This window comes from Bos indicus, chromosome 3, assembly GCF_029378745.1.
Source record: "Bos indicus isolate NIAB-ARS_2022 breed Sahiwal x Tharparkar chromosome 3, NIAB-ARS_B.indTharparkar_mat_pri_1.0, whole genome shotgun sequence".
NCBI classification, from domain to species: domain Eukaryota; kingdom Metazoa; phylum Chordata; class Mammalia; order Artiodactyla; family Bovidae; genus Bos; species Bos indicus.
The window spans coordinates 18,947,079-19,019,167 of NC_091762.1; the positions used below are offsets into that span (position 1 = coordinate 18,947,079).

The 72,089-nt window shown below is 44.7% G+C and overlaps 2 protein-coding genes across 2 annotated transcripts; both read left to right on the forward strand.

Annotated features, from left to right (window-relative positions):
- The first annotated feature begins 16,564 nt into the window (after positions 1-16,564).
- On the forward strand, positions 16,565-21,445 carry S100A11 (S100 calcium binding protein A11). Its single transcript, XM_070785662.1, has 3 exons — positions 16,565-16,719; positions 19,978-20,130; positions 21,127-21,445. The coding sequence occupies exons 1-3, from the start codon at positions 16,717-16,719 to the stop codon at positions 21,280-21,282; spliced, it is 312 nt and encodes a 103-aa protein (XP_070641763.1). The 5' UTR covers positions 16,565-16,716; the 3' UTR covers positions 21,283-21,445.
- A 28,807-nt stretch (positions 21,446-50,252) lies between these two features.
- Positions 50,253-61,289, forward strand: S100A10 (S100 calcium binding protein A10). The gene is made up of 3 exons (XM_019955431.2): positions 50,253-50,396; positions 57,371-57,523; positions 60,879-61,289. Exons 2-3 carry the CDS (start codon positions 57,392-57,394, stop codon positions 61,038-61,040), a joined length of 294 nt encoding a protein of 97 aa, XP_019810990.1. The 5' UTR covers positions 50,253-50,396; positions 57,371-57,391; the 3' UTR covers positions 61,041-61,289.
- The last annotated feature ends 10,800 nt before the right edge of the window (positions 61,290-72,089 follow it).

The following is a 72,089-nucleotide window of genomic DNA, read 5'->3' on the forward strand; positions in this document are numbered from 1 at the left end:
GCAGGAGGAACCAGCAGGAGTACCTTCAGAAAGAAAGGGCTGCTCTGTTGAGTCCTAAGATGAGCCAAGTATTTTCAGTAAAGCCAGAAGACCTATTTCTAAGCCTGCCTCTCTCCTCACCAGTCCCTGCAACCCCTCTGAGCTTCATGGTCTTCAGCTCTAATGGAGACAGCTCCGAGATTCTAACCCAGAGAAAATCATTCATTCACCCAACAAATACTTACTGAATATGGTTCAAATAACAGAAACCTTTTAAATAATAAGAACCCAGAGGGACCAAAGTCATAGGGATGTCCCATCTTATAATTCAGGCAGCAACCGAAGTTACCTACACATTTGATCAGTGGAGAAGAAAAAGGAGAAATTCTCTCCTTTGGAATCTAGAAGTTGTTCTCTTTCTGCCCAAGGATCAGATGTTCTGCCCAAGTTCAACTGTTACCAGGTTGCAGGGCAAAGGAGGTGCAGAGAAAGGAAAGCCAGTTCCAAGAACAAGCCACTTTAGTAGACACTGCAAAATACACTCAACAGAGAGGCTACACCTCCTATATTTCAGCAGTGTTCAAGTCTGCAACGGCAAATTAGTTGGTGAAGATAGTGTTTGAAGTCTGAACTTTAAGAAATTGTCAACACATTCTAAGATTTCACAGTAAGAGCTTTGAATATCAGAGAGGGATCGATGTGGATCACATGATGGGGGCAGTAAGGCAAAGAGCAGGTACATAAAAGTTCAGGGAAATAAGCAAACTCAAGATTACAAAGTAGAAGATCAAGACAGCAAGTATTCCTTTAACCACATCTACTTAAGTTTAGTCAGATTCCTAAGAGAAACAGAATTTGTTACCATCAAAATCACCATATTACTCTATTACTTATATATTTATGATTGAGTTAACATTACAAAAACTGTATATGTAAAGGAAAATATAGACAGAATACTCTTTGACATAAATTGCAGCAAGATCTTTTTTGACCCACCTCCTAGAGCAATGAAAATAAAAACAAAAATAAACAAATGAGACCTAATTAAACTTAAAAGCTTTGCACAGCAAAGGAAATCAGAAACAAGATGAAAAGATAACTCTCATAATGAAAATATTTGCAAATTAAGCAACTGACAAAGTATTAATCTCCAAAACATAGAAGCAGCTCAACCAGCTCAATATCAAAAAAACAAACAACTCACAAAAAATGGGTGGAAGACCTAAATAAACATTTCTCCAAAGACATACAGATAGCCAATAAACATATGAAAAGATGATCAATAGCAGTAATTATTAAACGCAAATCAAAATTACAATGAATTTTGTAATTTTCACTCATGTGAATCACCTCACACAAGTCAGAATGGCCATTATCAAAAAAAACCTACAAGCAATAAATGCTTAAGAGGGTATGGAGAAAAGGGAACCCCTCATGTACTGTCGGTGGGAGTGTAAATTAATACAGCCACTATGGAAAACAGTATGGACGTTCCTTAAAAAACTAAATATAGAACTACCACATGACCCAGCAATCTCACTACTGGGCATATCCTCAGAGAAAACCATAATTCAAAAAGATACATGCACTCCAATGTTCACAGCAGCACTACTTACAATAGTCAGGACATGGAAGTAACTTAATGTCCATCGACAGACGATTGGATAAAGAAGATGTGGTATATACACACAATGAAATATTACTCAACTATAAAAAGTGACGAAATTGGGTCATTTGTACAGATGTGGATGGACCTAGAGAGTATCATACAGAGAGAAGTAACTTAGAAAGAGAAAAACAAATATCATACATTAACCCATATAAGGGGAATCTCGAAAGATGGTATACATGATCTTATTTACAAAGCAGAAATAGAGACACAGATGTAAAGAGCAAATATACAGACACCAAAGGGGAAAGGGCAGGTGAGAGGAAGTGGTAGATTGGGACTGACACATATGCACTATTGATACTATGTATAACTTATTCAGAGAATTAAGGAGAGCATACACTGTACAGCACAGGGAACTCTACTTAATGCACTGAGGTGACCTGAGTGGAAAGGAAGTCCAAAAGGGGGGGATATATGTATATGAATGGCTGGTTCATTCTGCTGTACAGCAGAGACTAACACAACATTGTAAAGCAAATATACTCCAATAAAAATTAACTTTAAAAAGCTGAATATAGGGTTTTCTAAAGTGTGAGTTCAGTCATTCTCATCTTCAGTTAAAGCAAATAAATAAGTTCCTGTGGGGAATATTTACTTGAGTTGAGTGCGCCCTTCTGACAGCAACTTAAGACCCTGGTTCCTAGAACAAGAAAAACAGGTAAGAAGATTCCTTAGTAAGGCTTACTCCTTCCAGAATGGGCCACATTTTAAATAAAGATAATAGATAGCCATCTATCTATTATAGATGCAGCAAGATCTTTTTTGGGAATAGATATTCATCATGATGATTTTCCTTAGATCCTGAACATCCCAATTACAATCAGCCATCTTCCACTGCAATTTCTTGAGGGAGATGGGCAAAGTCCCTGTTATAAAGCGTGAACCCCCAAATCCCATATAGAAATCCCAGAGAGTGAATAAGTTGAGCTAAACAATAAATTTCCTTTCAGACTTTAAATCTTTCCTCACTTTAAGCCTTGTCCTTGATATCTAACCAATTCATCAAGAAAAAGAGTGAGACACCAGAGAAAGCACTAAGGAAATACTATTGTTTCTACAGTGCACCCCAGTTCCTGCTGTCTATTGCTGATAACAAACAACTCCAAAACAGCGGCTTATAAAACAGCCCTCCTCTGCTTTACACAGTGTTAGCGAGGCAGTCTGACTGAGGTGAGAGGATCCATTTCCAAGATAACTCACTCACACGCTGGCTACTTAGTGCTGGCTGGTGGGTCCTCTGCACATGGGTCTGTCCAGGAGGCAGCCTGGGCTTCTTCGTAGTATGGTGCCTGGGTTTCTCGAGTGAGCATCCTGAAACAGAAACAGGTGAACGCCATGTCACCTTTTAACATCAAGTCTCAGAAGTCAAAGAAGCTCAAGCACCAAAGAAACAATGCTTTCAAACTGTGGTGCTGGAGAAGACTCTTGAGAGTCCCTTGGACAGCAAGGAGCTCAAACCAAGATTCCTGAAGGAAACCAACCCTGACTATTCTTTGAAAGGACTGAAGCTGAAGCTCCAATACTTTGGCCACCTGGCGAGAAGAGCTGAATCATTGGGAAAGACCCTGATGCTGGGAAAGATTGAAGGCAAAAAGAAGAAAGGGTGGCAGAGGATGAGATGGTTGGATGGCATCACTGACTCAATGGACATGTGTTTGAGCAAACTTAGGGAGACAGCAAAGGACAGGGAAGCCTAGTGTGCTGCAGTTCATGGGGTTGCAAAGAATTGGACATGACTTAGCTACTGAACAACAAAACTCAGAAATCTATAGAGTCACTTCCAAAGTAGTCACCACACACTCTCCCAGGTTCAAGGAGAGAAAATATAGATTCTACCAGTTTTTTAATTTATTTTTTAATTGAAGGAAAATTGCTTTACAATGTTGTGTTGGTTTCTGCCATATAACAACAAAAATCAGCCACAGTTATATCTCCTCCCTCTTGAGCTTCCCTCCCCACCCCATTCCCAGGTCATCACAGAATGCCAGGGGAACTACAGAGAAAAAGGAAAAGATCCTACCTCTTGATGGGAGGACTGTGAGTCACATTGTAAGAAGAGCTTGTGGGAGGGCAGATAGTGTTATGGCCATTTTTGGAAAATACAATCTCCCAACACAGCCACACAAAACCCATTCCATCCCCAAACAATTTGTCTCAGCTAAGTGAGGTAATTCCATCCCTTTGGCCATCTATTTGTACAGGGATAGACAGGCCTAACCCATTTGGGGCAATGAGATTTAAGAGAGCCCTGTGCAGAGTTTCTGGAAAAGAGAAACAAGTTTCTTCCTGAGGTGTGAACAAGGAAATGCATACCCTGTATGTTTCACCTAGGATTACAATAATAATAAGGTGGATCACGGGGTAAAAAAATAGAAGAATCTTACCCCCTCTTACATCACTAAGCTGTTGAATCAGTTAGCCCTGCAGCCTCTTCTGCTCCAGGGACCTCCTGTTATCAAGACAAAAAATAATTTCATGGTTCTTTAAACTGTCTTAAGTCAACTTCCTGTTGTCTTCACCCCTAAAGCACCCTAACTCATATATTTTCTCTCTAAAGCCTGGGAACAGAGCTGAACTAACCTGCCCACTCTTAGGCCTTCCAAGAGCCGGAGGGTAGGAGTATGGGATTCAGGGAAAGATGAAACAGAAGGAAGTCTCACTATACACAAATGTCGAACCATTGAATGCAGACCACAAGAACTGTAAATTCTTCATTTGTCACATAAAAGTCCCCCTGCCTACTACTAACCCATCACACCATGTCCTAGACCCAGAGTATTAGTAGGGGAAGGACTCACTGCCATTTAGGGTGAGCGGGTTGTGCCCCCCCACAGTGGAATTATAGTAGACCTGGTCCTCAAGAAGTCGACAGTGTAACAGGGAAAAAAATGTGGCACATACTTAAATAGCTATAATTTAAGATAGGCTGTAACATATGCCACAGAAAAGTGCAGATAAAGGGCTGTGGTAGATCAATGAAGAGACAGATCCTTTTTAGTTGGAAGATATAAGTAAAAGGCTTCCTGGAGAAGGTTCTTTATGAGTTAAGTCTTCATACAGGTATTTGGACATAAGACAAGGAAAACATTCCAGACTAAAGGAGAGAACACAAGAAAAAAAATCATTAAGTGGAAAATTGTGGGGCTCCTAAAGACTGGAAGATATTCACACTGTGACTGAACACTGACCAATCAGGACAGTGGCCAGGCTACCAGGATGGAGCGAGTCCCAGAGACCCTCACTACTCCATCTATTAATTCTTAAGTTACTTGATTATGGGAATCATGTGACCCAGGAGAGGGACAAGTGGCTGGGGCTTCAGGTGAATGGCACTCAGGCATTCAGGCAAGAAGAGAGGACATTCAGCAACTGGTAGAGACGAACACCAATATTTTAACAACTAGTGTGAATGAACCAGTGAGAAATGATTAGAGAATCAACCTGTTGCCTACAGACAACAGTGAAAGTTGCCACTTGACCAGAGTTTGCAGTGAATGAAAGGAAATAATGAAAAAAAAACAACTGGAATTAGAATTTCATCTTGAATTCAAGATGAAAAGTTTGGACGAAAAACTGAATGATACAGATTCACTGAGACTATTTTGATGACACATTCAGATCACAATGGATCAGACATGGATCTGATATGGTGTGGCCTCCTGGGAGTAGAAATATCACATACATGCAACAACTTGCTGTGGGACATTGTGAAAGAGGAAATCTCTCACGTCTGCTAACAGCAGTTGTGTTGCAGGAAGGGGGGCCCCTTCCAGGGCCCGAAACTGGGCTCTTGTCTAACACTTGGAAATGAATTGTCTGAGGAGACACATGTGCTGACAAAGCAAGAGATTTTATTGGGAAAGGGTACCTGGGTGGAGAGCAGCAGGGTAAGGGAACCCAGGAGAACAGCTCTGCCACGTGGCTCAGTCTTGGGTGTTATGGTGATGGGCCTAGTTTCCGGGTTGTATTTAGCCAATCGTTCTGACTCAGAGTCCTTCCTGATGGTGCATGCCTTGTTCAGCCAAGATGGATGCCAGAGAGAAGGATTCTGGGAGGTGGTCAGACATGTGGTGTCTCCTTTTGACCTTTCCCGAACTCTTCCGGTTGGTGGTGGCGTATTAGTTCCAAGTTCCTTACCAGGACCTCCTGTCGTAAAACAACGCATGCAAATGGTTACTATGGTGCCTGGCCAGGGTGGGCGGTTTCAGTCAGTGTGCTTCCCCTAACAGTTGGAGACTAAAAGCAACTCTGTGGAAGACTTCAGTGGTTTCCAGCCACCATTCTAGAAGAATGTGGAGGAAAGCGTAGATGTGTGCAGACAATGGAGGAAGGCAGTGAACTTCCACCAGCTTGCACAGAACTCCATGTCTGCTCTCATGATGCCATTTCAGCAGTACAAGTGAGGGAGTTACTGAGGGCCAGCAATCAGAGGCAACAGGAAGTGAGAAGAGGGAAGGGCTTGAGTGATAACAATAGTAACACCCAAGATCTGCAAAGCAGAGCCTAGAAGCACATTTTCATTTACTCCACGTAGCAATTAACACTGATATAACACAATACCATTTGAAGAGTCCTTTAATATTTATTATCGCCATAATTACTATCCGCATTTTACATATGAGAAAACTGAAGCTCAGAAACAAGCAAACAAAAAGTTTATCTAGGGAGAGGGCTAAAACTCAAACTCAGGCCTTTAAATTCTTTGTCCAGCATTTCCATATACACCACAGTGGCCTCAGAGATTGTGGGGTCATTCCTTAATATTGTAAATGTGGCCTCAGTGCTCTGGGCAGGAGCTGTTGATTATGGGAGAAATCAACAGATCTCCCCTGACAGTTCTTACCTTCAAGAGGTAAATCTTCTAGCCTAGGACTTAAATTGGAAGCGCCTCATCCAAGAGACTGAGTGCACATGTTCTGATGCAGATGGCTCAGTTTTTGGAAGGATCCCACTCCTGTTTTATTAATCAAATTCAATATGAGGATCCTCAAAGGCAGGAGCCATGATTCTTTTTATCTTCGTATCCTCAGACCCTAGCAGAGGGCCTGGTATTCAATAATAATTTATATAAATTTAAGACCCTTAACAAAAATATCTAGAGATCCTTCTCCAGAAAGAAAAACAAAACAAAGAGTTAGTAATTCTTGGAACAATTATTTACCATTGTCCTGAATGTTAAATTACACAGAGTTGGCCACCTCATGAGAAGAGTTAACTCATTGGAAAAGACTCTGACGCTGGGAGGGATTGGGGGCAGGAGGAGAAGGGGACGACGGAGGATGAGATGGCTGGATGGCATCACTGACTCGATGGACGTGAGTCTGAGTGAACTGTGGGAGTTGGTGATGGACAGGGAGGCCTGGCACGCTGCGATTCATGGGGTTGCAAAGAGCTGGACACGACTGAGCAACTGAACTGAACTGAACTGAAATCAAACTCAGCCCCTACTCTGAAATCATACTATTCATTCAATCCCATGAACACTCACCAGTTGATACCACATGCAAATGGCTATGAATGACACAAGGATGAACATGATACATCCCTAATTGCAAGGAACACACATGCTATCAGGAAAAAAAAATCTATTAACATAAAACCCTTTAACATACAGCAGAATATTAAATTCCCCCACACACAAAAAAATAAATTACAAAATATTATGGGAGGATAAAAGTGAGTGGTTGAAATCAGAAAATCTTCATGAAGGAGGAGCTTCATTGAAGGAGCCTAGGATTTCATCAGAGAGAACTGAAACTAAGGATGTTTCAAAAGCAGAGAAAGCTTGAGCAACAGCCAAAGAAGAGGGCCTTTGGGTGGTAAACTGTGGTTCCACTTGCTAAAGCATAGAGCATATAAAGGAAAGTGGTAGGTGACACTCTGAGACCCTTTTCTACAGTCTATCAGTGTCCTATACCTGTTTCACGTCAGACGTCATAACTGGATTCACACCTTGCTCTCCACTGTAGCTCCTCTCGCCATCCTGGATGAGCTCAGCACTGACAGGGCTCATCCTCCCAGCCCCCTACCCTCCCAGCTTCTTGACCTTCTTCCTTCCTGCTCACTCCAAATACACTGCAGTCAGAATAAGGCCCTAAGCCATGCTTGGATTTTGCTATCATAAGAGCTCTACCCGCAAATTACTAGACTCATCGGAAGGTAATTTTATACCAATAACTTCTTCCCAGATGGCTCAGTAGATAAAGAATCCACCTGCCATGCAGCAGACTCAGGAGATGCTGCTTGGATCCCTTGGTCGGTAAGATCCCCTGGAGGAGGGCATGGCAACCCACTCCAGTGTTCTTGCCTGGAGAATCCTGTGGACAGAGAAGCCTCGCTGGCTACAGTCCATAGGGTCGCAAAGAGTCAGACACAACTGAGCACGCACCCAATAACTTCTTACATCCCCAGCTATCTCCATCCCTCTTTTCCATGTAACTTGTCCTTTGATTTTACGGAGAAATTTTTTGTGCCCACTGACCTTCCATGTCCTTGTTCCCATCTTTTTCTTCCTGTACTCAATGCCCAATCAAGTGGATTGTTTTCGCACCCACAGCCTCAACTCCTTCACTGCCTTATCCTTTTGTTACACCCATTCTGTAAAATTTTAACCCTAAATCCATTTCACAACCCTCTCTTGGATCCGATGACTAGAATTCTAAACACACCAGGAGAAAGCCATACAGCCACATAATCACAACCCTGGAGATTAGAGTCACTGCAAAATTATAACTTCCTAAGCTTTTGTCCCACTCTACCATCTGAGTCAGCTCCTGTTACCATTTCCCTCTGAGACCATTGAGAACCTCCTCAAGTCTCCTACTCAAGAACCTACTCAAAGATGTCCTATGGCCACTGTCAAGGAGGTCCTTATCCCCCACTTCAACAAGGTTATCCGGAAAGATATCCCTCTGCAGCCCTCCTAAAGTTATGGCCCTCCTATAGCCTCACTCCTCATTTGCCCCCTTTTCCACTCTGTGGAGTAATTCATCTGCCATAGCTCCTCTGAGCCCTTGCTCTATCATTCGTATCCTCTCAACCTTGTACATCTGCCTTCTCACTCTGGCAACTCCTTCTGCACAGCCTGTGAACTCACTCAAGGTGTTTATGCTTTCAAATCCTCCCTTGGTTTGAGATCCCTTTTGACCACACTCCACTTCTCCTCCATTCATAGTCAACCTTCTCAAGTAAGTAATCCATACTCCCTGTCCCCACTCTTCATCTCCCATTCAGCCCACAGCACTTGCGTTTCCCCTCCCCCTCCCCTAAAATTGCTCTGGCAAAGGTCTCCAAGGATATAAATGCACTGGACACATCTCAACCTTCATTGTACTCTGTCTCTCTGAAGACTTTCACCTTGCTGACCACCCTCTCCATCTTGAAAGTCTCTCTTCCACGGACTTGAAGACACCAGAGAAGGCTCTGAGTCGCCTCCCCAGTCATTTCTCTTTTCTGTCCTATGGTGGATCATCTTCCTCCTTATTCTGTAAGTATTGGTTAAATCACAAAAGCTCGGTTGAGCACCATCAGAACAGAGACTTCACCTGCCTTGTTCAGCACTATAGCGGCAGTGCTCAGGACAGCTCTGCACACTGTAAGTAGTGACCCTCCTTACATAACTGCCTGATGCAGGTACTGAATGCCAGGAACACTGTAGTAAGTAGGATACTGGCTCTGCCCTCAAGTAGCTTGCTGTCTAGTGAAGAAATAAGTGAACAGAAAATGACAGCAGAGTATGGTAAGAATTATGACACAAGGAGCTAAGGGAGAACATAAAATGGATACAGAACATCTTGAATTCCTCCAGCTTTGAATTGTGACAACACATGTGAAGTTGTGTCTACGAGAGAATCTCAGCACTCAAGAGGTTTGCAGGAGGCTGGTCACACAGGCATACTCTGTCCGTGGGCGTGTCCAGATCTTTGTGACCCCATGGACTGTAGCCCGCCAGGCTCCTTTGTCCATGGAATTTTTCAGGCAAGCATACTGGAGTGGATTGCCATTTCCTACTCCAGAGGACCTTCTTGACCCAGGTATTCAACCACATCTCCTGCTCTCACTAGCGTGTACCAAAAAACTCAATACTCCCAGAAGGAAAGCAGATGCTTGGCATAAACTACATTGTTGGTACCAATAGTTTAGGCATAATGAGGAAACAGATGGAAACCCTCCTGAAATCCAAGTTCCAAGATGCCAGCCAAAATCCAGCCTTGAAAGAAGGCCTTTCCAAGGACAGCAGTCTTGGGCTTTTTTGTTAGCTTTCTCTTTCTTTCTTTCTTTTTCCCATAGATACCTAGCACTCTGTTAGAGAAAGAGGAATGCTTAAAGAAGATGATTTCTAAGTTGTATGAAGGATAGATAATGCTATGGACTTAATTGTGTCTGTCCCCATACACAAAAAAAATTCCATAGGTTAAAGCCCTAACCCCTAATTTGACTGTATTTAGAGACAGGGTCTTTAGGAGGTAATTACAGTCAAATGATTAAATGCTTAAATGTCATAAGAGGGGAACCCTAATTCAATAGGACTGTGGCCTTATAAGAAAATGAAGAGAGAGAACTCTCTCTCTCCACCATGTGAAGGCTCAGTGAGAAAGCAGCCATCTGCAAGCCAGGAAAAGAGTTGATCAGGAACTGAGTCAACTAGTACCTTGATCTGGGACTTCCAGCCTCCAGAACTGTGAGAAAATAAATTTCTGTTTAAGCCACTCAGTCTGTGGTAGTTTGTTGTCAACAAGCCAACTAAGGTAAGAAAAAGACTATTGCAGACAGATGTGCAAAGTTCCCGAGGTGAGGCAGAGAGATTTGAAAAGCTGTAAGTAAATGTGACTGTTCCCAATCCTGTTCTCTCCTAGGGTGATTTCACCCCATTTCCACATCCAGGCAGAGGCCAAGTTCGATTGCCTTTGCCTTCCCAGTACCTGGCAATTCCCTGCCCATCTCCATGGCCATCTCGCCTTGATTACTGCATCTATATCCTTATATGTTTCTTGCCTCTAGTCTCTCTCCTCTCAGTAAGTTTTCTATACTTCCCAAAAGATGAAGTGGATCAAGTCACTATCCTGCTTTAACATCATCAGTGGTTCCTGATAGATAAACTTCAGGATACAATCCAAATTTCCAAGCATAGCCCTTAGTGATCTGACCCTTCTCTCTCCAGGCTCAATCCCACACCTCTGGCCTCACATTTACTATTGCCCCAAACACATGATCCAAATGGTGTAACTCAGACATTAGTTCCTGCATATGTATTGCTGGTTTGATCATGATTGCATTTTTTATTGTGGTTGAATATATATAACTCAAAATTTACCATCTTAACTATTTTTTAGTACATGGTTCTACAGCAGTAAGCACAGGTGACCCTCAAACAATGTGGAGGTTAGGTTTCAACCCTCTATCAGTTGAAAATCTGAATATAACTTATTGGTCCCCTGTATCTGCACTTTCTCCTATATCCATGGCTCTACATTCAAGGATCCAGCCAACCACAGATCATGTAGTATTGAAGTATTTACTACTGAAAAGTCCCACATATAGGTGGATCTGCACAGTTGAAATCCTCATCGTTAGGTGATCTGTTGTAATTCATATTGTTGCGCAACCAGTCTCCAGAACTCTTTTCATCTTGGCAAAACAGAAACTCTATATTCATTAAATGGCAACTCCTTTCTTCCCTCTCTCCAGCCTTTGTCAGCTGTCATTCTACTTTATCTCTTTGAACCCCATTCCAGTACTCTTGCCTGGAAAATCCCATGGATGGAGGACCCTGGTGGGCTGCAGTCCATGGGGTCGCTAAGAGTCAGACATGACTGAGCAACTTCACTTTCACTTTTCACTTTCATGCTTTGGAGAAGGAAATGGCAACCCACTCCAGTGTTCTTGCCTGGAGAATCCCAGGGATGGGGGAGCCTGGTGGGCTGCTGTCTATGGCGTCGCACAGAGTCAACACGACTGAAGCGACTTAGCAGCAGCAGCAGCAGCAGCAGATACCTAGAGCTTCCCTGGTAGCTCAGCTGGTAAAGAATTCACCTGCAGTGCAGGAGACCCCAGTTCAATTCCTGGGTCTGGAAGATTCCCTGGAGAAGGGATAGGCTACCCACTCCAGTATTCTTGGGCTTGCCTGGTGGCTCAGCTGGTAAAGAATCTGCCTGCAATGCAGGAGACCTGGATTCGATCTCTGGGTTGGGAAGATCCCCTGGAGGGCATGACATCCACTCCAGTATTCTTACCTGGAGAATCCCATGGACAGATGTGCCTGGTGGGCTACAATCTATAGAGTCGTAAAGAGTTGGACACAACTGAACAGCTAAGTATACACAAAGCCCAGGACTACCAACCCACCTTCAGGTACTGAGAATACACATATGCTTCACCCCTGCTACTTAAAAAAAAAAAAAAATTTTATTTTATTCATTTATTTGGCTGCACCAGGTCTTAGTTGGGGCATGCAGGATCTTCTATCTTCATTGTAGTATGGGGGATCTCTAGTTGCAGCATGAAAAATCTTTCAGCTGTGGCACATGGAATCTAGTTCCCTGACCACGGATTGAACCTGGGCCCCCTGCATTGTTAGCATGGGGTCTTAGCTACTAGAACACCAGGGAAGTCCCACACGTGATTACTTTGGCACAAGCCATTATTAAAGCCTTCCTCTGAAGACAATGCTCTATGTTCTAAGCATTTTACATGATTACATCTTCATCTTTAACCACCCCACTCCAGTACTCTTGCCTGGAAAATCCCATGCACAGAGGAGCCTGGTAGGCTGCAGTCCATGGGGTTGCGAAGAGTCAGACACGACTGAGCGACTTCACTTTGACTTTTCACTTTCATGCATTGGAGAAGGAAATGGCAACCCACTGGACGGGGGAGCCTGGTGGGCTGCTGTCTATGGGGTCCCACAGAGTCGGACACGACTGAAGCGACTTAGCAGCAGCAGCAGCAGCAGCAGAAGTAAGCACCTCTATTATCTCCACTTTATAGATGAGGAAACTGAGGTACAGAGCAGCTAAATGACTTGCTAGAGCTCATACAGATAAGATGTTATACATATCATGCTGTACTGATTTCAACTGTGCCCATCTACCTGATGAATTATTTATTTATTTTACACCTGGTGAATTCTTATTCATCCTTCACTACCCAACTCAACCATCACTGTCTCCACGACACTTTCTCTGCTCCTCGGGAGTTAACCACTCACTTCCTTCCCGGCAGTACCACTGTGCCTTGGTCACACCCCGAAATTATGTTTGTCTAATATGTCTATTTCGGAGAAGGCAATGGCACCCCACTCCAGTACTTTTGCCTGGAAAATCCCGTGGACAGAGGAGCCTGGTGGGCTGCAGTCCATGGGGTCAAGAAGAGTCAGACACAACTGAGCGACTTCACTTTCACTTTTCACTTTCATGCATTGGAGAAGGAAATGGCAACCCACTCCAGTGTTCTTGCCTGGAGAATCCCAGGGACGGGGAAGCCTGGTGGGCTGCTGTCTCTGGGGTCGCACAGAGCCGGACACGACTGAAGCGACTTAGCAGTAGCAGCAATGTGTCTATTTAGGAACCGGCCCAAGCCCTGCATAGAGCTCAGGTCGCACATAAGAATTACCCTGCACCTTGGAAGTCCCTACATTTATTTCCTGAATAAACTGACTAATCTCTACCTCATTTTTGTCTCTTGGTATCAACTTACCAGCCCTCACTCATCCTCAGCTCCTTGCTTGCATTTAGCCCTTCACTTGGACACACTGTTTACCAATATTGCCAAATCTACTTCGCATTCCATCTTTCCTGAACGCTCCCTCTTTTGACAGAAAATCTCTTTCATCATGATGCAGGGGAGTTGCTACCACAGGCAGCCCTCACTGGGCAGAGCTGATCCACCAACACGGTTCTGGACAATTCATATTTATTTTATTCAGCTGTTTTCTTTGGTTTCACTCAAGCTGCTTCATGGGGCAGGGGAGTTACTGAAAGAATTGAGGCCTTACCTGAAATCAGGAAAGCTAGACAACCAGGTTCAGGAAGAATAAGAACACTATTCTGCACATTCTTTCCAAATGTCATAGCATCTACTTATTTATGGTGTCTGCTTCTTCATAATTTTTATTTGTCATGACCTCATGATTCTCTCCATGCAAATGTTCAGCTTCAGCTCTTCTAAATGCCTAATTTGTACGTGTTTCTTATTTCAGCTTTCCAAAAAGCTGAATGGTCCCAGCTCACTATTTCATATCATGTCATGAAACATCCAATACTGTCCATTCTGTGGAATGGCAGTCCTTGAGCCTAGAGTTAAACTCAATCCAGTCAGCTATGACAGTGGGCACGGGGTCAAATTATGCAAAAATTTACCAACTTGGCTGGACTTTCAGCAGAGGGAGATAAACATGTTTAAGGTGTTTTCCCTTAAAGAGGGGTGTGATATGGGAAGTCCCATGATTCAGGTATGGAATAATTTAGACTAATGATTCTTTAATATTTTTGATCATAGATTTTTCTGAGAATCAGATGAAAGTTATGAGTCCTCCCCAAGAAGAAGTTCTCTTAGGCAGAAAATTTTACACATACCTTTGAGGTGTATGTGGATCCCAGCATCCATCCATGGAACATCCCTCAAAATACTGTAGGTCTACAGTCTATCCATGTGCAAGCAGGTACAGTCGCTTCAGTCATGTCCAACTCTTTGCCACCCTATGGACTGTAGCCTGCCAGGCTCTTCTGTCCATGGGATTCTCCAGACATGAAGGAAAGATGGCATGCAAAGAATACTGGAGTGGGTTGCCTTACCCTCCTCCAGGAGATCTTCCTGACCCTGGTATGAAACCTGTGTCTCCTGCAACTCCTGCATTGCAGGCAGATTCTTTACCGCTAAGTCAATGGGAAAACCCCAAAGTCTATCCACAGACCACCTCAAAGGCAGCCACTAATATCACATTTGTATTTGTATCTCTTGTGTCTATCACTGAGCTTGACACAAAATAGTCTTCAAAAAGAATTTTTTTAATAAATAAATTGAAGAATTCATTCATTGATTAAGGTTTTTCAAAGGCAGATAGAAGCTAAATTTGGATTTGATATGAAGGGCATTGGAGAGCCATCTTGTTTGGTTCTTTTATTGTGTTTCATTTTTAAGCAAGCAACTAACCAGAGCTGTACTGTAGAGAAATGTGTTTTTAACAGTCAGTAGAACAACTGGAGGGCAAGAGACCAATTAGAAAACTGGAGGAAAGAGGGAATGAAAACCTAAACTAGAACCCTGGAGGTAGAATATAACCAGATCCAAGAGAGAAAATAAAACTGATGGTACCTAGCACTTGATAAGATTTGGGGGGTAAGAAAGGTATTTAGAGTCCAAACCTGGCTCCAAAACTCTCCAGTCAGGAGAACAGAAGAATAACAGTATCATTAGCAGAGATAAGCAGGATAGGAGAGAAATAGACTCAGGGAAAACAAGTATCTCTTTAATTGAGTTTGAGGCTCAGGTGAGACTTTCAAGTGGATTCAAGAATAACTAAAACTGTGGTCTGGTGTAGGTGAGAAAAGATGAAGATCTCTTCAGAAGTGACCAGCTGAGGCTGCAAGAAAAGAGATGTCAGGAAGCAGTTTACACAATGCCCTGCAACCCTTTTATCTTCCTTTCTCTTCTATTTCAGTTTTTGAAGCCCTCTCAAAACCATCCTTTTATCTAATAGTCATAACAATCTTGTGCAGTAGGAAAGGAAAGGGCACCTACTTTTACAGGTAAGGAAATGGAGGCTCAGAGGACTGAGGGGTTTTGCCAAAACTGTTGCCTTGAAGTAATTACAGATACCTGCTTCCCTGGTGACTGGGTGGTAAAGAATCAGCCTATCTACACAGGAGACGTTCCATCCTGCGTCTCCTGAACAGACAGGAGACCCTGGAAAATATGCCCTGGAGAAGGTAGTGGCAACACACTCCAGTATTATTGCCTGGGAAATGCCATGGACAGAGGAGCCTGGCGAGCTACAGTCCATGGGGTCGCAAAAGGTTCAGACACGACTTAGCGACTAAACAATTACAGATCCAGGATCAGAATCCAGAGCTTCTGATTCTTCATACAACTCCGTTGCCAACTGCACAGAGGTAAGACCCCGACTTGCACGGGTCAGTAGTTTGTGGTCGTACTGCACCGTTGCAGTACTTTGGGGTGTAGGGTCTTGCTTTAACTCTTAATCGGTTTATAGAGACATTTGAGACAATGATGCTCCAGTTTGCACAAATCATCACCGTTTAGTCCGTTAATTACATCCAGTGTGAAAAAACAAACAGCCCTGGTTTCTAGGAAACATGTACTCTGCAATTATAGCCAACATTCCGAGTTGCTAGTCTTTTAAAGGGATCGCTCCGCTTTTAGGCGGAGAAGGCAATGGCACCCCACTCCAGTACTCTCGCTTGGAAAATCCCATGGACGAAGGCGCCTGTTAGGCTGCAGTCCATGGGGTCGCTAAGAGTCGGACACGACTGATCGACTTCACTTTCACTTTTCACTTTCATGCATTGGAGAAGGAAATGGCAGCCCACTCCAGTGTTCTTGCCTGGAGAATCCCAGGGACAGGGGAGCCTAGTGGGCTGCTGTCTATGGGGTCGCACAGAGTCGGACACGACTGCAGTGACTTAGCACAGCCGCCTTTAGGAAGGAGCAGAAATAGCTGGTGAGTTCGTACATGGAAGACCCGTGGACTTGAACAGACTTCCCAAAGACCGCTACGCAAAAGTTTAAATTCAGAAAAGACCAACATCTTCACTGTTCACAAGACAGGGAGAGAGAGATTGTTTAAGGCTCCGTGAGGACAATGGGGTTTTGTGTGAGTTTTAAGGTGAAACTGCGCGTTTGGCAAACAAAGGCCACAGCGACGAGCCCGGATCCACGGAGCGGGGGGGGCGGGGGGTGGGGGCGGAGGAGGGGGCGCGTGAGTCAGGAGGAAGCCGCGCGGGGCGGAGCCGGGTGCGGCCGGCCCGGGAGGCTGCAGACCCGGCCCGCCGCCCAGTGCCCGCCGCCCAGCTCCCCACTCGCATCCTCGCGCCTCGCTCCTCTCCGACATGGTAAGCCGCGCTTTTTACTTGTCTTCCTTTTACATGAAAACTTCTTTTATGTAAATTCCTCTTACATGAAAATTACAGCCACGGCTTACTTTTCACCAGGCTTGATCTTTGATTTTTGAAGTGGTCGTGGCAGGAAACAGCTGGACAAATAAATCTACCGGAGGGCATCAGAGAACAGCAGATGGCAGGAAGAAGCCCTAAATTATACCTGGAATCACAGCCTCGGGGTAGCATCGGGAGGCTCTTGTTTTTCCGCAGAGGTCTGGGGCTTGGATAGACGAAGTGCACTGCGAGCCACGCCCGGCGCGGAGCCCCTAGCCCGGCGGGAAACGGGGCGAGGGGCTTCGGCCGGTGCCGGAAGCCCTTCGCTGGCGGGGCCCGCGGAGCCCGGGGTACGACCTAACGACACGGGGGGTTGAATTCTGCGTGGTGGCTGCAGTTACATATAGTTATAGAGCTATAGGTCTGAGCCCTAGAGGGGAAATCGGAGTTTCAGTAAACGACGGGCAAGCGGCCCAGACGCGGAGACTGAAACTGAAGCCGGTCCCAGCCCGCGGAGCCCGGCCAGGAATGTGGGAGGGACCCGGCTCCGGAAAGCCCCCTCCTCCTTCCCTCTTCCCTTTAACCCAGTCTTTTTAGGCGCTCCTCCGTCGCCTGTTTTTCTTCTCTCAACTCCTGCCAGCCCCACTCTGAATTCTTTCTACCTGCATTAATCCACCCCCCAAAATCTGCGTCTTCCTTGGCCTCTCTTTCACGGAGTCAGCAAACTTCCGCCCGCGGGCCAAGTGGGGTTCTCTGCTCCCACGAACTCCGAGTGGATTTTACGTAAATAGTTGAAAGAAAAGCAAAGGAAGACTAATACTTTGAGAATTATATGAAAATCAAACTTCACCGTCCGTAAGTAAAAAGTTTTATTGGCACACGGCCACGCCCCTTCATGAGTTCTCTGTGTGGTTCCTGCCCTGCTACAAAAGCAGAGTGATGGAGACCAAGTGGACCACATTGGCCTAATATATATCCCGTCTGGCACCTACAGAACACGTGTGCTAACCCCTGCTTTAGTGTGCCAGTCTGTATCCTCCACTGCTCTTTCTTCTTTCCACGCTAAAGTGGGGGACCAAAATCTCAAGGAACCTAGAAAAGGCAGACCCAGCACCACCAAGTGGCGAAGGCCTGGAATGACTGCCCCGGAAGAAAGAATGCCACCGGGGCTCCTTGGAAGGAAAGGGAGCATGAATTAAGAATGAGAACTGCAATACTTGTTTTTTCAAGTGTTACTTTTTTTCTTTAACTTTCTCAAATGAGTGTTTAGCACGCATTTTTTACTAATAAGCTCTTTTACAGCATCCATTTATCATGCTGTTTTCTCCTTCCTCTCATCGTTCCCATCAAATAGAACTATGGGGAGCAGTGATGGGGAGCCCTGGCCTCCATCCAGGCAGGAGATCGCTTTCTCTCCTCCTTCATCCACTGCTCCAACTTGGGCGAAACTTTCCTGTCTCTGGGCCTCTCTGCCGGGGAACCCTCTCCAAAGTCCCCTCCAGCACTACAAATTTTGTAATTCCACTTAGGTAATTTGATATTTGTGTTTTTGTTCTGGAAAATTACCTCTGGGAAGACATGCAGGGGTTTTAATTTTCTCCATGTAGCTGATGGCAACAGATTTCAAGGAGAAAAAAATTCAGTCAAGGTTGATGTTAAGGAGAGAAAAAAAGAAAAGCAGAAAGCCACTGAAACTGGAAAATGAAAGCAGCCTGAATTCTACAAAGAAAAGGGTCAGAGGATATTTCTTTAGGTCTAGAAAAAGATCACAAAGCCCTGGCTCCTCAGCCTGGAACGTTCTACCCTATCTGGTGTGCCTTCCCAGTCAACCTTGTTCCTGTAATCTGATGTTACTGTGAGATTGCACTCCTGATAAGAAAAGCTGTTGGGCAAACACATCTGTTTCTAGGCTGTGGTATTTTGTTTCTCACCAAAACTCTGAGGCTGCCAACACTTTCTTAAAGAAAAAGTCCTGACAACGTGACTGTTGGGGAATAATCCATCTCCTATAGAGTTCTCTAGAACCCACCTCCAGAAAGGGCTTTATAGATCTTCCAGGATGCAGTGAGCACCAGGATAGGCGGTTAAAACACCTGGAGAGACTGAAGGAGGGAAGGAGAATGGCAGCTAGGCACATCAGTGCTTCTTAGCATGTAAATTATGTGTCCTGAAAGCCTCCAGCTCTGGGCTCCAGGGAGTCCATCCTATGAACAAATTAACGGGATAAGTGCTACATTGAGAAAGTCACCATCAGTGTTAACCTCCAGAGCGAGATAAAGCTTTGAAGGAAGGGTGTGGCCATCAAGTTTTCCAGAAAGTCTTCAGTTCCTGCTCTTATCCACCAGGAGGAGCCCACGAGTTCCTCGCGTCTGGGGCCCCAGGAGCTGGCTGGAATGAAGGGCAGAGTATGACAGAATTTCCTTGAAGACTTCCCTTGTAAGGAAAGCAGAGCCCAGAATAGGATATGAATCTCCTGCTCCTTCTGGTGCGACCACACCTATGGTTCAGCTCCGTAAATGCCATAGGAGCTGTGTGAGTGACAACTGTGATGAGAGCCCCCATATCAACCTTCTGGTTTGAAGTGACCAGAGAAGTTCATGAGCTTTTCCTGTGGGAATTAGTGGCATCTGGGAATAGAAGGAGCAAAGGCCAAGGGTGCAGGAAGCAACCTGGAGGCTGAGATTCTAGAAGTAGCTCTGCCAGGTCAATTCCCTTCTCACGCCTCAGGGTAACTATACTTTTAGTTTTTTTCTAGAAAATGTGAGTCCTGAGAATTCAGTATTCCTTTAAAAAGAAATGTCCTTTAACTAATCACAGTAACCTCAATATATACTTTTGGAAAATAGGGAATTTTTTAATCTAATACACAATGCTTGGTGGGTTTCATATTTGTGAGTATATAATATCTATATATTTACCCACACGTTCTAAAAGTATCAGTAAACCCTGTCACCTCATGCTCATCTAGTCTGTCTACTGCTTTCAAGTATACCAGCATTTTCACCTGGAATAAACAGGAGGTGATATGGGGAAGAAGCTCACAGAATGTGACTTTCTGTGGTTGCTTAACCCCTTAGCCCCCAAACAATGACCCATCTTTTAGGAAACTGCTTTGACCCAAAATGAAGAGACGAAATCCTCTGGAGTGTTCTTCAGCACCGAGCTCTTGATATCCTCCCCTTATCTGAATCCTGAATTGTTCTTTCCCCCTCAAAGGCAAAAGTATCCAGCCCTACGGAGACTGAACGATGCATCGAGTCTCTGATTGCTGTTTTCCAAAAGCATGCTGGAAGGGATGGTAACAACAGCAAACTCTCCAAGGCTGAGTTTCTGATCTTCATGAATACAGAGCTGGGTGCCTTCACAAAGGTAGTGCTCCCAGCTCCCAGCCCCAGACTGCAAGACCGGGACAGAAGGCTGGCTGGGAATGAAGGACAGCAGCTGAGCCCCCAGGGCTGAGTGAGCTCTGAATGGCTATTAAGGATCTTTTCTTCTTCTTTTGACTAACATGTGATCTAAAATCAGAGTTATCAAACTCTATATAACATAGGGAACAGTGGTGTTTTTTTTTTTTTTTTTTCATTTAAGGAGATGGTTTACAAAGTAGTAAATGGAGTAATAGAAGAGTTTTCAAATGTTATTCCTCCACCCCAAAGCCACTAGGGCAGCCCTGTTCAGATGAATTTTCTGTAGTGATGGAAATAATATTCTAAATATTCTATATGTGCACCACTTGACATGGCAGCCAATAGCAATTAACAGACTGATTTTCTAAGTTAATTAAGTAGCTGTGTGTAACCAGTGGCTGTAAATGTGTGTAGGGGTTGGGGTTTAGGATGCGTGGAGGGTGAGGCTGATTAAGCAGGCCCTGCATCAGCTGCTGTCCTCTTCCTACCTCAGATCCCTCCACTTGTATGTAGTTTGTATATTGGAGTTGCATGTGACACTTAGGAAAAGTTTTCCACTGATTTTACAAAACTGAGTAATCCCCAGATGTAACAGAAAGAACCCTGGACAGTGGTTCAGACTCCAGGCTCTCACTGCCGAGGGCCTGGCTTCAGTCCCTGGTTGGGGAACTAAGATTCCACAGACTATGAGGCACGGCCAAAAAAAAAAAAAAAAATTTTTTTTTAAGTAAATGGTTAATTTAGAAGGAAAGAAAAAGCTGATTTGAGTCCTAGGTCTTCTGCTTAGGCCGGTCACTTCATCTGTTTGAGTCTGTCTCTGTGTCTGACAAGTGGGAAAATTAGTGACCTCTACCCTGTGCCTCACATGTGAGAATAAAATGTGACATTTTTAAAAACATTTTAGAAAGAACAATATAAAGGTACTAATGTCATTATGTCATTATTATTATCTTTGCAGAACCAGAAGGACCCTGGTGTCCTTGACCGCATGATGAAGAAATTGGACCTCAACTCTGATGGGCAGCTAGATTTCCAAGAATTTCTTAATCTTATTGGTGGCCTGGCCATTGCTTGCCATGAATCCTTTATTAAGTCTGCCTCTTCCCAGAAGTAAATTGGAGGAGCCTTTGGGCCTGGCCTCCAGGTGCACTCCCTTTCTTTCCAGCCTCTCAGTTATCTGCTCTTCACAGCCCCAACATACCCTGAGCCCGGCACACCCACCTACCCAGGAAGGCCACTCGTGTTAGTAATAAAACAATATTGTTTTTTAAAACACACACTGGAGTCGGTAAATTTGTGCAAGAGATGGGGAAGACTGGGAGGAATATAAACTAGATTGATGGGAACAATTACTAGAAGTTGCATAGTAAATAATAAATATGTATCTTTGGTGTATCCATAATCATGACTAATGATACCAAGAGAATCATCTCTAAATTACTCAGCCCGATAGATGTCACTTGTCACTATTCACTCTTTAAGTGTCTGTCCAACTCTACTACAGGCACGGTCATAGGCTCCAAGGATACAGTCAGCAAGACAGATAAGGTCCTGCCTTTACAGGGGTTACTTTTAGTTGAGGGAAACAATAAATGGATAAACAAAGGGCTATGAGAGTACCAAAAGAAAGTTCTTTCTGAAAGCCAAATTCTTTTCAAAAACTTGATGAGGGAAATTCACTGGAGATCACTGTGGTTGATGTAAGTGTAGCTGAGACAACTGTAAACAAATGTGAAAAACCGCAAAAATCTAAAAGCCTCATTTCTTCAGACTGCCTCACAAGTATCTTTAAATTCCTCCGCTTAAAAAAAGGAACTAGGGCTTCCATGGTGGCTCAGGGGTAAAGAATATGCCTGCCAATGCAGGAGACATGGGTTTGATTACTGGTCCAGGAAGATCCCACGTGCCACAGACCAACTAAGCCTGTGCGCCACAACGAGAGAACCTGGGAGCCACAACTGCTGAAGCCCACACGCGCTAGAGCCTGTGCTCCACAGCAGAAGCCGCAGTGAGGAACCTGCGGACCGCAACTAGAGAACAGCCCCCTCCCCTGAAAGTGGAGAAAAGCCTGTGCAGCAACAAAGACCCAGCATAGCCTAAAATAAAGTTTAAAAATTTTTAAAGGAACTGAAATTTAATGAGTGATTTATGCAAGAAAGGCAGTAGAGCAGAATACTGGTATATAAGTTTAAATATTGAAAATATCATTTTTATGAATACCCATTTTAACTGTTTTTTGTTTTTTAGTAAACCAGCCAACTACTACTCTACCCTTCAGAAAAGACAGCCTCTACCATTTCCCAATAAACTTTTTCTTCTCCCTGCCTGTTTGATCTCTTCCACTCCTTTGCTGCTGCTGCTGCTGCTGCTGCTAAGTCGCTTCAGTCATGTCCGACTCTGTGCAACCCCATATAGACGACAGCCCACCAGGCCCCATCATCCCTGGGATTCTCCAGGCAAGAACACTGGAGTGGGTTGCCATTTCCTCCTCCAGTGCATGAAAGTGAAAAGTGAAAGTGAAGTCGCCCAGTCGTGTCCGACTCTTAGCGACCTCATGGACTGTAGCCTACCAGGCTCCTCCATCCGTGGGATTTTCCAGGCAAGAGTACTGGAGTGGGGTGCCATTGCCTTCTCTGTCCTTTCTCTACCCACAGTTTTTAAAGGCAAACTTGATGGTGTCACTCCCTTGGTTAAAACCAAGCATTAATTCCTCTTAACATGCAAGATGAAATCCACAGTCATCTTGGGGTACCCAAGGGCCTTCATGGTGTGTCCCTACCCCCTTCTCCAGCCTCATTTCTGCTGCTCTCTAGCCTTGCCAGACACTCCTGAACTGATAACTAGGGCTGTGCCTCTGTCCCTTCGTAATCTTTTCTTGCTACCCTGAAAGCCTTCCCACCTTTTTCTCCTTCTACAGAGCAGCATCTCTAGAGTGTCATCTCCCCCAAGAGGCCTTCCCTACAGCCTCCCCCACCCACAGCTGGTTTTGATGCTCTTACTCTATGCGTCCATGGCACTTTATTCTCACCTCTGTCACAGCACTTACCACTCTGAATTGTAATAGTGCTTTTGCTTGTCTGTCTTCCCAGACTTGACTTTGAACTCAACAACAGGGACCTAGTTAAATGCACAGAGGAGCCTGGCAGGCCACTGTTAGGGGGTCGAAAAAGTCAAGAAACTGACCGAGCACAACAACAACACATCACTAATACCTGGTGTGGTTCCCAGCACATAGTGTGTCTGAAAAGGTAGACAATGCTGTAAAATCTGACATGGGACACCATGTGTCGGTCAGAGTTCCCCACGGATAACATGCATGTTCATCAGGGTCACTGAAGACAGTTTAATGAGGAGACTATTAGCAAGGTGTGTTCAGGGATAGGAGGAACAAGCGATGGCAAAGCAGCAGGGACTAGCAAAATCTGGAAGCTGTTACCACCGAAGGCCTGACTGGGCAAGGCAGAGAACAGTTCCTGGAAGCTAGCAAGAGCCATGGGCAAGGGACAGGGTCCCCACAGATGCTGTGGCCTTTGTTATAGAAATACAGTTACTGTCAGACCATAGGAGGAAGGTGGGAGCCAGGGGGATACATACCAATATCTCTCTCTTCTCACCTTCTGATCTTCAGCAGTGCCTGCAATGGGACAACCCAACTGGAAGGTTGCACAGGGCAGAAAAATATAGAAAGTGAATCTAGAGGGGCAAAGAGAATATCCATCACATCATAGAAAGGTGAGATCAGTATTTCTGTACTACACAGTTACTGCTGTGAGAGAAGTTGAGGATAAAGTGCCAACACTAACGCAGATATTTTTTAATATATATTTTTATTTTATATTGAAATTTTTTTATTGTGGTTAAATTTACCCAACATGAAATTTGACATTTTAACCATTTTTAAGTATACAGTTCAGAAGCATTAAGTACATTCACACTGTTGTACAACCATCACTACTCATCTCCAGAACATTTCCATCTTCCACAGCTGATATCCTATACTCACTGGACAATAACTCCCAGTTCCCTCTCCTCCCATCCCTGGCCGCCAACATTCTACTCTCTGTCTCTGTGAATTTTATTACTGCAGATACCTCATATAAGTGGAATCACACCATTTTTTTTTTTTTTTTTTTGGTAACTGGCTTACTTCACTTAGCATAACATCCTCAAGGGTCATCCATGTCATGTGTGGCACATGTCAGAATTCCCTTCCTTTTTAAGGCTGAATAATATTCCATTGTATGCTTGTTGTTTAGTTGTTAAGTCATGTCCAACTCTTTTTCAATCCCATGAACTATAGATCACCCAGCTCCTCTGTCAGTGGGATTTCCCAGGCAAGTATAAGGGAGTGAGTTGCCATTTCCTTCCCCTGGGGATCTTCCCAACCCAGGGATCAAAGCCACATCTACTGCACTGGCAGGCAGGTTCTTTACCACTGAGCCACCAAGGAAGCCCATATATATATATATATATTACATTGTTCATCCACTCACCCAACAATGGACACTTGGATTGCTTTCACTTTTTGGTTATTGAAAATAATGCTACTGTAAACACGGGTGTACAAATATATGTTAGAGTGCCTGCATTCAACTCTTTTGGATTATACACCCAGGTGTGGTTCTCAGGTGGCACCAGTGGTACAGAATCTGCCTGCCAATGCAGGAGACATAAGAGATGCAGGTTCTATCCCAGGGTCAGGAAGATCCCCTGGAGAATGGCATGGCAATCCACTCCACTATTCTTGCCCGGAAAATCCCACCAAGAGTAGCCTGGTGGGTTACAGTCCATGGGGTCCGTACAGTCCAAAAGAGCCGGACACATCTGAGCATGCACACAAGGAAAAGAAAAGGAATGGAAATTCTATGTTTTATTTTTTAAGAGCCACCATACCATTTTCCCCAGGAGCTGCACCATTTTACATTCCCATCAGCAATGGACAAGCAATGTCCAATTTCTTCACATCCTTACCAACACTTGTTATTTTCTGATTTTTGTTTAATAGTTAACCTAATGGGCATGAAATGGTATCTCATTGTTTTTATTCGCATTTCCCTAATAATTAGTGATATTGAGCATCTTTTCATGTACTTATTAGTCACTTAAATATCTTCATTAGAAAAATATTTATTTGAGTCCTTTGCCCATTCTTCCCAACTTTACGCAGATATAATTGGTATACAAAAAACTGCACATAATTAACGTATACAATTTGGTGACTTTGTTCATTTTTTAATTGGGTTGTGTGATATTTTTTATACTGAGTTGTAGGAGTTCTTTATATATTCTGTATATTAACCCCTTATCAGGTACATGATTTGCAAATATTTTCTCTCATTCTGTAGGTTGCATATTACTCTATTGACAGTATCCTTTGACACACAAAAGTTTTTAATCTTGATGAAATTGTAATTTTAATTTTGAATGTATCTATTTTTCTTTTATTGCCTGTGTTCCTCATATCATATCCAAAAAATCATTGCCAAATCGAATGCAGAATTTTTAAAAAAGAAAAGAAAAAAAAATCAAGCAAAGATCCATTCCTTTTTAGGAAGATTTGGGTCATGATGTTAGGACTTTTGTCAAGATGGGGATAGAGCAGATACAGCAAGCCCCTTCCTACTGAAAATAATGCTAGATAAAATGGAACCCCCTCCAAAAAATAGTTTAAATACTTAGTTGAAAAATCAGAAAGAAGAATATCTAGATCCCCAAAGCAAAACGGGAATGCATAACTGTAACTGTGCCAGAACTGAGGTCATGTGAACTCGAACTGCAGAACAGGGAACAAGCTCTTAGCTAAAGGAGATAAGCCACTGAAGAGATGCCCTAACAGTGACGAAGACTGAAAACCTCAGCTCACCACCCCAGAAAAAACAGAATGAGCCATAGGGGGAACAAAGTCATCTGAGAGAGGACAAAATGCCACACTTGTGCTTCCTGGAGGCGTGGGACTCAAACACACACTGCTCCCTTGTACAGAATTCCCAGGTTAAAAAGTGCTCCAGAGCAGTAAACACAATTATAAAACCCCAGGGAAATGCAAACCACCTCATGGAAACAACTCCAGCCATTGGGGTCTTTCCACGGAAGATAAATGCCACTAAAATGAGCTCACAAATATTATACTGCACACACAGGACTATCAATATATGTAACAGATAAGAAACTTTGCATCCACGTAAAGAGAGAGCAATGTGGAACTGACTTGAACTTGAGAATGTTTAAAATATTCAAATAAATAAAGGCAGGAAGTAAGATATATAAACAAGAATAGGGGTACATGAAGAAGGGGGAAAAAAGAAGCAAATACAGATTCTATAAGTGAAATATATAGTCATGCAACTATATAAAGAATCATGAAGCTGAACGTTGCACCAGTTCCTGGCCCTGCTGGGGTGACAAATGGGAGGATCTGTCCCCACAGGCTACACCTCACGGAGACCTTGCTGATTCACTGCACCCACCCACCTCACAACAACCCTATTGTAGTCTCTGCAAACCTGGTGAGAGAGGTTTTGGGAATTTGAGCAGAGTCGGGGAGGACCACACCTGTACAGCAAGAGCAATAACTCATGCTTTGTTTCTCGGCTCTCCCTAATCTCCTAAATCTCCCTCAGTCACCAGTGAAAGCATTCCTGGATGGCCACAGTCAAGAAAGACGACTCAGAGAGGAAGGCAAGTCTGTACTGGCTGGGAACTGGCTCTCAGTGCAGAAAGCACCCTGCCTAGAAGGCAGCGAGGGCGGAGAGGAGCAACGGTAATTCTGGGTCTTCGCCCCACCTCTCTCAGCTGAGAATGCAACCCACGCAGAAAGAAATGTTGCTCTTGCCAGATTCATATTTCATCCTCACAGCGGCTTCGTGTCAACGTTATCTTTAAACGTGATGTATGGAGTCGCCAGAACTTGTGGTAGGAATGCCAAACAAAGATGACTTCAGGAACGTTGCAAGTCTAGCCCACAAAGAGATTCACTTCTGACAGAGGGAGAAAACAAAGGTGAAAAGTTGCAGAAGGTGTACATTAACATCAAGTCCACGGCAGAGGTGGCTTCATAAACCCAAGTGACCTCTCCTCACTTCATCACCATTAAACCTCCTGAATGGATGGCTGGAACTTTTGGTCTCTCTGTACTGACCTCTGAGGAGGAGAGAGGAACTAGATAGTAAGTTCAATCATCAATGGCCGATGATTTAATCAATCATGCCTATGTAATGAACTCTTCATAAAAACCCAAAGCACAGGGTTTGGAGAACCTCTGGGCTGGTGAACACAAGGAGAGAGGGGAGGGCTCAGAGAGGACACAGAAACTCTGGGCTCTTTTCCTGAAAACCTTGCCCTCTTTATCTCTTCCACCTGGCTGTTCCTAAGTTATGTGTGTGTTAGTTGCTCAGTTGTGTCCGACTCTATGCGACCCCATGGCCAGGCTCCTCTGTCCATGGAATTTTCCAGGCAAGAACACTGGAGTGGGTTGCTATATTCTTTTATAATAAACCAGTAATCTAATAAATACAGTGTTTCTCTGAGTTCTGTGAGCCACTGTAACAAAGTGATGGCACCCAAGGAGGAGGTCGTGGGAACCTCCAAACTATAGCCAGTCGGTCAGAAGCACAGGCGACAACCTGGACTTTCAATTGGCTATGAAATGAGCGGAGGGAAGCAGTCTTGTAGGACTCAGCCCTTAACCTATAGGGTCTGACCCAGTCTCCAGGGAGACAGTGCCAGAATGGAGTTAAATCATAGGACACCCAGCGTGCCAGAGAATTGCTTGGTGAAGGCAATGGCACCCCACTCCAGTACTCTTGCCTGGAAAATCCCATGGACGGAGGAGCCTGGTAGGCTGCAATCCATGGGATCGCTAAGAGTCGGACACGACTGAGCAACTTCCCTTTCACTTTTCACTTTTCACTTTCATGCACTGGAGAAGGAAATGGCAACCCAGTCCAGTGTTCTTGCCTGGAGAATCCCAGGGACAGGGAAGCCTGGTGGGCTGCCGTCTATGGGGTCGCACAGAGTTGGACATGACTGAAGCGACTTAGCAGCAGTTAGCAGCATGTATCTAAGAGCTTTGCATGCATCAGTTGTTCAGTCATGTCTGACTCTTTGCAACCCCATGGACTATAGCCCATCATGATCCTCTGTCCATGGGATTTTCCAGGCAAGAATACTGGAGTGGGTTGCCATTTACTCCTCCAGGGGAATCTTCTCGACTCAGGGATCTAACCCAAGTTTTTTGTGTTTCCTGCCCTGGCAGGCAGATTCTTTACCATGGTGCCACCTGGGACTTTACATACATTATATCTTAACAATTATTCCTCTTAACAATCCTATAATATAATCATAATTATTAATGTCTGTTTCATGGAGTAAGATACTAAGGCACAGAGAGACTGAGAACCTTCCCCAGGTCTCACAGCAAATAAGAGGCAAGGCCAACTCTGTCTGACTCCACATGATGGTTAACTGTATGTGTCACCTTGACTGGGCAAAAGGGATGCCCAGATAGCTGATAGAACATTATTTCTGGTGTGCTGTGAGGGTGTTTCTGGAAGAGATTAGCATTTGTATTAGTACACTGAGTAAAGCGAAAGGTCCTCCCCACTGTGAACGGGCAGCAGCCCATCCCTGAGAGCCTGAGCAGAACAAAAGACAGAAGAATGGCGAATTCACCCTTTCTGACTGAGACATCCACTTCTCCGGCTCTCTGACTTTGATACTCGTGGTTCTCTGACTTTCAGACTCAGGTGGGGACTTACAACATCTATCCTGTGAATTCCTGAGCCTTTTGTCTTGGACTAAATTATAGTACCAGCTTCCCAGGACTTCCAGCTTGCAGACAGCGTATCATGGGACTTCTCAGCCTCCATCACCTCCATCAGCCATTTGCTATAATTAATTTCCTTCTATTTGTACCCATATATCCTTTTGGTTATGTTCCTCTGGAGAACTCTAAGACATTTCCAAACCCTATCTTGACCACTAAGCCATTTGTTTGTTTCCCTCCCCTCCATTTGGCCTAATTCCACATATTCTACAAAACTGACCTCAAGTCTCCTGCCTTCTAAGAAGCCTCCCTTCCCACTCTGAGCAGTGTGGCTCATCCTCTCCCTAAACTCCTTCACTACCAATGAAGCACATCAGAACACACTGTTGTGCAGTTTTGCTCCACTCAGCTGCAGATTCTGATCCCCTGAGTCAGGGGTGGAACCTGAGACTCTGCATTTTTAACCAGCTCCCAGGTGATGCCGCTGCTTCTGGCCCATGAACTACATTTTAAGTAGCCAGGATATAGGAGACATACACACGTACTTTCAAGTATATTTACTAAAACATGAACAACAGTGATCTCTGGATACTTCCTTCTTTCTTTGTTGGCTGCTCTACACAGCATGCACGATCTTAGTTCCCTGAAAAGGGGTTGAACCCCTTGAACCCATGCCCCCTGCAGTAGAAGCATGGAGTCCTAACCACTGAACCACCAGGGACGTCCCCCCCCCCTTTTTTTTAATTTATATGTTTTTATATTTTTCAATTTTCTATCAATGAATACAGATTATTTTTATAATCAGAATGATGTATATAAGTATTAAGTTCACATTGATTCTCACAGTATTCAAAATAAAGTTCAAATCTCTTCACTAAGCACCAGTAGCTTTTTGTGATCTGGCCCTTTGCAGATTCTGTGTCCTAATCTCCAGCAACCTCTGAATACACCTTCCACATGCCCACAAAACTTTCCACATCATCTGTAGTTCTCTAGACACTTCTCCCTACTCTCTCATCCCCCCACCTTCCTCTGACTCATCCTTCAAGTTAGCCTCAGTGGCTGCCTCCTTCAGGAAGCCTCTCTCACCTCTGCCATCTCTGCTCTCTGCTCTGCGCAACAACCAAAGACATGCTGGCCACAATGCTTCTCACCTCACCTCACATGTTGTTTTGCCCGCCTTCCCTGCTAGACTGGGGTTCCCCAAGCAGAGACTATCTTTATTTCTATATTCTCAGCATTTAGACAGTGCCAGGCATGTAGCTGGCACTCAGTAAGTTTCTGAATGGATATACAAAAATGACTTGCAAAATGCTACATGTGGACTTCCCTGGAGGCACAGTGGATAAGAATCCACTTGCCAATGCGGGGGACATAGTTTCGATCTCTGGTTCAGGAAGATTCTCCATTCCATGAAGCAACCAAGCCCGCACCCCACAGCTACTGAGCCTGCCCTCTAGAGCCCATGAGCCACAATGACTGAAGCCTGGAGCCTGCGCTGCACAACAAGAAAAGCCGCTGCAATGAGAAGCCCACAGACCATAACCAAGAGTAGCTCCCGCCTGCCACAACTAGTGCAAAACAAAGACCCGGCAAGGTCAAAAATAAATACAATTTAAAATGCGGTGGGCGTCCCAAATATTGTTCTTATTATCCTTACTTTGAGGATGAAAAAACAAATTCAGGCCATTAGGTGACTTGTCCTAAGTCTCAAAGCTAATGAATGGGAGAACCTGGTTACCATGAGATTTATTTAAGCATCTTATATATGATCTCTCTATATATCTATACGATCCCTTGATTTCAAATGCATTTTAATAACCCTACATTTTTACTTCCCTCCCGCCATGATTATTATTTTTGACATCTTATTTTATATCTTTTTGTTTCATGTATCCGTCAACTATTTATTGCGGATAGAGATGATTTTACTACTTCTGTCTTTTAACCTTTCTACTAGCTTTGTACATGATTGATTTACTACCTTTACTATGTATCTGCATTTACCAGTGTTTTTTTTCCTTTCATAATTTTTATGTTTCTAGTTGTACCTTTTCTTTTTTCTTTGAGAAATTCCTTTGACATTTCTTGTAAAGCTGGTTTGGTGGTGCTCGACTCTTTTAGTCTTTGCTTGTCTACAAAACATTTGATCTTTCCATCAAATCGGAATGAGAGGCTGGCTGGGTAAAGTATTCTTGGTTGTAGGTGTTTTCCTTTCTCAGCTTAATTATATCATGCCACTCCTTTCTGGCCTGCCGAGTTTCTGCTGAAAAGTCAACTGATGGCCTTATGGGAGTTCCTGTTGTACAGAGCTTGTTGTTTTTCCCTTGTTGCTTTTAACAGTCTCTCTTCATCTTTAGTTTTTGCCATCTTAATTACACTGTGTCTTGGTGTGGTCCTCTTTGGGTCATCCTGTTTGGAACTCTCTGTGTTTCCTGGACCTGGGTGTCTGTTTCCTTTCTCAGGTTAGGTAAGTTTTCAGCTATTAAGGCTTCAAATGCATTCTTTGCCCCTTACTCTCTCTCTTCTCCTTCAAGAACCCCTGTTAGTACACTTGAGTGTCTCAAAAGGTCCCTTAAACTGTCCTCATCTCTTTTGGGGATTCCCAGGTGGCTCAGATGATAAAGAATCTGCCTGCAAACCTGGGTTCAATCCCCAGGTTGGGAAGATCCCCTGGAGAAGGCAATAGCAACCCACTCCAGTATTCTTGCCTGGAGAATTCCATGGACAGAAGAGCCTGGTGGGCTACAGTCCACGGGGCAGCCACAACTGAGTAACTCACACACACACTGTCATCTGTTTTTATTCTTTTTTCCTTTTCTCTATTCAGCTTCTGTGATTTCCACTGCTATCTTTTATCTCACTGATTCATTCTTCTGTATTATTTAATCTAACTATTGATTCTTTCTAGGGTATTCTTTTTTACTATGGTTATTGTATTCTTCATCTCTGTTAGTTCTTATTTATATTTTTTCACTCTTTATTTAAAACTTCTAACTTCTCACTGTGTTCATCCATTCTTCTCCCAGGTTCTTTGATCACTTTATGATCATTACTTTGAACTCTTTATTGAATAGACTACTTATCTCCACTTCACTTAGCTTTCCTGGAGTTTTGTTTTATTCCTTTGTTTGGAACATGTTTCTCTGGTGCCTCATTTGCCTAATCTGTTGTTTATATTTCTATGCATCTGGTAAGTTGGTTATATTTCTCAACCTTGGAGATGTGGCCTTTAGTACGAAATGTCCTGTGAGTTCCGGCAGCACATTCCCTTCTGGTCACCAGAGCTACATGCTCTAGGAGTGCCTTCTATGTAGGCTGCGTGGATCCTTCTATTGTGGTGGCAGACTACCGTGGACAATCTGGTAGGCACGGCTGGACCCTGGTCTAGTAGGCTGCCAGGCCCAGCCCTGTGTGGAGGATGCTGACTGCGGGTTGATGGGCTAGGTCACAAGGCAGCCAGCTGCCGAACCCCAGGCTGGGGCAGGGGGCGGCCCCTGGGGTAGTGCTGGCTCACTGGTGAGTAGGGCTGGATCATGGGGCGGCTGGCTGAAGAGTTCAAGGTATCTCAGCGCCAGTGTTGGCCTGCTTGTGGGTGGGGCCAAGACCCAGGGGTCTCAGGTTACAGGGCCCTGGGGGTCCTGAAGCTGGCATCAGCCTGCTGATATCCAGTGGAGCCAGATCCCAGGGCCACTGGTTGAGGGTCCCACTGGCCGTGTTGGCCAGCTGGTAGGGAGGGCCAGGGCTCAGGGAGCTCTCAGGGCCTGTTCTGGCCTGCTGATGAGTTGGCTGTGTCCTGCCATGGCAGACTGCAGGTCTGCAGTGGCTCTGGGGCTGGTGTCTGCCGGCTGGTGAATGGGGTTGGGGTCCAGGGGATGTTGGGGATGGTGCCTGCCCCCTGGCGTGTGGGGCCAGGTCCTAGACCAAATGGGAGAACCAGAATTCAAACCCCAATTTTCTAATCCTCTTTCTACTTTACCTCAACTACTTTCATTAAATACGAACAAGAAAAAAGTACATCACCCTATGTTGGATCAAGTAGATGGAGAGTTGTTTCGTAAGAGTGATGCCAAAAGCTCAGCTTCTCTATACATGGATGTCCAATCAAATCTCGAAGACAGGGTTTTGGGTGAAGTAGAAGACAGCTTTATTGCTTTGCCAGGCAAAGGGGAACACTGTGGGCTCATGCCCTCAAAACAATGTGTCTCAACTTGGGGAAGATAGTGACAAGTTTTATAGTAAGTGTTTAAAGAGGGCATGATCAGCTTGTGGGCATTGTTTTGATGGGTTGGTGGTAAGCTAAGTAGGAGTCAGCATCGTCAGCCTTCAGGTCAACTGGTCTGAGGTCTACATGCCTGTGGCCAGCCTACCATTCTTAATCATTAAGTTCTCCCACCTGGAAGAGGTTTCAGTATCTGAAAAATAGCTTGAAGATACTGTTGTGTGTATCCATTGATGGGGAAGCAGGACCTTGCCCCAAGGCTGCTCCTGATGGTTTATTTCTCTGCATACCCTCCCTTCCCTAACTAACAACTGCTTGAGTTTGTGCGCTGGAACTCAGGGAAGGTCATGTAGGTGAATGAAAGCTCCTGCGTGGGCAGGCAGGCTCTTTACCGCTGAGCCACCAGGAAAGCCCTTCCTAACCCTAGGGCATACCATTCTGAACCAGAACCACTCCTCTCAGAATTCAAGTTTCTGTTGTTTGCACTGTGTGCCTTGTGGGACCTCAGTTACCTGGGCAGGGATCCAACCTGGGCCACAGTAGGGAAAGCCCGGGACCCTAACCACTAGGCAACCAGGGAATTCCTTCAGCATCCCATGTCGACCCATGATTTACACTTCCTGCCAACATCCACCAAGGGTCAACATTCACTGTATTCTGTTCAGAATACAGAACATGCCATGACAAACCTCTGTCCCCAAGGATACCATAGGTGCTGAGGGAGACAAACAAGGGCACAATTTCTAGATGCTGTAATGAGTGCCATGAGGTGCTAAGGGAGGGTCCCAGGTGTGGGGGTGGAAGGTGGGCAGGGGAATTCAGGGAGGCTTTACAATGAAGATGATATATGACCAGAACCTTGAAGGTGCTGGTTCTGTAAACCAGTCAGTACATCTACCTTCTGCCCCATCTTTGCTCTCTTCTATACTGTCCATCTCCTCGAAGGGGTATGAATTCCTCAAGCACAGGGAACGTGTCACCTTCATCCATGCATTCCCTAAAGCACCCAGCTGAGCAGCTGCACCCAACTTCCCAAATACCATCATCACATCCTGCCAGACCCTGGCCTGACCATGAAACATGCCCAGGGAGCCAAAGGGCCATGCCCAGGGAGGCAGATAACTGAAACAGCCTGTGTCTACTCATGCTCACAAAGCAGGTCACTCCCACTTAGAAATCCCACTGGTGGTTTGCTCATCATCTTCCTTCCCAAGCCAATGTTTCCTCTCTGCACTGGGCAGGCACCACGATACTCCAGGTGCTCAGGCTGGACAATTCCGGGTGGTCGTGATTGTTCCTCTTCCTCACGTCCTGCAGCTCAGTAGCGGCCTCCCTGAGGACTCTTTCCGCAGACTTTTCTCAAATCTGTACTTTCCTGCCTACTCTTACCACCACCAGTCCAGTGCAGGCCTGTATCATCACCAGCCTCACCTGTCATCTTCTGGCCCCTGTTCTCCCCCACCCGCAGTGGTCAGTGGTTCTGCTTCCTGTAGTACAGTTGTATCTACAATTTAAATCTGTAGTCTGGAACTCAAAAGCATCAATAATCTAGCCCTTATCCCTCACCTTAACCCTTTTTCTAGTTGTTGCTTCTCCAGACGTGTCCTGCACATTCTCTCCTCTGTATTTTTAATTCATGTTATTCCTCCTTTTGGATTGTCCTCCTCTCAGTACCTGTTCCACATGCCCCATTGAGAAGCAAATGGGATAGAGACCCAATGTTCAAGCCTCTTGTCAAATCCTATCTTCCATGAAGTTATTCTTAAGGATCCTAGCATAGGGAGAGTGCTTCTCCAAGTTCTTGCTGGTCTTACTGTCCATACCCCATGCAACACTGGCCACACACACTACCTCCTCTCAGAGCTATTTGGGAACATTCCCTTTGTTCCTGGCTAGATTATGGTTCTGTTCCTAAGCAGCTGTCCTTGATGCTGCTCTACCCAAAGAAAAGCAGGGATGGGTAGTGGCAAAAGGGAGGCTTTGACATTAGGCTTATCTGGATTCTTACAGGGCCATACATATGCCCTTAGGGAATTTATTATCTAACCTCTCTGAGTTTCATTTCCTCATCTGAAAACAGACTTAGCATCTATTTTACAGGGATTTTGTGAGACTTAGAAATAATATATGTAAAGCAAAAGAGAAAGAGAGTTCCAGAAAAACATCTATTTGTGCTTTATTGACTATGCCAAAGCCTTGGACTGTGTGGATCACAATAAACTGTGGAAAATTCTGAAAGAGATGGGACTACCAGACCACTTGACCTGCCTCTTGAGAAACCTGTATGCAGGCCAGGAAGCAACAGTTAGAATTGGACTTGGAACAACAGACTGGTTCCAAGTAGCTAAAGGAGTACGTCAAGGCTATATATTGTCACCCTGCTTATTTAACTTATACGCAGAGTACATCATAAGAAACGCTGGGCTAGAGGAAGCACAAGCTGGAATGAAGATTTCCGGGAGAAATATCAATAACCTCAGATATGCAGATAACACCACCCTTATGGCAGAAAGTGAAGAAGAACTAAAGAGCCTCTTGATTAAAGTGAAAGAGGACAGTGAAAATGTTGGCTCAAAGCTCAACATTCAGAAAACTAAGATCATGGCATCTGGTCCCATCAGTTCAAGGGAAACAAATGGGGAAACAGTGGAAACAGTGTCAGACTTTATTTTTTGCGGGGGGTAGGAGGGGAGGCTCCAAAGTCACTGCAGATGGTGATTGCAGCCATGAAATTAAAAGATGCTTACTCCTTGGAAGGAAAGTTATGACCAACCTAGACAGCATATTCTGGAAAAGGCAATGGCACCCCACTCCAGTACTCTTGCCTGGATAATCCCATGGACAGAGGAGGCTGGAAGGCTGCAGTCCATGGGGTCGCTGAGGGTGGAACACGACTGAGCGACTTCACTTTCACTTTTCACTTTCATGCATTGGAGAAGGAAATGGCAACCCACTCCAGTGTTCTTGCCTGGAGAATCCCAGGGACGGGGGAGCCTGGTGGGCTGCCGTCTATGGGGTCGTACAGAGTCAGACATGACTGAAGCGACTTAGCAGCAGCAGCAGCAGACAGCATATTCAAAAGCAGAGACATTACTTTGTCAACAAAGGTCCATCTAGTCAAGGCTGTGGTTTTTCCATTGGTCATGTATGGATGTGAGAGTTGGACTGTGAAGAAAGCTGAGTGCTGAAGAATTGATGCTTTTGAACTGTGGTGTTGGAGAAGACTCTTGAGAGTCCCTTGGACTGCAAGGAGATCCAACCAGTCCATCCTAAAGGAGATGGGTTCTGGATGTTCATTGGCAGGACTGATGCTGAAGCTGAAACTCCAGTACTTTGCCCACCTCATGCAAAGAGTTGACTCATTGGAAAAGACTCTGATGCTGGGAGGGATTGGGGGCAGAAGGAGAAGGGGACATCAGAGGATGAGATGGCTGGATGGCATCACTGACTTTTTTGTGATATTCAGGGTACTGTGCATAAAGAATTTAACCCTAAGTACAGGCATAGCTGGATGGCATCACTGACTCGATGGACGTGAGTCTGAGTGAACCCCAGGAATTGGTGATGGACAGGGAGGCCTGGCGTGCTGCGATTCATGGGGTCGCAAAGAGTTGGACACGACTGAGCGACTGAACTGAACTGAACTGAAAACCACATTAAATTACTATAATCATAGAGTACATCAGGAAAAGGAGAAGTTGGGACAAATTGAGAGAGTAGCACTGACATACACATACTACCATGTGTGTAAACAGCCAGTGGGAAACTGCAGTATAATACAGGGTTTATATATACAGTGTTTCCTGACAACCTAGAGGGGTGGGATACAGTGGGTATAGCAGGGGAGGCTCAGGAGGGAGGGGACATATGCGTACTTGTGACTGATTCACATTGTTGTATGGTAGAAGCCAACACAACATTGTAAAGTAATTATCCTCCTATTAAAAATAAATATAAGGACTTCCCTAGTGGTCCAGTGGCTAAGACTCCATGCTCCTAATGCAGAGGGCCCAGGGTTCAATCCCTGGTAAGGGAACCAGATCCCACATGCTGCAACTAAGACCCAGTGCAGCCAAATAAATTTTTAAAAAGTGAAAGTTGCTCCGTAGTGTCCGACTCTTTGCAACCCTGTGAACTATACACTCCATGGAATTCTCCAGGCCAGAATACTGGAGTGGGTAACCTTTCCCTTCTCCAGGGGATTTTCCCAACCCAGGGATCAAACCCAGGTCTCCCACATTGTAGGCGGATTCTTTACCAACTGAGCCACCAGGGAAGCCCAAGAATACAGTAGTGGGTAGCCTATCCCTTCTCCAGCGGATCTTCCTGACCAGGAATTGAACCAGGGTCTCCTGCGTTGCAAGCAGATTCTTTACCAGCTGAGCTGCCAGGGAAGCCCAAAATAAAAAATAAATATACATAAAAAAAAAAAAATAAATAACTATAATCCTAATTGATCTAAAATACTTCTTGGGGTGATTTTAAGGAACAATTAAAATAAACCCTGAGACAGAGCTTTGTAGACTATAAAATTATTAAGCTAACTTTTAATAAGCATGACCTGGATTACATTTTTCTTTTTATATGATATGACCAACATAGACCCCAAAGATAACCCCAGTAATTACCAGGAAGTATATGCTCCAGTATCTAGGCTTTCAGAATATCTGTGCTCAAAACTGTTAGAATGAATTCACTTAAAAGCCAACCAATAAAACTGGTTGAATTCTATGTCATAATTCAGACTTTTATCCAAATAGCACCAAACACTAGTTCAACCTAATACCTCTATTTTTATGTTGTTGGGTTTTTTTGTTGTTGTTCGTTTGTTTGTTTGCATCATGGACACAGAGCTTTACTGTTCTTACTTTTCAAGCCTTGAGAAATGCTATCAAAGGCATGATAGACTGGGGCAGAGTCCCCATCTAAATCACAGCCTCCACCTCAAGCCAGCTCCATACATTTCCCAGCACCATCTGCAATCCTTGGGTTTCTAGACCTTCCTGCTTCTTATCCTGCCAGGTCCACTTAGAAGAAGGCAAACCCACTGCAGAGCTACTCACTGTGCAACCACCAGAGGGTCCCACAGCATCGGCTAGGAAGCAAGGACACACCCTTGCTTCCAAGTACAAATCTCCATCAAGCTGGGATCTCCCCAGTGCCTCACAGCAGCTTCCCCTAGCTGCTTCCAGCCCCGAAACAGGATTGCCTGGAAACCCCAGAGCTACTTGCTCGCTAATATTGTTGAGGCGTCAGTTCATATGAAGTAGCCAGCTTCTCACAAGGGGTTTGTGTCACCAGGGCCCCACAGAGTCACATTTCTGTGGGCCTGAGACCCCCAAGTCACATTTCAGTATCCTCTATGAGCAGAGAGTATCTGGGGCTTAAATAACTTCCCCTTCCATAGGGCCCCCAGAATTTCCGTCTGGAACACCACTTCCTCGTAAGTTTCAATAAAGAAAAGGTAACTGCCCGTGAGACTGGCAGACCTCAGTCCACCTTGCAGAGCCCTCCCCCAACTCCAAGAATTCTTGGGATCCAGACAAGCTGGTGTTCTGTTCTGGCCTGGTTACTTACCTCAAAGTATAGCATCCTTTTTTCTTCTTCCTTTGAAGAGATCTGGAAAATTAAACCCCTTATGACTAGAAGATGAAAGAGAAAGGCTATAATTCCCAGGTTTTTTTCTACTGGCTGCCCCAGTACACAACATAGGCAGATCCACAAGTGTGTGACTTATTTTTATTAAGGTTTTATTAAGGTCTCTATTTCGAGTGTTTAAAAAGAGCCTGGACTTCAGCTTTACCCAAGCTGAGTGTACAGTCAGATGTTTTGCAGAAAATTTTCACTCAGGTCTCAGGATCTGTTAAAATAAGCCACTCACTATATACAAATAAATAATATCAGTATTTACTAGAGAATTATCTAGCTTACTTTCAATATACTAAAAGAAAAGAGAAATAGAAACAGCACAGGATACATCACCAAATTGGGTTTTAACCAACATCCAGACTCAAACAGTGCTGGGAAGTCCCCTGACACAGCACATCTGGAGTCCCAATTAGGAGAAGGTCCCAGGCAGCTTGTCCACTCTGTAGGTAAGACTTCAAAAATTGGAGTTCAGGGTTCCTGCTTATAATGCCAAGACAGAGACTGATATCGTCATCAATCTGTGAGCAAATTGCAGCTGTGGTTTCATATTAATGCTGTTTGTTTTGTTGTGTAAAACTTGGAATGTTGTTAAGTCCGGGGCATGGTTGGCCAGACCCCCTCCAAGGGCTCAACAGTCTCAGTCCCCTATCTTTACCTTATCTGGTCTTCCCTAGTGGCTCAGACCGTAAACAATCTTCCTCTGAGGCAGGAGACCCGGTTGGATCCCTAGAGAAGGAAATGGCAGCCCACTCCGATCTTGCCTGGGAAATTTCATGGACAGAAGAGCCTAGTGGGCTACAGTTCATGGCGGTCACAAAAAGCCAGTCAGGACTGAGCGACTTTCACTTTTCAATGTTGTTAAGCCCAGGGTATGGTTGGCCAGACCCTCTCCAGGAGCTCAACAGTATCAAGATTCATCCCCTATCTTTATTCTTATCTATGGTGCCGCAAAGCTTGCACTCACAGCAGGCAGTCAGGGCACTCACAGTCAGGGCAGTGTCCAGGTAGGTTAGAAGCAAGGTCAGAGGACTGCTCTGCTTTGTCTCTGAAGCCTGAACAAGACTATCTTTTTAATTTCCCTAACATCAGGCCACTCCTGCTGGAGAGCATTCACTCAGTTCAGTTCAGTCGCTCAGTCATGTCCAACTCTTTGCGGACCCATGGACTGCAGCATGCCAGGCTTTCCTGTCCATCACCAACTCGGAGCTTGCTCAAACTCATGCCCATCAAGTCGGTGATGCCATCCAACCATCTCCTTTTCCTCCTGCCTTCAATCTTTCCCAGCATCAGGGTCTTTTCCAATGAGTCAGTTCTTTGCATCAGGTGGCCAAAGTATTGGAGTTTCAGCTTCAGCATCAGTCCTTCCAATGAATACTCAGGACTGATTTCCTTAGGAGGAAAGACCTCTTTGCTGGAGCGCAAGTCCTCTGAAAACCATCACCTTGTTAGCTCAGAGACAACAGTGCTATAGCTGACTGGCTCCTGCTTGTCAACCATCCTGGTGCATTTCAGGTTTTGTACTTACAGAAGAATTGATGTTGCTTATGAAATTTCCCTGCTTTCCAGGGTTTCTAGTGTGATACCATACATGAATAATATCCTGCTGAGGAGCTCAGCAGACCTGGATTTGAAGAAAGTTTCAAGGGGTCCTGCGTTCAGAGACATGTAGATCTGGAATCTCCAGGGCTTCCTTTGAAACTTACATAACCTCATTTCTTACACTGCCTTATGATTCTCTCATTCTTCCATCACAAAAGACCATCATTTCTAAGTCATTTCATCATTCTCTGGCCCTGGACTTTCTAGTGTTAGGAGTTCCTTTTGTAAGTTGTTAGGTAGTCACTGGACTGCAAGGAGATCCAACCAGTAAATCCTAAAGGAAATCAGTCCTGAATATTCATTGGAAAGACTGATGCTGAAGCTGAAGCTCCAATACTTTGGCCACCTGATGCAAAGAACTGACTCATTGGAAAAGACCCTGATGCTGGGAAAGATTGAAGGCAGGAGGAGAAGGGGCAGACAGAGGATGAGATGTTTGGATGGTATCACCAACTCGATGGATACGAATTTAAGCAAGCTTCAGGAGCTGGTGATGGACAGGGACGCCTGGCGTGCTGCAATCCATGGAGTCACAAAGAGTCAGACATGACTGAGCTACTGAACTGAACTAAACTGAACTGAGATAGTCATTCTCTTCTGAGCTTGTGCTAATAAGTTATAATAAACTTTATGTATATATGAAAAAATTAAAAGAGACTGGATATATTCAGGAAAACAATTTAAAATAATTAAAAGATCTTGAGAGGGTGGCTCCCACCTTCAGGATGGCTGCACTTAAATCACTTCGTATCATATTAACCCAGCCCTCAGGGAAGGAATTTGAAGTCTATTTTATGGGTGAGGAAACAGAAATCACGGAGACTTACTTGCCCACGGCCCAAAGCAATCATGCAGCAAGCCAGATTTTAACACAAGTCTGTCTGGTTCTAACCCACCCTCCACTTAATCATAATTATAGTTAACAGGAGTGGGGCACTCACATGTGCCAGGCACTCTGCTAAGTACTTACTCATTTCTAGTCACAATATTCCTAGGAGGCTGGGATTTCTTTTGAGTCTATTTTCCAGATGAGAACTGAGGTTTAGAAAGGTTGCTGACATGTGCAAGATCACAAAGCTAATGAGCGGCAGAGAAAATATGATTCACTCCCCAAGCCTGCGCTCTTAACCCCTGTGTTATGGAGCCAAACTCTCAAGGTCCAGTTCCCCTCCCCCACGCTCCTCTCGCTGCAGGCACACTGCTGCTGCTGCTGCTGCTGCTAAGTCACGTCTGTCGTGTCCGACTCTGTGTGACCCCATAGACGGCAGCCCACCAGGCTCCTCCGTCCCTGGGATTCTCCAGGCAAGAACACTGGAGTGGGGTGCCATTGCCTTCTCTGTGCAGGCACACTAGTGGTTTTCAATTCCCATCTCAGACCAAACTCCTCCCCGTGTTCCAGCCTTTAGATGTTTTTCCTCCACCCAGAAAGCTTCGTCCTAGTCCCTCCCCTATTTGCAATCATAGTTCTTTTTCTTCTGAGTTCAAATGTTCCCCCTCAGTGAAGTCTTACCTGACTTTCTACTTCAATTCTTCTCTCACTAATCCCCTTGTTCTTCCCAACAAGACACTCATTCGGTTAGTTAGTTCAATCATTCAGGTTCAACTTCACCTCACAACTTAACCAAAATTTTATGTTAGTTTCATTTTACCTGTATTTTATTTGCCTTTCCCACTAGAATGAAAGGCCCATGAGGGCAGAAATTTGTCTGTCTTGTTCCTAAGTCAGGAACATTCCAGATATTAATAGGTGCTTTATAAATATTTAATAGATTATAATCATTAGAATTTGCAGTTAACCGATAGAAGAAAGCAGATGGTTTTGTCACACGAGTGTATTTCCTCAGTTCTTTGTCTTGTCACAACAAAGATTTGGAGCAACGGACATTAAAGCCCTCGGCTCGTCACAGCTCTCGGGTCTTGGACAAACCGTGCTACAGCTCTTAGGCAAATCAGTGTTACAGCTCTATTTTATTTAGAAGATAGCAGGAGAGTGTGAGAGAGAGAGAGAGAGAGAAAAGAGTACACGCACGCGGGAGAGAGAGTCCATGAGAAAGCGCTTTGGCTCCTCCTTTTATATGTTTTTTCCTTCACCTGGGCCTGCCCTATGCAAATTGGGCTTAGCCAGGAGTGCTGTTTGTTCTGCCTGAAGTCTTCACTCTGGTCCTCGGACCTTCCTTTGACCTTCCTTGTCTTTTAGCCACTGCCATTTTGGACTCCTTTTCCCTATTCTACCTACCTAACAGTTTCCAACCCCAAGCTAAGAGTTCTCTTGTGTTAAAAATAATAATAATGTCCTTCCCTGGTGGGGCAGTGGATAAGAATCCAATTGCCAAAGCAGGGGACATGGGTTCGATCCCTGGTCCTGGAAGATCCTACATGCAGCAGAGCAACTAAGCACAAATGTCACAACTATTGAGCCTGTGCTCTAGAGCCCAGGAACCACAACCACTGAAGCCCATGTGCCCTAAAGCCAGTGCTCCCCAGCAAAAGAAAGCACCGAAATGAGAAGCCCTCACTCTGCAACAAAGAGTAGCCCCTGCTCTCCACAACTAGAGAAAAGCCCATGCAGCAGTGAAGACCCAGCACAGCCAAAAATAAATAAAATTATTTTTAAAAAATAATAAATAATAATAAGGGACTCCCTTGGTGCGGCAGTGGGTAAGAATCTGCTTGCCAAGGCAGGGAACACAGGTTCAATCCCTGGTCCAGGAAGATCCCACACGCCTCGGCACAACTGAGCCCATGTGCCACGACTACTGAGCCTGCCTGTTCTAGGTCCCACGAGCCACAGATGATGAGCCCCTGTGCTGCAACTCCTGAAGTTCATGCACCTAGAGCCTGTGCTCTGCCACAAGAGAAGCCACCACAATAAGAAGCCCGTGCTCTGCGACTAGAGAGTAGCCCCTGGTCCCTACAACTAGAGAAAAAGCCTGCATGCAGCAACCAAGACCCAGCTCAACCAAAAATAATAAATAAATCAGTGTGTACATGTCAAATAGATAAATTTACCAAAACAAAATAATAATACAGAACTTCAGCTTCTGCTGCTCCACGAGATATGTTAGCACAGGAAGCACAGCCTTGGTGGAGTCCTCCCAGTGTCCCAGAAGGAAGTCTCAAAGATGTCTGCCCACAGATCCCACATGAGAGACCTCGGGCCACAAAACAGCCCTGCTTGGCCACCTTAAAGCTTCTTCTCTGCCGGGAGGGATCACACAGAAGCTGATCTGCTGTCTGAAAACTGCGGCATCCCAGGGCCAAACAGATGCCTTCATTCTCTGTCATCACCCCAGAAGATGAGTGTCTATCCCCGTTTTAACTGTCAGGTTCTGAATAGTGAATGACTTCCCCAGAGGTGAGGTGATTTCCCCAGAGCCACGCGACTGGTAAGCCATTCTTTGGTGGCTCCTTGTTACCTTTAGAAATGAGCTCCAAATTCTTTAGCAATAACCAAGCAGGACCCTATAGGGCTTTTCTGGGACAGACCCCCTTCCCCCGCTCATGTCCTCTGCCTTGTGTTTGTAGAATAGCTGTCGTCTCCCAGGCCTCCTCTGAGTCACAAAAGCCACAAAAGTCACAAAAGCTCAAGAATTGAGGATTGAAAGGACGTGAACACGTACTGGCAAAAACAGTGGTTGGGGCAGGAGAACTGATAAGAAGTTAAACAGTAAGCCAGCCATATGACACTCGCAGAATCTTTAGTTCTTCTGGGAAGTACCTTGATAACAGTATCTGATGCACATTTCCTGAACTGTTTTACAGATGCTGAAACCCGCCGCCCCCCCTCCCCCGACCCAGCAATGAAAGGCATTAGCTGCTTGATGACCATGAGAACCGTAGCCCCCAGAGGACAGATAATGTTAACCCCTGTGACATGGCCTTATTACCTCACCATCAAACAAAGAATTGTGCACAAGCTGATCACACACCCTGTGACTCCCCTCCCTCACCTTGTCTTTAAACATGCTTCCCTGACTGCTGTACAGCACAGGGAGCTCAACTTGGTGCTCTGTGATGACCTAGAGGGGTGGATGGGGGATGGGGGGACGGAGGCTCAAGAGGGAGGGGATATATGTATACATATAGCCAATTCACGTTGTTGTACAGCAAAAACGAACACAACATCGAAAAAGCAATTATACTCCAACTAAAAGTAAATTAAAAAAATGCTTCCCTGAAACCCATGGTAGGGTTCAGGCTTTTTGAGCATTAGCTGCCCTGGATTCCTTGTTTGAAACTTTACAATAAATGCTGCACTTTTCTCTGCTACAACCTGGGGTCAGCAGATTGACTTTACTACCCATGGGCAAACAGACACAAGTCTGGTTCAGTAACAAGCAAAGCAAACCAGGTGCCTCCCAAAACGCACCTCCTCTTGGGACTCATCCCCCCTCCAAGGCCCTCAGGGACTTTGCATTCTCCCTGTGCAGGGGCAATTCCTAGAACAAACAGGATACCTCACAACTCCATGTCCTGGGACATGCTTCTCCCTCCTATCTGCCCCCGCAGAATGTGGCTAGACCCTACTTGTCCTTTAAGATCCATGTAAAGAAAGAAAAAAGACAGTCTCTGATAGGAATCTTTCCTAAGAAAATAAACACGTGGGCAAAGCTATTTATTCAAAAGCAGACCTTTTATATTTAATTATTACTTATAACAGTAAAGCACTGCTAACAACTTACATGTCAAAAAATATGGGAAATTTTTAATAAATTATATTCCCCTATTTGGGGTATACTAGTAAAGCCATGGGCTTCACTCATAGCTCAGCTGGTAAAGAATCCGCCTGCAATGCAGGAGACCCCAGTTTGATTCCTGGGTCGGGAAGATCCGCTGGAGAAGGGATAGGCTACCCACTCTTGTATTCTTGGGCTTCCCTTGTGGCTCAGCTGATAAAGAATCCGCTTGCAATGCAGGAGACCTGGGTTCCATTCCTGGGTTGGGAAGACCCCCTGGAGAAGGGAAAGGCTACCCACTCCAGTATTCTGGCCTGGAGAATTCCATGGACTATAAAGAGTTGGACACTACTGAGCGACTTTCACTTTCACACACAGCAGAGGTGGGGGGAGGTCTGTTGTTTTATTTTTTATTTTTTTCCCAGCTGCTCAGCATGTGGGATCTTAGTTTCCTGACCAGGGATCAGACATGTGACCCCTGCACTGGAAGTGCAGAGTCTTACCAACTGGACCACCAGGAAAGCTCCTGTTGTTTTGTTTGGGGGTTGCTAGCAAAAGTCTTGACCAGGCAACTGTAAACTGATAGTTCTGAACTGAACTGCTGTAGAGGACTGTTGTGATTCCTTCCTAGGGCTCCATAATTGATGAATAAAGTTTCCTTTTGTTACAACTATCATTCAAACCGTTAATACCATGTTTGAGCAGACAGAATGTTGAGCTTTGCTGCCTATAGTTTCTGTGTGGTGCCAGGCGCAACTTGATGCATATGAAGAAACAAAGAAACTGCATTTGCTAGACTTGCCAGAACTTTGTCTCCTGAGTATCTGAGAGTGATCAGGGCGCTAAAAGGGTCTACCTAAACAGTGCCACCATGATGCTGAAATGTGACCAGTATAATAGTGTGATTCCTGTACATGCCACTTAATCTTTTTGAGTATGCTGCCAAAATCAGATCAGATCAGTCGCTCAGTGTTCAAAAAAATGCCACCCTGTTCTGCTGTAACAAATACATACCCAAATTATGAGGTTCTTTCTCACCCACAAAACTAGTCAGATGAAAATGTTCCTGGTTAGCTGCTGGTTTTCCTCCATTCAGTGATTCTGGGACTCGGGCTCCTTCCAGCTGTGGCTTCTCTACCCTTAGAATTTCAGGATTCAGAAGATGGAGAAAAAGAACGTGGAAAGTCATCTCTTAACCCCTTTGGCCTGCAGGTGACACCCATCACTTCCAGCCCCATTCTGCTGATGATTAGTCACTGGGTCACATGAAGTGCAAGAGGTGCTAGGAATATAATCTCTGGCTCAGCAGCCTCTTCTCAGCAACACCTCCATACTGTGATAGGAAGAATACATTTCTGGTGGACATCATGCCCTCTATGCTGCAACCACAAATGCAAGAGTTGAGAACCACTGGGAAGTGGGTTTCGTTGCTATGTGACATGGAGAACTGGGAAAAATACCCAATACTGCCTCATTAGTAGAACAACACCCCCTACTCCCAGTATTTCCTACGCTGGAATGTGCAATGGGCCTGGTGGAGAACATGAATACCACCTCCTCTTTGTTCTAGGAACCACATTGTCTCAATCTGTTCCCACTCTTCTGGTGGCCATTCGGTCTGCTCCTCTCCCCACATCTCCCCCACCCCACCCCCCACCACCTTACCATCCTTGGTGGGCAGCTCTGCCTCAAGCGCTAGTCCCTGGTCTGATCAGCTGTCACTCAGGAGACAGAGCTGGCTCTGTTAACCTGTGGTTTATAAAGGATAACCACCTTCTGGAGAAAGAACTGCCTGGGACCACCTCTCCTAGAGAGAGATGAAAGGCATGGCAGGTACTTAGAGCTTTATGGATCTACCAGTACCTAGAGTAAAAAAAAAAAAAAAAAATGTCACAAGAGGGCAGAGATAGTGTCTAACCATTTTTCAAATGCTTTATTTACTTTTGGCTGCACTGGGTCTTCGTTGCTGCACACGGGCTTACTCTTGTTGCTCTCTGTGGACTTCCTATTGAGGTGGCTTTGCTTGTTGCCGGGCACAGGCTCTAGGGCGTGCAGCATCAATGGTTGTGGCACACAGGCTTAGTTGCTCCGTGGCCTGTGGAGTCTTCCTAGACCAGGGACCTATCCATGTCCCCTGCATGGGCAGGTGGATTTTTTACCCCTAGACCACCAGGGAAGTCCATCCTGCAACCATTTCTACCACTATACTTTCAGCACTCAGCACAGTGCTTTGGAAACCCAGGTTCCATCTGTCTTGTGAAGCTGTAGCCACTAAGACTTGGGAGCCCTGAGAGTCTGGCTGGTAGGCCAGAGAAGAGAGTAAAGGAGCTACAGTGTAATCAAATACAGTGGTTTCTTGGAATCCTTGTAGGTATTAGTTCCAGAAACTTCCCCATATACCAAAATCCACAGATGCTCAAGTCCCTTATATGATACAGTATCACATATAACCTACACACAACCTTTGGTGTACTTTAAATCACCTCTAGATTACTTTTTAACTTTTTATTTTGTATTGGGGTATAGGTGATTAACAATGTTGTGATAATTTCAGATGAACAGGGAAGGGACTCAGTCATCATATACATTTTCCCCTCCAAACTCCCCTCCTATCCAGGCTGCCACATAACATTGTGCAGAGTTCCCTGTGCTATACAGTAGGTCCTTGTTGGTTATCCATTTTAAATACAGCAGGGTGTACATGACCATCCCAAACTCCCTAACTATCCCTTCCTTGGCCCCAGCCATAAGTTTTATAAGTCTGTATCTTTCTGTTTTACAAGTTCATTTTAATACCTCACAGAATGCAAATAATTGTAAAGACTATGTAAATGCTGTGCAAATTGTTGCAAATTCAAGTTTGCTTTTTGGACATTTATGAAATTACTTCTCTGGATATTTTTGATCCATGGTTGGTTGAATCTGAGTATGAAGAACTCTCAGATATAAAGAGTCAACTGCAGTAACTTGTTGAATGAAAAAAAAGGAATGAGTAAATGAACAATCATGCTCTTGATGACATATAAATAGTAAAGATAAGTTATGGAGCAAAAATAGAATACGTAATTTTATAATCAATGTGGTCACAATTTAGGAATTCCATATCAAATGCAAAAAGAATGAATTTGTTTATTTTTTTAACAAATTTTAGCACTTTCTAGCTCTTCACTCGGAGAAGGCAATGGCACCCCACTCTAGAACTCTTGCCTGGAATAGCCCATGGGCAGAAGAGCCTGGTGGGCTGCAGTCCATGGGGTCACTAACAGTTGGACACGACTGAGCGACTTCACTTTCACTTTTCACTTTACTGCATTGGAGAAGGAAATGGCAACCCACTCCAGTGTTCTTGCCTGGAGAATCCCAGGGACAGAGGAGCACAGAGTCGGACATGACTGAAGCGACTTAGCAGCAGCAGCCCTTCATTAAATAACTACTACCCAAGACTTCCCAGGTGGTCCAGTGGTTGAGAATCTGCCTGCCAATGAAGGGGACGTGGGTTTGAACTCTGGTCCAGAAAGATCCCACATGTCATGGGGCTACTACTGGGCCCAACAAAGACTCAATGCAACCACATAAATATGGAAAAAAAAAAAAAAAGAAAGGAAATACATAAAAATGTTTATCTTTGGTCCATGCATTTACAAGTGATTTTATTTTTCTCCTTCTACATTGGTATATTTTCCAAACCTTCTACAAGAAGAATGCACCTTTTTTACAATCAAATTTCAAAGTCACAGTAAATATTATCTTTAAAACATCTATCAAATGTTCCTGCTCCAGGAATTGTTCTGTGATCATTCCATGGGGACTTGGAGGTGCCTCCTCAATGCTCACAGTGTCCAATAGCATCCTCTACCATTCACTGAACTCAGTGGATTTTGTTTGCTAATCTATCTTCCAACAAGGCTTGAAGTTGAGGGACAGACTGATTCTTTGATTTCCGAATCCCCAGGCCCTAGTACATACACTAAGCATTCCTAAACATTGCAAATCAAATGAAGGAATCACCGAGTGCATAGTATAGGAACTCAGGTGTTCTCATTCTAAATCCAGTTGCATCTTTCCTGGAGCTAAAGGGATCGAGCATTTTCTCCACTCTTGACTGTAACCAACAGCCTAGGAAGAGCTTAGGAAGCCTATGGGAAGACCGCAGAACTGCCCCGTTGAACGTTCAGCGCCAAGGTTGAGGAACTCAGTGGAGTGAGAACTGAAATCTGAGTTTTCCTGGCAAGAGCTCAGATTAGTCATATGGAGGCATTTGGAGGATTCCCCAAGACTGCTCATTCCTCAGGGATCACTCACTCCTCCCAGGACCTCCCGTGGCAACAAAGGAAAACCCAAGACTTGGGACTGGGCCCTTTTCCACCAACAGCTGCTAGTAGTTTGCATTTAACCCTGAACCACAATTAAAATAAATGTCGGGGGTTGGGGGGAGTGGATAGCACCAGCTAGGAAATTCCTTCTGAAGTGCTTTGAGGACCGAACAGGCCAATTTCAGGACAAAAAAAAAAAAACGAAAAAAAGGAGATTCTTAAACAGGTTTTAATAAAGTCAACTACAGCCGAAACTGACCAACTGCCAAGCACGCTAAGAGGGGTCAATTTCCAGTTCAACCAAGGGTTTGTAATTCCCTGGAGCTAAAAAGCCAAACAGCACGACCACCCCCTTCACTGCGGCGGGCAGTGAACTCGGCTTCTCAGAAAACAGCCCGTAGGCCGGGCGGTGAGTGAGGGGGAGACCCGCTGCAGGCCTTGGAACCCTCCCAATTTACCTCTTAGAGTCTAATCTGAAACCCAGACTGACGCCTTTGCGGTTTTAAGGATTCCAGGTGCCCCTCCCTACAATATCATCTAGAAAATAATTCCTAGACCTGTAGTTTACAGACGAGGAGCTTACAATCTGGTTCTGGGCCAGCGCGCCCCACCCGCAGGACGACTGGATTCTTTGATTTCCACACTCGCTGAAAGCAAACCCGAGAGGAAGGGCACGAAAATATTTGAGAGCATTTGAGTAGGAAGAGTTTACAATATCGTTCTCTCTGGGGGCGGGTGGAGGCCTGGAGCGAGGCTACTCCGCATAGCGAGAGAAGGGTGTGTGCGCTGCGCCCGGGGTGTGAGTGTGGCGGGGGGAGAGGGAGGAGGGCAGGAAGAGGAGGGAGGGGAAGAGGTGGGGTGAGCCGAGCCCCGACACCCGCCCAGGCTCCTCCTGCCTCCCCCCGCCCCCCCACCCCCACGTACTAAGGCGCCCTGCCCGCGGCGCTGTGCTCACTGGCCGCGAGTCCCCGCCAGCCGAGCGTCCCCGCTGCGCCTCCCGCCAAGGTGAGTCCTGCCCGCCGGTCCCGGGCGGTCCCCGGCCCCACATCCCACGCCCGGGGAAATCCCCACATCGGCGGCTCCCGCGCGTCCCAGGTGTGGGGGTAGGACGATGGTGGTGGTCGGGCGTCGGCTGGGCATGCAGGGGTATCCTCTCCCCGAGCTCTGGGCCACACCCCAGCTGGGCGAGCACCTCCCCTGTCCCTCCCCGGCGCGACCCCCCAGACCCCCAGAGGAGGGAGCACTTGGCCTTTACTAGTACTTCGGTGTTGGTGCCCCGGGGTCTGCTCTCACCTACCTTTTGGTGTATCTTTACACCCTTCCTGCTTTTCGACTAGTCTCCCCAGTTACCCGAATCCCTGTTTCTGGCCCCCTGTCCTGGCCGGCTTGTTTCTTTGTGGGCTCCGGCTGCAGGTCTGTGCAAATGTTCGTAGTCTAGCTGGAGGGCCCGTGCAGACTCGGAGAGGGCTGGCGGGTTCTCTCCCTAAAGGACACCCCTCTGTCCCTCTCCTCGAAGCTTCAAGGTTGGGCTTCCTGTTATTTTGTCTGCTAGACGAGAAGTTTCTCTCTACCAGCGGAGGGAAGACGGTCCTATTTGTTTTCCTTAAAACACAGTTTTGCTGAGGGGGTAAGGGGGAGCCACCACTTTCAGCCACCACTTAAGTGGGTTTTGTATTGAAAGGGTTTCCTTCTTGCTATTTTAGTTAAACAAGTGGAACTATACAGAGGTAGAGGAAGAGCAAGTTTAATGAAGGATCTAACACCCCAGATTAACCTGGCCCAGTACAATGAGCTGTTGGTACCTGGACACAATTTGAGCCTGGCAAAGGACTGGTGCTTCGTCCCAGACCTGAATACCGCACTTTCCAGCCTCGGGCGGTCTCCACGTAACTGAAACCCGGAATCTGCCTTGTTGGGCGGGGGTGGAGGGGCCAGCAGAGCAGCTAGCCCTGTGCCAGGCACCATGGGGCCCTGGGCCAGGCTCTGGAATACGTTAAGCCCACCCGCTTCCCTCCCTTGAGGTTTCTGCAGGGCGTGGTTAGCACAAAGGGCTCCCGGATTCTCCTAGTGGAAGCCTGTGACTCAGTTGTGAGACCATGTGGGTGTGGCCTGGATGGTTCCAGACTCTCTCTGCAGATGGTTCAGACAGAACACTCCCTGAAGGAAAAGGGGAACTGTGCCATTTTAGAGGGCATTTTCCAAGAGGAAATGAGTCACACCCGGACAGGCCGGCCATCTGAAGGAGAGGTTTCTTGACTGAACTGTGGTTGAGGACAGGTTAGATTGGTAGGGTCATGGCGTTTCAGCTGCTGGGTTATCGGCCTGGATGCCCACTGGCAGGCTGCCTCAGCTTTATTTGGGAGGTAGCGCTTCCCACTGAGAGGTTTACAGTTACTGCAGATTTTTTTTCCCCTACAGCATGAGTTTCAGCCTGCAGCACTGGACTTATATCCTGCCCTTCAGGTGAGGCCAGGCCCACAGAAACACCCTGTCAGTGATCTTTGCCTCCAGCGTGTTTCATCAAATTGCAAAAGGTGATGCCAGGCATTAGGGCAGGAATGAGTTCATAATTCATCTGAAATGTCTTCATCAGCCCTGCCCCCACAGATTCCTGTCCGGTTTCTATTTAATCATCTCTTCCAAGTGATGTATTCCTCCCTTAACAGCCAGAAGCTCCTTTCTTCACTATGGTCTTTGATCCACCATTTGGAGATTCTTATTTTGGTTCTTCAGATTTTCCTGATGGTCTTCTGTGCATAAAGCACTCTGATTTCTAGGTGATGCTCTTCCCCGGCTTTTCCTGCATACAACATCGGATGGCCCCCTTTCCTCCCATGTCTGGCACCTGGCCAACCTCTCCAGCAGCTACTCTCCAGTGAGGTCAGGGCTTGGGCTGGGTGGAGCTGAGACTGAGTGCCTCTTTGCTTTCCACCGACATCTCCAACCCTGTGACTTTTTTAGAGCACTACCCACTTGGTATGGCCTTGATCCAGTCCAGTCTTTTAAAGTTGAAGGCAACAATAGAATCCTTTCAGAGATATAAAGTGTAGATTAGCACTCAGACTGCTAGGAAAGCTGATCTTTTTAGAGTCTTAAGCTTCTCATTTTTCGGGGACTCAACAATTTAGGAATCTCACATCAAAAGCAAAGAGAATGAATTTATTTTTAACAATTTTCAGCACTTCCTAGCCCTTTATTAAATAACTACCACCTAATCCAACAATGGATTTAATAGCTGTTGTCACAATGGCTCTTGTTTGTCCGTTCTGGCGGATACCTGACAACTCTTCAGGGAAAATTGGATGTACTCTGTTAGGGTAGAGAAGGCCTCAGAGTTCTTCCTATTGGATTGTATCTGGAACTCTTCTTTTGCTGCTCATTTTCTTAATGGGAAAATTTTATGTTTGGTGAAAGGTGGGAGAGACAGCCGGGATTAGATCCATTGCTTCAACTCACTTTTTCTGAATTCCCTTTAGGGATCAAATTCAATCCCACCCCTCCATCCCCCACCCCCTTTTTTTTTCTTTTTAAAATCATCAAAAAGAAGGACACCCAAAACATTTTTAGATAACATGTTTATTTTTACTAACATTCTGCCAATTGTTTTCTGGGTGGGCTGTAAGAAAACTAGGGTATGGACAAGACACAGAAGAGATCAGACTTCTTACTCTTTAGAAATCTTTTTGAAATTATGGCCTGGATCTGGGCATGGGTCCAGAGCAAACATTTGATATTGCTTAGGAGCAGACACTTTTCTAAGGAGGACCCCTACTTCCATGCTACTCCCAGAAGGATCAAAATTTATATTATTGTCAATTTCCTACTTACTAATTCATTGAGCAGACTCTGAAGGCAGGGTGCTGGCTTCTAAGAGTCTGCTCCTGGAGCCCACAGTTTAGTGGAGAAAGACACAGAAGCACAGTTAACTAGAATTCAGGACATATTTTAAAATAGTATGACCTTAGCTGGTGAACTCCCCAAAGTCAAGCACCATGGGGGTGGGAGCTGTGGAGAGGGGGCCCACATGAGCTTAGTCATGCAAAGTAGGTTCTCAGTGTAGGTACAGCAAAAATTGAATTCCCACCACTGTAATTAAGTTTGTAGAGCCCAGAATTTTTTTCTGAAGAGACAGTTACACAAAGAAACCTATGTGAGCATCCACTCTTCAGACCTATATAGGAGAAACACAGACATCACAATAAAATGATTTCAGTAAAAACGTGAGTGACCAACAAGGAGGTAGTTAGAGCTTGTTGAACTCACAGTGAGAAAGCAATCAAGAGGGATAAACCAAAACTAGAGAAAAAGTGTTGGGTGACCAGACCTGTTTAGCAGGACACACCATTTTCTCCTACACTATGGAATGTACTCTACTGTTGATTCATTGCCCCTTTCCAGGCCCTTCCCAGCCCTCACCTCCTGCTCTGCTCCAGTGGCCAGGGTTTCAGCCCAGACCTGGGTAATCACACCTGCACCTCAGCTCCAGCCAACGGAATTGTTTGATTCATTCATTCGCTCATTAGCAACACTATACCACTATTTAGTGGTTTCTAGACAGAACAGAATAATAGCCCTTACCCTATAAGAACTTAAATCGAGGGTGGAGAGGCAGATAAATGATAAAATGGCAGTAGGCTGTCTGCGGAACAGAGAGGATGCCGCTGCCTCTCAGCCCAAGGCCATCCAGTAGAAGTGTTTCCGGGCCGGAAGCTAGAGTAACACCCCTACCTGGGGGTGGAGCTCGTCGGGTGGCTGGAGAACGGCCGCGGTGGGCGGAGGCAGTAATGGTAACGCCAGATTCAAGTTTGAACTGCTGCTTTAGCAACCAATCCATCTGCCCAGCCCGGGTGAGCCACGCCCAAGATGGGAGGGCCTGGCGGGCTGGCTCAGTAGGGCTACCACCACACTCTGGAAGAACTGGAGGATCCATCCACTAGCCAAGAGAATAGTGTTCATGACATCTTCCCCTTTTCCTTCATCTTACTCTAAAATCAGTGTGCTGGCTTCACCTTCAAAACCGAATGACTTGCTCCTAGCCCTTGTCCGTGCCCTCAGGAGCCGTGGTTACTGATGAGAGGGTGGTCATCTCTGATTTTCAAACCTATTTCTGCTTCCACAACCTTAGATCTCCCGAGTATCCTCTGTTCTGCATTCTTATTGCAGAAGGTCTACCGAACAAACGGGCTCCCCAGGTGACTCAAGTGGTAAAGAATCCACCTACCAATCCAGGAGATGCAAGTTCAGTCCCTAGGTGGGGAAGATCCCCTGAAGAAGGAAATGGCAACCCACTGCAGTATTCTTGCCTGGAGAATCCCTTGGACACAGAGCTTAGCAGACTACAGTCTATAGGGTCGCAGAGTTGGACGTGACTTATCCACTGAGTACAAGCACTAAGGAACAAACTGAGAGTCTGCGCTGGCTGCTGTGGCCACAGCCCACGTGCTCAGTAAACAACAGGCGGGATCCAGTGGGGGCAGAAAAGCTTCCACAGTTCATAGTAAGCGCAAACCATCCCTGCCTGGGTTTGGAGTGTCCTGAGACCTGAGTGCTCACTCCAGGAAGGAGGGCCTCACTCTCTTGAAGAACGTATTCAAGGGTGGCCAGGACTTCCTCAGCTTACAACCTGTATTTCTTAGAAGTTCCTGAAGTAGCCTGTTTCCTGTCTCAGGGGTCCTTTTCATGCTGCAATTCCCTTTCTTACTTCTCTGGCTTTGCAGCGCATTTTCCTTCTGTTCTGCCCTGTGAAGAAAGTGAATGAGCTGTCCCACAGCCAGATCAGCTTCTGAGATCTTTGGGCATTGACTGTGAAGTGCTCTGGCTGTAGAGCTTGGGCACAGGTATTTTTAAACCTCTGGTATCTGACTCCTTTCCTGAGATATGTCCTGAGAACTGAAGTGGGATGCCACAAATTTCTCCCAAAGGTGACTCACTCAGTTCAGTTCTCTCAGTTACCTCTTATGCTGCTGGACTTGCAGAGCCAATCCAGGCGAGGCTGACTCCCTCTAAGCCACTGCCATGTGAAGCCAGATACTGGCTGTGTCAGGAGAGAGGAGAAAGGATGTGAGTCCTCTGGAATTCATCCCACAGCGGACCTTGAATTTGCTGCTCTCTCCATGAGAAGTCTTCCAGATGAATCATGCCAGATTCTGGCTTATAGTATTCTCTAGAGTAGCACATTCTTTGGCATGCTGATTCCTGTACTTTTCTGGGGATTAAGGGGTAGGACTTTCAACTCAAAGTGTAATTGCTCAATCCTCGTGTTCACCAGCTCCACCTTCTCCTCGGTAAAATATAGCATTTAGGGATCTGTGTTGAGTACGCATATGTCAGCAACAGGAACCAGAATGAATGCATGTCTCCAGTTCCTATTGAGACTCTTCAGGAGAAGATGCCAGCCTCCCCTTCAACCACTGCTCTAAACCAAGGGTCCCTATCCTCTGGGACTGTGGACCAGTACCTCCTGTCAGATCAGTGATGGCATTCAATTAGAAATAAAGTGCACAATAAATGTAATGCTCTTGAATCATCCTGAAACCATCCCCCATACCCATTCCCCATCTGTGGAAAAACTGTCTTCCACAAAACCAGCCCCTGGTGCCAAAATGTTTGGGGACTGCTGCTGCTGCCGCTAAGTCGGTTCAGTCGTGTCCGACTCTGTTCGACCCCATAGACGGCAGCCCACCAGGTTCCCCTGTCTCTGGGATTCTCCAGGCGAGAACACTGGAGTGGGTTGCCATTGCCTTCTACTCTAAACCAATTCCTAACCTTTTTTTTTGAGTGGTATATTAGTCTCGATTCAATTTCATCTGTTTCCTATCCAGTAGTGATTTTAGTTAGTGTAAGCCAAAGCTACTCTGTTCTTGCTGAAGCATGCCTTCCAATTAAGCAAAATTCACTGGGCTCCTCTTCAGTACCAGGCATTGGGCCTTGATGAGACAAATGCCCCCAGATTATTATACCTGAATATAATGATCTGACAAATCCTTTCCTTTCTTTTAAGCTATTCACAATGAAAAGCTCTTCCTTTCCCACTGCACCTCAGACTGTGAGAGTAGCTCTTCTGTCTAGTGCTGCCAAAAATATATCAGATCCCCAAAGTGATTAGTATATACTGTTACTTGTTATATATACCTCAAGGCTTTGGGTAGCTTGTATTTGGGTAAGGCAACTGATGTTGCTACCAAAGATGCAAATGACTTTGTTATGATCAATAACAAGTTCAGAACTTTAGTAAAGAATACTAGGAATTCCCTGGAGATCCAGTGGTTAGGGTTCCTCACTTTCACTGAAGCGGCCTGGGTTCAATCCCTGGCCGGGGAGCACAGATCCCACAAGCCATGCTGTGTGGCCAAAAAAAAAAAAAAAAAAGTGCTCAGAAGATGAAATTCATTAAGCAGATTTCTAAACCCTAGAATGAGACCAAGCAAGGTCTAGTGAAGCTTGGAGGGTTGAAGTTCTTTTATTAATGACGCTTGACTGTGGCTGTTGGTATTCAGCCATGTCCACATGGAAGAGTCCCATTTACCAGCGCCCGCCACCACCGCCACCAAGAGAAGTGGTGAGACATCTGTTCTCTCAGTAGGTGCTTTGTCAGTTAAACGAAGGGGCACTGATCTTGCTTTTCCAAATGATCAGAGTTTTTATTCTTCATTATGCAAACTTAGCAGGCAACTAGATAAAACCCCTCATTCAGAGCACCAGTACCTGAAGTGCCTGTTTCCATCAGCAGGAGGAAGGCCCCAAACCTGGGGTGAATTAGAAAAGGATTGAATGGCTGAGCTCTTCCAGTCATTCTCAAAAGACTGGTAATTCATGTCCCTGAATGTAGCCTTGGGGCAACTAAGCCGTGTGGGTTACAGCTACTGAGCTTGTGTGCTCTAGAGCCTGCCTGCAGCAACTAAGACCCAATACAACCAAATAAATAAATGAATAAAATTTTTTAGAGTTAATGTGTATTGTTTCTTTCCATCCTTTAATAGGTTTCAACAGACTTCACCAAAATGCCGTCTCAAATGGAGCACGCCATGGAAACCATGATGTTCACATTTCACAAATTTGCAGGTGATAAAGGTTACTTAACAAAGGAAGACCTGAGAGTACTCATGGAAAAGGAGTTCCCTGGATTTTTGGAAGTAAGTGTTGAAAGGCTCAGGAAGAATCCGTTATAATGCTTCTGGGCCCTGTGTCCTTTCCCTTCCTCTTTCTAGCCCTTCCCGGTAGAAGTCACTACTAGAAAGGTGTTTTCATTCACTTAGTTATTAAATGTTATTGAGTGCCTCCTGTTTGTAAGATACTATGGGAGGAAACAGAAAGTAAAGAAGACATATAGCCCCTGCTCTTAAGGAGCTTACAGTTTGGAAGTGAAATGAGACTACACACAAATCACAATAAGAGGTGTTAGAAAGATTCCTTCTGGAGTCACTGTGTCCATTGAGACAGAGTTGCAGGAAAGAAGGTCTTTCACCAGAGTAATCATCCAGCTTGCCTTGTTGCCCTCAGGTCCATAAACCTGGCGCTGGAGGTGCCCCGTCCTGGTCACATCCACTCATGTCCCTTCTTAAATTAAATCCCTTTAGATAAAGACTTTCAAACTTTTTCCCAACACTACTCTAAACGAATGGTGTCAGGCATCTGCTGAATGAGAGCCAAGCATCGCTCCAGAAAAAACTGCTTTTCACATTGATAATGCTATGAGAACACAGAAGCACAATTTGAGTTTATGCCTGCGCTACTAGATTGAAATGCAAACCCTTCTCTGCCTGCCACAACCAGAGTCACTTAAAGGGATCAGGACTGTACTTGGTGTAGAACATTGCATTAGCCTATAAAGGGTGAAGGGAAAGTGAAAGTGTTAGTCACTCAACTGTGTCCAACCCTTTGTGACCTCATGGACTGTAGCCTACCAGGCTCCTCTGTCCATGGAATTCTCCAGGTAAGAATACTGGAGTGGTTGCTATGCCTGTCTCCAGGGGATGAACTTCCCCTGGAGGGATCTTCAGGATCTTCCTGACCCAGGGATTGAACCTGTGACTCCTGCATTGCAGGCAGAGTCTTTACCTTCTGAACCACTGGGGAGGAGATGGTAAAAGGCAGAGTCTTGCCTCTTGTCATCTGCATGGTAAATAGCAGTAGTTAAGCCCCTGACTCCTGACTCAGTAAACATAAGGTTTTATAGGACATGATGATTTATAGGTTATCAGTATCAGTCAAATAAACAGATAGAAATCATTTAACTTGTATCTTAGAGCTGCAGATACCACAGTGCTATCCTAGAATGAGTTAGAGGACACTGGTGCTCTGCTTTCTTACAGTTCTGCGATACAAACCCAGACCAGGACCCTAACTAACACTGGGAAGGTTGCTTCAGCTTTCTGTGCCTCAGTTCAGGCGCTCTGTAAAATGAGAGGCTGGACATGATTATCTCCAAGACCACTTTCACTTTCTGTGATCCTTCTAGGCAAGCATAAAATTCAAGGACAAAATGTTCTCATTGTAAACCTGCCCATCACACAAAGAAGCTCTCAGTCTGCTTCTAAACACTCGTTAATTGTGTTGTTACGTAAGTTAGAAGCCAAGATGACTATCACATGAGACAAAGACCCTTCCTAAAGGCTTTGTGGTTCGATAAAGTGTTCAACACAGTTCGGAACATGGCAGTACAATTTATTCTAAGCATGGAGTCATAATTCCAGGCACACCCACACTGGCTACACTGACAGAGCATTTTGTTTCTAAACCTGATCCCTTATGTCATCCAAATTGCACTGCTTGTGACCACAGCCAGGAAGCTGGGGTTGAGGCCAGAATTAACTGAAACCCACCAAAAGAGGGAGGTAGCTGCATAGACAGGTTATAGTTGACTGCTTAGGGCATGTTGGAAATGCTGCTGCTTGCCTAAAAGGGTTTCTGAGCGCAGTTTATATAAACATCCCACACACTTGAGACAGTGTGTGTCAGTTCCCTTACTCAGGTATGCAGTCAACAGGACTCATAAATGCTTTACCTGAGCCCTTAGTGGGTTTTTTTTTTTTTTTTTTTTTTGGTTGTACCACACAGCATGTGGGATCTTATTTCCCTGAACAGGGATCAAACCCACCCTCCTGCATTGGAAGCACAGAGTCATAACCACTGGCCCACCAGAAAAGTCCCCCTGAACCCTTTAACACCTGTAAATGGCCATATTTACTTGTGGTTGATGGTATGGACCCCACAGGAGAAACTACACTTTTGCACTTCTAAGCATCAACACTATGAAAAGGAGTGATTAAACCAATCACCCATGAAAGCAAGGGAAAAGAAAAAACAAAAGGGATCTTAACCTGTTCATTCCAGTTCCATGCATTTGTGCTAAGAGTTGTGGGGAGTTCTATGACTCCATCACATGTTCTACTTTTGAAACACATCCAATGTAAAACATCCAAGAAAGAGTATAGTATGACATAGAGTGGCCAACTCATTAAGAACAGAAGCAATTTTAGAGACACTCTAGTCCAGCCTCAATTCTTAGCTGTTACATGAAGGTCCACCAAGGTGTGTGACTTACTCACCTGGCTAATATGATATTAAGTCACACTAGGTTGGCCTCAGCTGTGCCAAGAAAAGAGGACCAACTGCCTTTCCTCTTTATATCTAACCCATCCCAGGGTATCGTTAGCATTGCTTCAAAATCCATAGGACATAGATCTGAAATTTACTCCCTAAGTCATCTCATGAGGTCTTTCATAAGGAGTTTCTTTTTTAAGGACTTGACCATGCTATGAGGAATGAAAATTTGTTAAGAGAATGTAAATTTTAAAACTGTGGTAACAGACTTCCCTGATGGCTCAGATGGTTAAGAGTCTGCCTGCAGTGCAGGAGACCTGGGTTCGATAACTGGGTCAGGAAGATCCCCTGGAGAAGAAAATGGCTACCCACCCCAGTGTTCTTGCCTGGAGTATTCCATGGACAGAGAAGCCTGGCGGGCTGCAGTCCATGGCATTGGGAAGAGTCAAACACAACTAAGGAACTAACACTTAACTCCATGGTCCATTACCTTCAAAATAATTTGTATGGCAGAGGCCAACACAATATTGTAAAGCAATTATCCTCCAATTAAAAAAAAGGAAAAAAAAATTTGTGTTAACAGTTGGACTGTGAGTAAAGCAGGTCAGATTTTAAGTGGACTGAGAATTCAGAGTCGTGGATCTCCCTTCTCTGGCACTGTATCTCGTCTTTCTCCTCTTTCTAGAAATAGACTGTTTCTAGTCCCTGAGTTACATAAAAGAATGCCATGGAAACCTCTTTCCTAGCCTGCAATAAATATGAATTTACTGATATGCTCTCTCAAAGCAGAGAAGTACATTTAGAAGACCTCCAAATATCACTGTGATCTAAAGCAAGAATTCAAATAATGAGGAGAGTATACATATAGTAGTCAGCAGAACAAATCAAAGAAGCTCGTCACTGCAACCACTGACTGACGGTTCTTGCTTCTGTTCTTTTTTTCAGAATCAAAAAGACCCTCTGGCCGTGGACAAAATAATGAAGGACCTGGACCAGTGTCGAGACGGCAAAGTGGGCTTCCAGAGCTTCTTTTCGCTAATCGCTGGGCTCACCATCGCATGCAATGACTATTTTGTAGTACACATGAAGCAGAAGGGGAAGAAGTAGGCAGCATTGAGCAATTACTCCCACCCTGATAAGAATTCTCATAAAGGGTCACTTAAGGACTCTGTCCCACAGCTTCCCCTGTATAAGGATTTCTGAGCATATGGGACCCATAGAAAATGTACAAATAAAATCCAACTCCATTTTGAGAAGCAGAGAAAGAAAAGTCAATTAAAGCCAGATAAGCTTTTGATTTTTATATTGCTTGCATCCTCTTGCTCTCAATAAACAAATTCCTTTTTTAGTTCTGAATTACAGACAGAATGCTTATTCCTTCTTCAGAAATGCTTTTTCCTACATGTCCTTGAGCATCTGGCATGAGGCAGAGCTCTTTCCACAGAACCTGCAAGATGAGAAAGCATTCTCCACTCAGACTTGCAGTCTAATTTCTCAAATTGACCTGCCCTGTAGCTGTGTCTAGCTGAAGGACAAAACCTTCAAGGATTAAAAGAATGCACTTCAGGAATATATTCCAACTTTATAATTTCTGAGCATAGTCCTGCCCAGTTAAATCAGTGCTTTTCCAACCAGCACTCTGTATGCCTGAAATATCTTTAGTCCATTTTTCATAGCAATGTTTCAGCAAACTAGGGTAAAAATAAGTCCATAAGACAACGAATTAAAATCAGAGACTAGTGTGATACCTCAGGAACAATATCACATTAACATTTTTTGAGTTGTCATAAGATGCCATGATTATATTGTGATGTCAAGAATTAACGTAGCCAAGATTTATATAATAGGGTAGTGCTGTTTTGTTGAAATTGATATGCCAGTACTTATGTCTTGATAAACAGCAAAGTGTTTCTCCTAATCCTTTCTGTGTCTGTGACAAGCTTCAGCAGATATGCATTCCATAGGTATTATTAAATAGCTATACTTATTAATAATATAATATTCTTTATGGAAAGATGAGGTTTGAATTGGCACATGAAATTGTACCAATTAAACAGTTCAATCAACATAATTCTGGGAAAAAGTTCAATGTAAGGTCATCCACTATCACCAGGAAAAGCATGTAAAGGGAACAGGATAGTCCAAAACTATCTTTGGTGAAAGGATATCTGTAATAAAATCAAGGTCAAAGGTCAAATTCCAACATTTTATTTTGTCTCAGCCAATAAATGAACAAGATAAGACAATGGATAGCTTTGCAGCTACAGAGTTATGTCAGCAGGTTTACAAAGAGGGATTTACTACAAGATACTAAATGGAAGAGGGGAGATGGCTAGCTAAGGAACTGACTCCAGGAGTGATTCCCAAATCCGTGCCATAGATCGGGGCCACCAAGGGAGCTGCTTAGCTCAGGAAGCTGCCTGCTGAGCTGGGAAGCCATGGCTAAAGCTAGCTGCTCCAGAACCACACAACCGTGGCTCCACACGACCACACATGGCTCTTTCCACACATGACTTGGTTCCCACATCCAAGTCTCAAAGAAGTGGATCTAATTAGCAGAACCTCAATCCAATCAAAACCCAAACTGCAAGGGAATCTGGGAAATAAAGCTTTGTATTTTCCAATCTCTACACACTAGGAATTGGCATGCTAGTCCACTACATCTGCCACAGTGACAATTCTGAATTCTAAGAGAAGTCTTCCAACCTGTAGTTTAAAGATGCTTGCTCCAAGCAAACCACAGAGCTACAGGGAATAGAGAAGCACAATGGGCCCTTCCCAGCAAAGCAAACTCACCGTGAGAATGTGTATCAGCCTGGATTTACCCTTTCAGTTTATACCACTTGCCTCTGGGGCCAACTGTTTACTGGGCATTATAAAACTGGTGTTCAGTTTGCAAATGGGCAGGTGAAACCAGCACAGAGATAATATGGGCTTAGATGTCCCCCAGTCTATAGCAAGCTTTCACACTCTAAGCCTCTTTACCTGAAAAGAGAACTATGCCAGCAGAGAGGGCTCTGGGGCTGGGAGAGGAGGTATCATTCATCTTCACAGTGGATTTGTAGGTTCAAAGAAATCTCTAAAGCAATGCATTCTTCCCAGAAGATGGCCTCAGAAACTCTGGCATTCAGAAAAGTGCCAGGAAATCATCTGGGTCACTATATTTGGGGTGTGTGTTTATGAGGGGAGGACTGGAAGGGAAAAGGGACAATTAACAGTTTTCTTCACTTTAGCCCCAGTACTCAAAGCACTTAGTAGGGAGCTAGGACAGGGAAAATTTTAAGGCTATTCATAGTTTGAAATCCTACATGGCTCTCCATGCCAACAAAAACACAGGGCTCTCACAATCTGACCTGCTGAAACAGCTATCCAGGCTTTCGGGGCCACAGCCTAATGGCTCCCAGAGGCAAAGCTGCAATTGTGCCAACAGCCATCAGAAGGAACTATCTGGAAAATTCCCCTCATTCTGCCACACAGCAAAGCTGTAAAAGCAGATCCCGCCCCTCTCCACACCCAGTTGTGAAGGAAGAATGGATAGCAGTACAGAAAGCCAGTTTCAAACATGCTGCAGAGCTGACCCTGAAAAAGACCTCATATTCTCTCTTAACCCCTGATCATAAGCCAATTACCTGTGGTTTCATACTTTTCTACTCATCTCAGTGGGAGACCAAGGGCAAGTATATAAACCTCTCTCTCAATCTGACCAATCGAAAGTGATTGTTCCAGTACCTTCTCTGGCTCTTTAACCACAGAGGAATAGTTGTGAATAGAAATGCAGTCATTTGGCAAACATTCATGAGGGCTACTATATGAAGGACACCAGGCAATGTTCTGTGGTAGATACAAAGAAGCAGCATGGCCTGCTCAGGGAGATTATAATCCTGTTAAAGTAAACAGATAAAACAGACAAAAAGTTCAAGATTGGCAAAGGTGAGATGTGATGGACGCCCTTGGTCACTTTTGGTAAATGTAATTTATACAAATTCTAGAAGAGGCAAAAGTTGGCAGAAGGCACCAGGATCCTCTGATGTGTTTTATTAGATCCAATATTTCTATTCTTAACCATTTCTCATAACAAAGTAATCAAAGATAGTGACAAAAATTCATATGCAAAGGTATATAATGCAGCATTCTTTAGTTAAAACCCCAATATAACCTCCACATCCAGCAATACAGTTTTGGTTAAATAAGTATAGATGTACACGGAATATGATATGACTCAGGAAAACCATGACTGAAGAATACTAAATAAGTTGGAGAATTGCCTATGTAAAGTAAAGCAGACAGTAATACTGGTATATAATGGGATTCTTCCCTTTTTAACATATGTCTATCAGCACACACTCACAGAAAAAGACCAAAGGAAATATACCCACCTGTGTTTTAATTTCCAAGGTAGGAGTTACTGGCTAGGGAAATTGTTGTCTCCAGAAAGAAGTTTATGAGGTTATTTTAACTTTCCTCTCTATACCCTGCTATGTTATCTAAATTTCCTACAACAATTCTACTTTTATAATCTGGGAAACAAAATTCTAAATAATATTTTTAAAAAGAGCATGTGTATTTATTGAGGGTCTACTATGAGTCAAGATGTGTATGAGATACTTCTCAAGCAGTATCTTACTTAGCCCTCATAATAACCCTGTTAAGGTAATAAATAGCCATTTTACAGATGGAAAAATCAAGACTCAACTAACTCCCTCAGAGTCCCACAGTAAGTTACAATATCAAGAGTTGAATTCAGATATTGTCCTTCTTTCTTCCTTCCTTCCTCTTTATTCTGCAGCTGTATCAAGGTGCTGTTTCAGTAATTTAAATATCACACATGTTACAATATTCAAAGGAGTAAGAGATCATTGTGGGCTCGGCAAGATTAGTCAGAGAAGGTTTTGTATAAAAGATAGGATCTTATCTGGTCTTCAAAACTAGAAGAAATTTGGATAATAACATTCTTAGTACAACCCAGACTCTGTTCTACTGCTACTGCTACTGCTAAGTGCCTTATAAATATTAACTCACTGTGATCCCTGGGTCGGGAAGATCCCCTGGAGAAGGAAATGGCAACCCACTCCAGTATTCTTGCCTGGGAAATCCCATGGACAGAGGAACCTGGTGGGCTACAGTCCATGGGGTTGCAAAGAGCCAGACATGACCAAGCACACACACACACACACACACACACCCCAACTTATGAGGCAGGTGCTATTACTTTACAGGTGGTTTGACAAACTGGTAAGTGGTAGAGACAGAATTTGAATCTAGACCATCTAAGGTTTTAACCACTCCTTCTGTTGCATCTCCAGACATGGCAGTGATAGCACAAAGAAACACCCAAACACCCGGGAGGCCATGCATAGTCCAGCAGGCTTAGAATCGAGGGTATCACGTGAGAAAGTACACATAGGCAGCACCGGAAAGGTAGGGAGTGATAAGTGAATGACAACTGCGAAATACTAAATGATATGAGAAGTGTGGTGGGTGAGGTCACTGCATTAAAAACTCCACAAATCTAAGGTCTGAGTTATGTCTACTCCTTTGGGAGACAGGGATGAGCCTGTTGTTTAAAAGGAGGTAATCAGCAGAAAATGTGTTCTTAAGAATGTTCCACTTTCCTCCAGCTCTCACATTCCAGTCACATTCCAGTTTACAAAAGATAAAGCAGGCTGGGGATTCTTACTTATCTTTCTCTAGCTCTGAGAACAGAGGAGGAAGGAAAAAAATTGAGCTCTGACATGTCACGCCAAAACCAAGAGTGTGAGTGAGTGAGTGTTGTGTGCTTATTCGTGTCTGACTCTTTGCGACTCCATGGACTGTAGCCCACCAGGCTCCTCTGTTCATGGGATTATCCAGGCAAGAATACTGGAGTGGGTTGCCATTTCCTTCTGCAGGGAATCTTCCCAACCCAGAGATCAAACCTACATTTCCTATGTCTCCTGCACTGGCAGGTGTATTATTAGGTTTGGTTTGTTTGTTTGTTTGTTTGTTTACTACTGAGCCACCTGGGAAGCCAAAACTAAGACAGGGAGATGATCAAGATGATGGAATCATAAGGTCTGGGTGAGAAAGGTACCTCCATAGAACATGAAGTCACCTTGTTTCCCACCAAAATTCCCATTTATCTGAAAAACGGTATGTTCACTCTGACTGCAGCTATCCAATATTTTTTTAGGGCAAAGTCTGGAAGAGGTTATATAAAAGTAAAAATAGCCTGTTATTAAAGTTTTAATGTTTTTACATCATCCTTTCAATAAGATTGACCAAAAGTGGAAAAATAATATCAATTAACTCTCCGGACACAGAACTTGGACTGCTCAATGTAAAAATCCTATTTGTCACATTATGCACAGCAGCTAATCAATGACTAGCCCTTGCATTGTGGGTTCTTCCTGCAAAGGTTCAGCCTGTTCCTTTCAAGCTCTTCTAGGCACATCCATCAAGGCTCTGATGAGCATTAATAGCACTTAGCCTCAAGCCTGTTTTTCTAGAAGGAAGAGGGAGATGATTCAGCTTTGGTCTCTGCAGGGAGGACTCTGTTCTGCCCTACCCCATACTGGATGAGTCAGCACACAAGAGCCCAGTTTCTTGACCTTCTTACAAATTTTACAAATATTGAAATTTCCTTTCAACGATGTGATTTAAAGCACTTCTGCTGCTAAGTCGCTTCAGTCGTGTCCAACTCTGTGTGACCCCACAGACGGCAGCCCACCAGGCTGCCCCATCCCTGGGATTCTCCAGGCAAGAACACTGGAGTGGGTTGCCATTTCCTTCTCCAATGCATAAAAGTGAAAAGTGAAAGTGAAGTTGCTCAGTCGTGTTCGACTCTTAGCGACCCCATGGACTGCAGCCTACCAGGCTTCTCCGTCCATAGGATTTTCCAGGCAAGAGTACTGGAGTGGGATGCCATTGCCTTCTCCGTTAAAGCACTTCAGGAAATAGTAAATGACAAAGAAAATGTGGTCACTGGCCTACAGAGTTTACAGATTGGTGGGGTAAGCACTGTTCATATCACAGCAATAAGACAGTGTGTGAGTGCTGTGTGCTTAGTCCCTCAGTCATGTCCGACCGTTTGCGACCCATTGGACTGTAGCCCACCAGGCTCCTCTGTCCATGGGGTTTTCCAGGCAAGAATACTGGAGTCAGGGATCGAACCTACGCCTCTTGTGTCTCCTGCACTGCAGGCGGATTTGGTGGTTAGCTCTGAGGGCTAGGGGTGTCATGGAGGAAGCACTTTGGCCAGAAAGGACTGAGAGGAAGATCCGTTTGAGGCAAGGAAGGCTGGGAAGAGCAGAGAAGAGCACACAGAAAACGAGGAAAAGGCAAGAAGGAGCAGTGAGAAGCCTGGCGGGGCTGTGACCTGGGACGGGAGTGCTGTCAGACGGAGCAGGGCATGGACCTCCTCACCGCTAACGGGGTTGGGGGTCGCTGGTAGGATTGATCAAGGTGTGAAAGCAAGGGAGTGGTATTTCCGCACAATTGATGTGACACAAATGACAGATGTGGGAGAGACCAGAGACCTGCTGATTAATAGTCTACTACTCACTGGACTGTCATGAAAAACTGAGGAAGATCTCAGTGAGCTGATGTGGAATGGTCTCAAAGACACAGTATTAGAGCAAAAAAGTACTGAACAATGTACGTCTGTCTGTCTATATGTCTATTAAATGACCATTTGTGGAGAAATAACAGGGGAGAATATATGCATAAAACTACTTAAATATGCAAAAAACATATCCAAAAAGAATATACAAGAAACTGATGAAACTGGATACTTTCCAGAAAGAACAGGATGGCTAGGGGAGCAGGAACTGGGAAGGAGAATATTTATGTGTTCTTTTGCATCATTAGAACTTGAGTCCATGTAGAGATACAAAGAATTAACTATTAATTAATTAGTTAAAAAATATTTCAAAGAACTTTCTTATCTTTAGTAAACTTCTATTGTTCTAATAATCAAAGCTTAATATTATTTTTTAAGGTGTTAAGTGCATATTGTAATAATCAGAGTAAGATTTGTTAAAGAGTAAGTCTAGTATACTTGAGGCAAGAATGTAAGAATGAGGTGGATGCACATAGATAGAAGGACATCAAAATCGAGGATGGGTATTGGAATTGAAGAAGAATTTATTCTTCAAAAGCCACTCTTCACATTGTATACATACAATGAACAGCAAGTGATTAGGATCCATTAAGGATCCCCTGGTGGCTCAGATGGTAAAAAATCTGCCCACAATTCAGGAGACCCCAGTTTGATCCCTGGGTGGGGGAGATCCTACGGAGGAGGAAATGGCTAACCAACCCAATATTCTTGCCTGAAAAATTCCATGGACAGAGGAGCCCAATGGGCTATAGTGCATGGAATCACAAACAGTCAGACACAACTGAGTGACTAATACTTTCACTTTTCACTTTCAAGGATCCCCTTAACCTGTGCTTCTTCACACTATGGCCAGGGATTTTGGGTGAAGGTAAATGACAAAGTTTCTTCAAGTTATAGCATAGGGACTTTCCTAGTGGCCCAGTGGTTAGCACTCCATGATTCCACTGCAGGGGACACAAGTTTGATACCTGGTTGGAGAACTAAGATCCTGCAGGCTGCACAGAATGGTCAAAAAATTGTAACATGTCATAGCTTAAGTAGGGAGCACTCTTCTGGAGTGCCCACTTCACTTAATGGTGTCATTTAAATTTTTTTAAATGTTAAAACAGAGCATCATTATAAAACACAGGACTTCTAAGAAAATTTCCTTCCACAGGGTGTTCCTTTGGATACCCTCCCAACACACACAGACACACACACACACACACGCACACACACAGGTGTTCACTTTCCTCTGCTGTGACCAGCACTTTGGAGGACTTGCTTGAGAAATCTGTGTTGAGCAGCCAGGCTCACCCCAAGTAATACAAACACCTCCACACGGCAGTCTTTCAGATGTTTACACCCCTTCTGTCATTAGGCCTCCACCATTTGCCCTGACCCTCTAGGCTCATCAATCTCCCATCTCCACCATCTCTGACTTCTTTGTTTATGCTCTTATTTACGGCCTGCTCTAGCTTTACGACTGGGGCAAACCCACCCTCTGCATGATACCAACTCTGATTTCCTTCCTTAACATAGATTCTTCCTAATCTGTGTTTTCTCAGACCACCCTGTAAAATCTAGAAACTTCTACAAGACTGCAGCTTCCTAGGGAGCACCACCCCCTCTAGGCATTCTCAGATGGCAGATAGAGGGGCCAGAACACACACACAAAAAGTCTTTTAAAAATGTAACAGGACTCAGGACTTCCCTGGTGGTCTAGTGGTTAACAATCTGCCTTCCAGTGCAGAGGACAAGGGTTCAATCTCTGGTCGGGATACTAAGGTCTTCTCTACAATGAAGAGCCTGTGCTCCACAGCTAAGACCTGACACAGCCAAATAAATAAATAAAAATGCAACAGAACTCAATGACTGATTAAAATGGACAGAAAATAGAAGTATTAGATGCACCTTCAAAATTTATGCAAGCTTAACCCATTGGGGCTGGGGGCTAGGGTGGCAGACTTTCAAAAGAAGCCCAGTTACAATGAATGATTACATAGAAGCATTTGTCTAAACCACATCCTTACTTGGACCTGCCATTAGCCCATCGGCTTTGTGCATTTTCTGCTGGGATCTGTCAGCAACACGGGTGTCAGTTGTGTGACCTTGGCCACTCCTATGCCTTCCACTTACACTTCATCAACCATGTTTTGTCTTCTTATCCCTCCTTCACTGGCCTCCAACTCTCAGTCTGGTTCTGCCTTTTCATCACTGACTACTCATCATAGTGGGAACAGCAAGAGGAAGGGTCAAAGGAACTGCTTGTAAGTGGACAGAAGATTGAGCAGTCCATTGACAACATCCCAGAAGCCTAGGGGAGGGGCTTGCAAAGGCTGTGATGAGAATGCTTGGGAGGTACTTGATACAGTACTTAATTTGAGGGCTCTGGAGTCAAGTAGAACTGAGCTCAAATCCTGCCTGTTATTGTCAACTTTATAACTTATTGATAAGAATAGGTACCACCTATTGCCCAATTTCTACTGGCCAGGCATTCTGCTGAGCTCTTAAAATGTTTTGCCTCACTTAATCCTCACAGCAACTCTTTGAGTTGAGTATTATTATTGTCCCCATATCACAGATGAAGAAACTGAGTGGCAGAGAAGTTAAGTAATTTGTCCATGATCACACAACTTTTTAAGTGGTAGAGCTGTGATTCATACCTAAGTCTGATCCCAAAATTTATATCTCTAGTCAAATTAAGACAGGGAAGAAGTCAGAAAAACAGATCTGAGAATCAAGTCTAATTTTCTCTTCCTTCTATGTGTGCTCAGTCACGTCTGATTCTTTGTGGCCCCATGGACTGTAGCCTAACAGGCTGTTCTGTCCGTGGAAGTTTCCAGGCAAGAATACTGGAGTGGTTGCCACTTTCTACTCCAGGGGATCTTCCCGACCCAGGGATCGAACCTGTGTCTCTTGCATCTTCTGCACCAGCAAGCTGATTCCTTACCACTAGAACCACCTGGGACATCCACTCTCCTCATTAGAGACCAACAATCCCAGCCTGCAAGGCAATATCATTATATAGAGTCCACACTTTTTCTGGGTTCAAATTCTGGCTTTGTTGCTTATAGGCTCTATAACTATGAGCAAGTTACTCAACCTCTCTGTGCCTCAGTTTCCTCCTGTGTAAAATGGAGACAATAATAGAACCTACCTCATTGGGTTGCTCTAAGATTAAGTTATTAAGAACAACATTTCACATTATATAAATATTGACTGTTATTAGCCTTACAATTTTTGCTCAATGTAAGTTTAAGTAGCCGAAAGGAGAAAGACAAAATCCTGGTGGACCATATGCCAGGGGTTATTACAAAACCACATAATTCATCTTCCAACCAGCAGGTCCCACCCTACCCTCAAGCTACATGAAGTAACTCTTTGTTGAAACAGCAAGAGCTTTGAACTCAGAAAGACTTGAGTTCAGCTCTTACTTCACCACCTCCTCTGTGGCCTTGGCAAGCCCCTTGACCTCTTTGAGCTTCAGCATTCTCATTTGTAATATAGACCCAATTATATCTAAGTGGCAGGATTGTTAGGAATAAATGAGCTAATTATATAAAATACACATGTTGGTATTTCTTAGCTATATGCAGAAGCAGAAGCAAGATTGTTCATTCTAGCAAAGTCTTGCTCAAGAAGAAAAGTCAGACCTTTAGCACCGAGTTGGTCAAACATTAATTAAAGGCAGCCTCTCTTACTCAATCTCTACCAAATGACACCGCATATTTATGTCAGTAAAAGTTCTTTCCATTCTAGCTTATCAAGTCGTTAATCAAAGGCATAACTAAATTTTAATCACTTTCAGGGCACTTCCTATGGGGAACTTAAGCTTATACCACAGGCAAATGAGCATCATAGTTTGAGTTCAAAGCAACCTAGGTTCTCCTTTGTGACTTTGAGCAAGTTATTCAACTTTCCAGGGGGAAAACAATATCCACCCCTAGAGAGTTTTGTAATGACTAAATGACATAATATATAACCCACACTGATTCTTTTCTGTCTTTCTCCTTTTAAAATAGTCCAGATATCTCTCTTCCCCTCTGAGGTTAATCCCTCCTGCCGGGAGCCGGTGAGGCATTCCACTCGTGACAAACGTCATGAGGAAGGAGGCTCGGCATATGCAAAGGCGGGATCGAGCCTCAGGAGTCCCCCCGGATATTCTCGAGCATCTACCCCCAAAAAACCAGAGTCTGCCTACTTTATTGCTTTGTGCTCTCACCTCTGACTTTACTGGGGGCTGTCCCCCACCACCATCTTGCTCTCTCTATCAAAGAGTTAACTTACAGCTCCAATTAATAAAGTTCCTGGGCAATTAGGAGTGTTTAAATCCAAACCCCTCAGATGGCTCTCTAACTCGCCTGACAAGTTTACCCGGACTCCTACAGCTATGCATACGATTATTTACAGTCTCCCAGCCTCGAGAGGCATGGGAAGCTTAAGATATTCAAATAGCTTAGAACCTCTCAGAGAGTTAGAAACTGTCAGAATAAACTGGTAAAGGATTTCATTGATGAGCCAATGTTTGTTGCCAAGTTTTCACATCCCCTGAATTGTATCTTTGAATGTGTATTAAT

Excerpts from the sequence above, each read along its gene's own strand:
- S100A11 (XM_070785662.1), top strand. Across the intron at positions 20,131-21,126 it reads AGCTGGGTGCCTTCACAAAG|AACCAGAAGGACCCTGGTGT; the intron begins GTAGTGCTCCCA and ends TTATCTTTGCAG.
- S100A10 (XM_019955431.2), top strand. The coding sequence starts at position 57,392 with ATGCCGTCTCAAATGGAGCACGCCATGGAAACCATGATGTTCACATTT. Across the intron at positions 57,524-60,878 it reads AGTTCCCTGGATTTTTGGAA|AATCAAAAAGACCCTCTGGC; the intron begins GTAAGTGTTGAA and ends TCTTTTTTTCAG.